The 60528-nt window shown below is 39.0% G+C and overlaps 2 protein-coding genes across 3 annotated transcripts; one reads left to right on the top strand and one right to left on the bottom strand.

The window, feature by feature from the left end:
- Nucleotides 1–4586: 4586 nt before the first annotated feature.
- On the top strand, nt 4587–9309 carry LOC134315137 (zinc finger MYM-type protein 1-like). Of its 2 annotated transcripts, XM_062996142.1 has the most exons (3): nt 4587–4831; nt 6241–6585; nt 7023–9309. In XM_062996142.1, exons 2-3 carry the CDS (start codon nt 6243–6245, stop codon nt 9182–9184), a joined length of 2505 nt encoding a protein of 834 aa, XP_062852212.1. In that variant the 5' UTR covers nt 4587–4831; nt 6241–6242; the 3' UTR covers nt 9185–9309. The 2 variants fall into 2 exon arrangements, with proteins under 2 accessions (XP_062852212.1, XP_062852221.1); XM_062996151.1 differs by lacking the exon at nt 6241–6585 and having other exon boundaries at nt 4590–4831.
- Nucleotides 9310–12875: 3566 nt separating this feature from the next.
- Nucleotides 12876–33223, bottom strand: mdfic (MyoD family inhibitor domain containing). Its single transcript, XM_063006381.1, has 5 exons — nt 33114–33223; nt 32630–32799; nt 29456–29587; nt 17341–17625; nt 12876–13863 (listed from the first exon to the last, which is right to left on the bottom strand). Exons 2-5 carry the CDS (start codon nt 32718–32720, stop codon nt 13613–13615), a joined length of 759 nt encoding a protein of 252 aa, XP_062862451.1. The 5' UTR covers nt 32721–32799; nt 33114–33223; the 3' UTR covers nt 12876–13612.
- Between the last annotated feature and the right edge of the window lie 27305 nt (nt 33224–60528).

The raw sequence follows: 60528 nt of genomic DNA on the forward strand, positions 1-60528 counted from the left end.
GTGAAAGGGGTGTGCAGACTTTCCGGCTTGACTGTATCTCTGTTTCAAACTCGTGTTGTCAGCATCTCCTAAAAGGTTAACATTTAAATCTTGAAGGTAATCCGTGCCAAATCTACACATAGATTTTAATGTTGCCAAGTGCCACCTGCAGTCATCCCATTTTTGTAGTTTTAATGTGTTGATTTTGTGTCCTTAATAAAGTCTTTAAATATTTGAGCGGTGAATACAGTACCACAGTTGACAGCTACATTTACAAATGCGCAACCTGAAAATGATTTGCACTTCATTGCTTTGGTTTGTTTCCAGGTTAAAAACGATTTTTAAAATGAAAACGTCTTTTGTAAGTCGAAGTACATGAACAAACATAATAGCTGTTTGCAATAAAGTCTGCGCTGAGTATGCGGTAAAAAATCCCAATCAAATAAAATTCTATTCAAACCTTTACCGAAGAGAAGCAGTTAATATGCTTTCTGAATCCAAACCAATTGAAAAATAAACTAGATTACTTTTGCAAGGTTGACATAAATGTTTTATTCAGATTCTTTGAGGTGAGTTACTGTTCAAGACAATAAATATAAAGTAAAAAAACATAGTCCAGGTCTTTGTCACAGTCAATTAATCTCCCCAGGTAATGACCCCATTCTCATTGTAAAGTGTCCCTTCGCGTACAAACATTAACAGGGACAGGACCTAGAAAAATTAATTGAGAGTGACATTACTTGAACTCTTATTTTTTCTCCTCCATGCTGGTCCTTCCTTTCTCTGTTTAGCATACCATACTGATGGATCTGCTGCCATTCTCCTAATACCTTACTACAGGAGTGCACATCGGAAGTCTTTTAAACTTTGACATGTATGAGAGGACAGAGAAATACATTATGCATAGGATGCTGGCTGAGGACTTCCTTCCTTTGTAGAGGTGATCCTAGATTTAGACGGTTGAAGGAAGGAAGTAGTGCTTAGCACCGACCACACTGTCAGAACTTTCTATATACAACCCCAAATCAGAAAAGGTTGGGACAGCATGGAAAATGCAATTTACCTTGACAGTAAAGCATTTACCACTCTGTAATGTTGCCATTCCTTTTCACCACACCACACCAGGGTGTGTTCAAAAACCTAGGGAGCTGCCTTGCTGTCTTACTGTCTACATAGGCAGCTGCCTCAGTAGAGAGGATTCTAATAAGTCATTGACTTAAAAGTCAGGTTATTCGAACGCGCTACTTAGACAGCGATTCCATCGGGTTTCGCGTTTAGCATTTAGCATCTTGCCATTAAAACCAATGGATTGAGGTAGCACAGCACGCTAACATGTCAATATAGCCTCCCTTCATGTACCGGTAACGGTTAAATTTCCTGACAAGCCCGAACTTGCAAATAAAAACACTCTGTACAAGTTTATACAAGTTAAAAATCAGTAATATTTTATTTACGTTTGAAAATAACTCCATTCGTTTGTCCGCACCGTCAGCCATGTTTATTTTTCTGTGAGAGAAGAGCACCCAACCCGCAATTAATTCTGGGATTGCCTTGATCACCAAGGCAGCGTCGGATGCTCACTCGTTTCTGAGTCAAAATAACATTGAAATATTAAGATGCCTCAGAAGTGAGGATATTAAGGCATCTAGGATTTCGAACAGCCTCATTCTCGGGAGCGCACACAGGATGACGTAAAATGCTGCCTATGTAAAGAGATCCCTAGCTTTTCGAACACACCCTTTAAAGACGTTTTGGCACAGAGAATACCGAGTGATTTAGTGTTTCAGCTTTTATTTTGTCTCATTCTTCCTGCAAACACGTCTTAAGATGTACAACAGTACGGGGTCGTCGATGTCGCATTTTTTGTTTCAAAATTCTCCACACATTCTCCATTGGGGACAGGTCAGGACTGCAGGCAGGTCAGTACCCGTACCCTCTTCTTCCACAGCCATGCCTTTGTAATGTGTGCAGCATGTTGTTTTGCATTGTCTTGTTGAAAAATGTATGGACGTCCCCAAAAAAGATGATGTCTTGAGGGCAGCATGTGTTGCTCTAAGATCATAGTGTACTTTTCTGTATTAATGCTGCCATCACAGAAGTGTAAATGACCTTTGCCAAGGGCACTGACACAGCCCCATACCATGACAGACCCTGGCTTTTTGACTTGTTGCTGATAACAGGTCCTTTTCGTCTTTGATCTGGAGCAGACGGCTTCCATTTTTTTAAAAAGTCTGACCACAATACATGATTCCACTGTGTGATGGTCCATCCTAGATGTCTCAGAGCCCAGAGAAGTCGATGCCGCTTCTGGACATGGTTAACAAAAGACTTCTTTTTGCACAGTAAAATTTGAAGTGGCATTTGTGCATGTAACTCTGTATTGTAGTGCCTGACAAAGGTTTGCCAAAGTAATCCCTCACCATGTGGTTATATCAGCTGTTGTTGAGTGGCGGTGCTAAATGCAGTGTCGTCTGAGGGATCAAAGGTCACGGGCGTTCAGCTTAAACTGGTTTGGTGAACTCTTTTTACAGCTGTAAAATTTTCTCCCAATTTTCCTCCCAATCTAGTCATATTGAATTACCAGATTGCGTTATGCTTCCTCTCTACTGATGTGTGCACATTTGGATCAGTACTGATCTCCATTATCCCTTGTCTCTGTGCAGGTGCCATCAGTCAGCCAGCAGAGCTCGTTAATGCATCAGTTATGAGGAATCCTCAACAGCGCCCTCCCTACGTACGAGCCAATCATTGGGTAGGCACCCAGCAGTGCTGAGATTCGAACCAACAAGTTTGAAAAGTCAGCTCTGGTGTGATAGTGTGTTTTACCGCTGTGTAACCTGAACGCTCCCCGATTTCAAAATTTTTAAAGCTTTTAAATGACAGGTCCATTTACTGAGGATAAATGTATTCAAAACCTAAATCATCTATATGAAAAAGTAATTGCCTCCCTAAACCTAATGTCTGGTTATGCCATCCTTGGCCTTGTACATTGACTTTAACTGAGGTAAATGAAGCCCGAGATACTTTAGATGTTTCTTTGGTTTTCTCTTTTGACCTTCACTTTTGGGGGAGTCATCAATGTGTTCATGATGAAATTTTGGTAGGCTGGCCAAACCTGGGAAAATTCACCACTGTTGCAAAATTTCTCCTTTTGTGGATAATGGCTCTCACTGTGGTTTGCTGAAGTACCAGAGCCTTAGCAATGGCTTTGTAACCTTTACCAGACTGGTAGATTTCATTTGTATTTGCTTCACATTGCCAGACAGGTATTTTAGTGTTAGATTCAACAGGTCTGGCAGTAATTATGCTTGGGTGCAAGTAGTGAAATTGAACTCAACTGTCAATTGAATTTTGTTAACTGATTTAGTAGCAAGGGCAATTACTTTTTCCACAATATTGAGTAAATAAAGAAAGGTGAGCAATTTCCGTCTTTCTTTTTGTGAAAAGGTTACAGGACACTTATATAGGCCATTCCGCTGAATCGGTGACCAGAACATTATATGTATAAATGTATACTGTATTAAGCAAAGTGTCCTGCACATTGATCTAGTTGAGAATTTAGGATATATAATTTAAAACGTTAATAAAAAAACTTTCTACAGTATAACAAAGAAAAAATAGTATTCTTTCATGTCCTAACTCTCTAACACAACACTTTACAATAAAATATGAGTAAAATCTTTTAGAAGTACTTTTGCTTGCATTGTTTGATGACTCCATATCCCATCTATGTTTCTAATATTTATTTAGTCACATTTTCAGCAGAAATGTACATTATCACTAGACGGTGGCCAGTGTTCTCATGGTTTTAGCATGAACTTCATGCTGCTATATTTCATTCTATATTTCATTTCATATTTACTAATTTTATGTTAAAAACTCAGTCCTGTTACTTTGTTTAGTTAAATTGAGTTACTACATGCAAATGGCACCCATTCTGTGAAATGGCCCATATGGACTTTTCGGTACAGCCCTCCACAATTCAGAACTAAAAGAAAATAAAGACTTTCCTGTTTGATTAGAAGCTGCCAATATCTTTTTCAAAGTCATTAGTAAAATAATACAGTAATGTATTGGTAGGTTGTAGCTTGGTAGAATACAGTAAAAGGTAATGAGCATAGAGCATTGTTTAAAGGCAGCACAGGGGGACACTGGTGGGGTTAATGGGGAGGTTAACAGAGGAAGATGTCTGGCAATGAGCAATAATGGCCTTAAGCCAGCACGCTGACAGTGCTCTGTCTTAACCATTGATGCTGTGCATTTACCAAGCACAAACATTTTAATATTGGCAAAGAGCAGAGGTGGCAGAGGGTTTTTTCCACCTGCTAAAAAGGTTTTAAAGTGAAGTTGTTTTAACTTACATGTACGCAAAAAGATTAACACTCACATACATAAACTAGAGCTAATTCTGATAAAAACGAGAAAATAAATTTTAGTAAAGCATGTGTGATAAGTATAAAAAATAGATTAAAAAAAAATGAAAAACCTTAATAGTTTAAAAACTTTATTCACATCAATTTTATTAATAAAATTAAAACGTGTAAATTAATCTCCGGTATTTTTGATAGTTGTAAACTATTACTACTACCCACACATGGGCGGATCTACCGGGGTGGCATAGGGTGGCACATGCCACCCTAAAAGAAAGCCTTGCCACCCCTGCTGCCACCCCAGTTGGCAGCAACGAATTAAAAGAAAAGTTATGGCCAATTTGACATTTACGAGCGCGAATCTCCAATGTCCGACTGCAGTGAACGCTGCACGAGATAACGTCAGAGAGGCGCGGTGCGTCAGATTGGCGCGAAGCGAGGGAGCCAGGAGTCGCGAGGAAAGGAGACACGGGAGGAAAGAGGTAAAAACTGAGTAACTGTCTATCAAGAAATTAAATTATAATTAAAGCACAGTGCTAGTATAGTTGCGATGCTGATTTTGAGATGATAAAAATCAGGTTGAAGAACGTTATTTCGCTAACTATACACAGACATCCCAAGTTGCAAAAACTAATTTCAGTGAGGTACCCCCGGACCTCGACCCCGACCCCCCAAGCCCCCCAAAAAAAAGCTAAAAAAGCCTCTGCACACATGAAAGTATATGGGTGATAACAGAACTTTTAGGAGCTGCTAACTGAGCTACTAAGCTAACTGTTCGCGTCACAAACACATTAATGTGTACTGTAGTGCACTAGATTGTGTGAAAGATAATAGATTTATGTTCCCTACATAGTGCACTAGATTGTATAGCAGATCACGGATTTATGTTCCCTACATAGTGCACTAGATAGTGTATTAGATAACGCATTCATGTTCACTACATAGTGCACTAGAAAGTATAACTAGATAATGATTTGTGTTCCTTACATAGTGCACTAGATAGTGTATTACATAATTAATTATGTTCCCTACATAGTGCACTAGATTGTATATCAGATAGCGGATTTATGTTCCCTACTTAGTGCACTAGACAGTATATTAGACAATTGATTTATGTTCCCTACACAGTGCGCTAGATTGTGTATTATAAAACGGATAGTTCCGGTCCTAAAATCTGATTGGCTGAGCCGCGCTCTAAGCCGTTGTAAAATCCCCGATAAACGCACACCTAGGACCACCTTACATCATTCCATATTAATACGCCACTGAATAGAAAAAGTTAATGTTATTTTCGCCCTCATGTTGCCTAGCAACACTGTTAATCGAACTATTTTGCGTCGCGGAAGAATGCTTTATTGTAAGTTTATACACAATAAATACATTTATGAATTAAACATTGTTGTATTTATTGTATTTTATGTTGACCGCCGTTTTATAAAAGCAATAAGCCACTCGAGACCGTGCGTTACTGCTATGATTTTAGCACGGGAAAGAAGTTTTAGGCACTCTGCTTCGCGTCGTGCCAAAACGTCATCCCCGTGCTAAAATCACAGTAACGCACGGCCTCTCGTGGCTTATTGCTTTATCAGATAACGGATTTAATACGCGATCGGGGAAAAAAGTTTGTCGCCTGCATGCACGTGTGTGTTTGTGTGTGCGTGCTCTTGGCCGCTCGTTCTGGATTCCGGGAGATTTTATCTGACTTGCGGGCATCAGGGAGCCGCTATGTATATACGGGAGACTCCCGGAACTTCCAGGAGACTTGGGATGTCTGTTAACATGTAATGTTAGCTAGGTCTGACGTTAGTTCTGTGTAAAGTAGGCTATAAAAGCTAATATTGATTCAACGTCTGTCAAGGAAAACATTGTAAAGTTACTTTGAATCTTACAGAAATGAAGAGGAAGGGTAGCATACATAGTTTTTTCTCACCAAAGAGAGAGGTGACCGAAATAGAAAATGAACAACTGAGCAAGGTAAACAGTAAAGATGAGGTGGAAGGAGAGAGAGAAGAGAAGGATAAGGTGGAAGGAGAGAGAGGAGGGCAACAGAAACGTGACAGAGATAGAATAGGCCAAGGCAACCAGGGACAGGAGGAGGTAGGAGAACACCATAGCGGTGAAGATATGGAGGAGGGAGAAAGCGAGAGACAAGATAACACACAGGGCTCAGACAGTGAAAGGGAAAGGAGAGTGCCTGAGCCATCACCAACGATCTCCAGTCGAGTTGGTCCACATGGTATGGAAATTGTTGCTGCATAGTTTACTAAGTTACATATGAATAAGAACAACAAATGACAAAAACGGACATTTTGCTGTAAGGTGTATTTAAGAGACATTGCTTAGACTTCTTCAAATAAATATAAATATTCATGTTTGCTTAAATATGAATAATTGGGGAAACTTGTAAGTGTGAAAGTGTGATGAGATGGGGACAGAGTTTTAATATTTTGTGTACAATGTATTTTAGATCTATTGCTAAGGTTAAATTCCAAAATTACACAAATAAACCTAAAAATACTCTCCAGGCAAAAATGTTAGTGTGTGCTAACACAGTCTGATAGTTATAACTAATCAATGACAGTTCCAAATTGATTATGTTTTTACTAGTTGTTATATTGTATTATTAGTTCAGATGTAATGCAGTTTGAATCTTTCCTCCCCTCCATCTTCTAGACGTATCCAAGTCCAGGTGTGAGGTGCCAGTGCAGCCAATGCGAGAGAGTTTCCCTAAGACCCTTCAGGGAGGAGCCAGGAGAAGCTTCCGTAGCGACTGGTACAAATCTCATCCCTGGTTAGAATACTCGCAATCCAAAGATGCAGCTTACTGTTTTGCTTGTAGGCATTTTTCCCTCCCCGATGCTCCAAGGACTGTTTTCACCTCATTCGAGGGTTATCGTAACTGGAAAAAGGCTACAATGAAAGACAGTGGTTTCTGTTCTCATGCCAGATCTGAAGGCCATGTAAATGCAATGTTTGCATGGACAGAGAACAAGAAAATTATGGATAAAAATACCTCAATGTTTGGACTAATGGATGAGCAAAAAAAGAAGCAGGTGGCTGAAAATCAATACTACATTAAAACATTAGCTGAAATTTTAGTTCTAACAGCCACAGAAAACATAGCACAGCGGGGTCACAGGGAGTCTCTCGACTCAGAAAAAAAGGGTGTTTTTCTGTCTATGTTAGACTTGCTGGGTAACCATAACCCCATCATTAAAAAAAGACTTGAACAACAAGTTAAAAATGCAAAATACACCAGTAAAACAATACAGAATGAAATACTTGAGTGCTTGGCTGCAATGGTCAAAGAGGAAATCATCCAGGAAGTTAAAACGAGCAAGCAGTTTTCAGTTATTGTTGATGAAACTAAAGATGTTAAGAAAAAAGAGCAAATATCATTTGTTCTGAGATATTTTTACAACGGTGTGGTTCATGAGAGTTTTCTGGAGTTTGAAGTGGCAGAACACCTGGATGCTGCCAGCTTAAGTGACAAGATTATATGCTTCCTTGAGAAGCATGGGCTGGAGTACAAGAAAAACCTTGTAGGCCAGGGCTATGATGGCGCGGCAGTGATGCGCGGGGCACATGCAGGTGTTCAAGCAAAAATAAAAGAAGTAGCCAAACATGCCTTCTATGTTCACTGTAGTGCACACTGCTTGAACTTAGTTATAGTAGACGCTGTAAAAAGTGTGGCAGATGCAGGAAACTTCTTCTCATTATTGGAACGACTGTATGTATTCATGTCTGGGTCTTATGTACATAACAAATGGCTGGAAGTGCAGCGGGAGATGTTTGATGGTGCACCAAGGGAACTCCAACAGCTAAGTGATACACGTTGGGCCTGTAGGCACATAGCATGTCGCAATGTTATGGACAGGTTGCCTGCAATAGTACAGGTGCTTGAAGAGATCGCATCTGAGAACCATCCACAAAGAGCTGTTGAAGCAAGAGGGATATTGGCTCAAATTGATCTGAATTTTGCTGGATCTCTTGTTCTGTTCAAAAAGGTCCTGAGTGACTCCAAATTTTTATCAGACATGCTCCAGTCTAAAACAGTGGACTATGCCAAGGCTGTTGAACTTATTGAAGCACTTAAAGAGACACTGATCCAGTACCGTAGTCAAGCGTCTTTTGAGGAAATGTGGAGTGAAACACTAGATTTATGTCAGCGAAGTAACATTGATACAACTCAGCGAAAACCAAAGAGGCCAAGACAGACAGCAAAGGTGCTTCAGGATACTGTCATCCACTCCACCTTGGGACAGCATGTAGTTCCAGATAGCAAACACACCTTTTGTGTCTCTGTGTACTATCCAGTTCTGGATAACATGATTGGAGAAATAGGAAGAAGATTTTCTAACACAAATTGTCAAATTATGCAGGGTGTCCAGGCACTAAATCCGTCAAGTCCAACTTTTTTGAGGGAGGAGGCTGTTCTGTTATTGGCTGAAGCTTATGATTCAAATATTGAGGATCTCAAACACGAGTTACATCAGACAAAAAGAGTACTAGACAGAAAAAAGGGGGAAAAGGAGAGTCCTACCACTTTAATGGAGTTCACTCAGTTTTTGGACCCATACCAGGATGTTTTTTATGAGTTGTTCAGGTTGTGTAAAATAGCAGTTGTTTTACCTGTGAGCAGTGCATCCTGTGAACGAAGTTTTTCATCTCTCAGGCTCATAAAGACTTATTTGCGGTCTACTATGACAGAAAAGAGACTATCAAGTTTGGCTGTACTCAGCATTGAATCAAAACGCACAAAAGCATTAGACCTAGATAAATTTGTTAAGCGTTTTGCTGAGCAAAATGGAAATCGCCGCATTCAGCTGTTATAGTGTTGTTGTTATTGTTGTTGTTTTTAATGTCTCTTTCGTATATACAGTATAAATCTGTTCAAGCTACTAAGGGACAAATGGGGAGAATGTGTGTTTCGAGTAAAAAATAAAAGCAATGTCCAGTACCTTGTTTGAGTGCCATGACCCATTTATTTCCACAGTGTATTTATGCTCACCTTAGTACAGCTCAGTCCATAGATCTTCATGGGTACGTTTTTCTTTGGATAGTTTCTTCTTGTACAAATGCTGGCTGCAACGCTGCCACTCTGACCCTTTTGAAGTGTGTACATACTATTTCTCATCAAACTGTGATTAAATTCAGTATAAATACGTCTGCCATATGTTGCCACCCCTCAAAAATTCCTGCCCCCCTCTCGCCACCCCATGAATATTTTTCTAGATCCGCCCCTGTACCCACATATTGTTAAATTTAAATTAAACATCCTGCAATAGTCATGAATTCTTTAAGGGTAATCCCAGCTGGGTCTAACAAAGAGTGTTTTATTATCACAAGTAGGGATGCATCGATACCATTTTTTCCCAACCGAGTACGAGTACATGTATTTTTGTACTCGCCGATACCGATACCGATACCTATTTAGAATGATGCAATCTGGAGCATTATGGAATAGTGTCGTTTTTAGTGTAAAATAGTGCAGTGGAACAGACATCATTGAGAAAGCTTCTGACAAGCTAACGTAAACGTTCATTAATAAACGCACGTAATTAACGTTGTGCACATCATACATGCGAGGCGATTCTGCTGATTGAAATATTTACTTTAAAAAGATAATACAGTCCGATCCCATCTGAGCCGATTCTATCAGCACATACATTCGTGGTTCACCTCGGTAAATCGTAAACGACTCTGAGTCGGCTCCCGCTCTGTGGTAATAAGCAGTATAATTAAGCCTGAGCTTTATAGTGTAAGCGAGTCACACAAAATGTTCTGTAGTATGTGGTGTTTATTTACAACCGCATCACTTATTATAACAGTAAACACGGAGAGATGACTGAGAAAAGAAACTTACGCTGCGCTTAAAATGAGTCGATTCCTGAATCACTTGTATCGACACTGTGAACAGAGCATTGAACACAAACACGTCCTATAACAGCGGTCGCTGCTTTTGTAACCGGTTTTCTTCGCTGTTAGCTCTATTTTGAAGGGTTTTTTTTCTTCAAACGGAACTAAATAACATTAAACGTGCGTGTGAGCGTGGTCAGTGAAAATAATTCAATCTGTCTCCCGTGGGTGAAAAATGAATTGCTTTAGTTTTAGAAGTAAAAAAATCTCGTAATGTCGCGCCCCCCGGTCAGGCACTCGCGCCCCACAGGTTGAAAATCCCTGCGTTAACGCAGCAACGTGCACTAGGCACAAGGTATCGGATGTTTAGTATCGGAGCCTCGTTTGCGAGTACGAGTTAATGAGCGCGGTATCGGGCAAATACCCGATACTAGTATCGGTACTCATGCATCTCTAATCACAAGCATGTCCAGAAAGTAAGATTTCATGTACATTATTTTATTTTGGAAAACAAACAGTGTTGTTGGTCCAATAGCAAGCAAAGCCTGATACATTTGAAGACATTTAAATATATTACAGGAGATGAATACAGTAAATAAAAGAACTGGATGATTTCCCAAAATGTTAAAGCATGAATACTGACAAAAACACTAACACAGATAACAATATTAACATTACACTACTACTGAAAAGGTGGACCATGCTAGTGCATAAAAAGGAGAAATACAAAACCACAAAGTATTATTCACATTTGGTCATCTTATTTAATATCACTTGCATTAGTACAAGCGGGGTCTTTCATTAGAATGTCTTAATACATACGTCTTCTGAAAAAAATACAATTAGATGACAGCAGAGAAAGTGCTGGATTATCTCATATGTTTAATAAACTATGCAAATTACTGGTAAATGAGGTCACAGATCAAACAGAGACCTGAAAACTATGCAATAAGAAATAATCATCATAATACTATGCATCTATTGACCACATTTTACACTCCAGTGGCTCAGAGCTAAGCCAAAGTTTTTTTTAGAGAGGCTTGAGATGATGATGATGATAAAGTTGTTTAGTGCAGCCATCATTGCAATGTTCTTAATCCTATCCCTCTTTAACAAGTGCAGTTTTGCAGTTTCCTGTCTTTCAAAACACTGCAGAGATGATTCAGGTGATTTTACAAAACACAAGCCGTACCAACAGATTTAATTCAACACATTTTTAAAACAAAACTGCCAACATCATATAAACCTTTTAAATGACTTGATATAATTAAGACCTACATGTACAACTAACCTCGCTTACTAGTTTAGGGAATGTGTATAGGAATGTATAATATTTCCAGTATTTTTAAATCAAGAATTTTCTTTGGTTTTACATGAGATGTAATAGAAACAGATATATGAAATCAAAAACTGTAGAACAACGTTTATGAATGAATATTAAAAGACATTTTCAGTTCAAAAGTAGCATTAGGCGCCCAACAGTAATACAAGTAGGAATTGTTGAATGCAAAAGTCTGCACACTCTTACAGCACAAAAAAGAAGAAGAAAAAAACCTTGTAGGCTATGTTTCACAGATTATTTAAGAAAAACGCTGAAATACTGTATGCTTACATATTGATAGTGGAAAAATGAAAACACCAATTTGAAAGTAGCATTCCACTTCTTAATGTGACTTGTAGGTAGTCTTTTGTAGGTTCACGCTTAACCTGAACCACAATCACAAGCCTAGAAAAATCTCCTTTCTAAATCTGCTAAATTTCTGTAATGGAGGAATAAGGGACTGTTGAATTTATCTTATGTTTTGTATTGTATTGTTGCAGAATCCATTTAATTTTAACTTGTTGGAAATCATTTTTTGTGGATTAATTATAAAACATTTTTTCTTTACCAGTTTAAAATAATGATCAAAAACCTTTGTATTCAGTTAACAGTGTCTACAGTTACTTGCTGTAGGATAAAGGGTTATTAATATTTTACTGATAATTTTATAGAGATGTAATTAAGTAAGTTACAGTAGACAATGTTTAAAGAAAGCTTTTTTAAACAAGAAGGCAGTTCAAAACACAAGGCTTCTAATGAGACTAACAGACACCCAAAAAGTGTTGATCCCTGACATTCTAAAAGAGATGTAAATCTGAAATTACAGTGTTGTTTTGAGCAGAAAAAAACACTTTATCTACCCTTATATAATTAGATGCTGACTGAGTTATAAAGACATACTAGTCCCATGTCTCAAAACAAACAATTAGTAACCTTCATTCATGCAGACAACAAATTGCAGTTTTTTTCTAATTTCTTAATTCTTTTCTAATTGGCATGGCAATGACTTATCTCTTACAAATGACAAAAATAATAATAATAATAAAACAGCCTTGTGCAAAAGTTTAGACTGTTTGTGATTTTGTTAATTTTTCAAGTAAAAAGAAGGTAATTCTACAGGAAACATTTTAATACCCCCTTTTTTCTAAAAATGTAGGTGCATATTTTTTTTAATGAATGCTTAATTCAGTAATAACACGAGATGTCTGAACTTTCATATACAACTGTATAATTATAATCCAAGAAAAAGAACAACAGTTAAAAGCAAGAACCTGAATTTGAAAAAAAAAAAAAAAAAAGAAAAAAAAAAAAAAAAAAAAAAAAAAAAAAAGACAATTTAGGGGAAAACAATTAAAAAAAACTATTGATCTTGAGCTGTTTGTTTGGATCTGTCAGTGACCATTTGTTAATGATTAGTGCAACATGTAAGGGTAAGAAATAATGAAACCATTACATTAATTACTTTTGTTGTCATGCGGTGCCAAAAGACAATGGCCTACATAGTTTTCACATGTAACCTACCTTGGCACTATTACTGGCTCACATGTGCGGTCTCACTTGGGGCTTTAATACTTGACAAAGATGCATGTCCACTTATAGTACAACCTGGCCCCAACAGTGGCCCACACACTTACAGCTCATATAAAGGCCAAAGGCTGATGATTCCCAGGGGCCTACACCCACTTTGGCCTCAAAATTGTGTTTACATATGACCAGGTGCTGCACATGTAAACAGGAAATGAATAGATGTATTTGTTCGCTTGTTAGTGATATAAACAGTAAGTCATAAACCATTAAAATGAATAAAAGACCTGTGTAATGACATGTAGTAATCGATCATTTTCAGAAAAGTCTATCCAGTAATATTTTTAAAAGCAGATGAGATAATAGAGTAATTAACAGTCATAGTAACACAAAACAGTACATGGCTTTAACATACACACGTGTAATGTGTAAGTCCTTTTAGTTTATAAATGTATTTTTCACTGAAGTGTGTAAATACATACATGCATGGTCACACACACGCATATTTTCAAATATAGGCACCACCTCGTGTGCTTCTCTTTACAGGCGAGCGAGGCTTTTATGTGGGGAAGCAGATCCCGCAGCATTCCATGCAGATCTCCAGACAATCTGAGGACTCGCAGCAGGCATCCATGATGCCGCAGTCCATGTCGCAGGGACAGTTGCAGTCGTCACCGAGGTCATCCGCGCAGCAGCAGCAACAGCAGGCCTCTGATGTACAGGCACCACATGATGCCTGAGCTACCACCATGTTGCACAGGGTGAGGAACTCGCAGAACAGACAGGCTAAGATGCAGTGCACACAGCAGTCTGAATCCATGAAGTCCATGCAGAAAGGAAAAACAAACAAACAGCAGGATTAAAATCCAAACTTGCAGTTTATATTTTGAAAAAAAAAAAAAACTCAAGATCATTAACAGTAATTAGGTAATACAACTTTTTCCCACATTCATGCATTTACCGACGTTCATTGGTACATTTTGGATGATATACCAACCGCAGTGTAAGTGTGTAGGCGTGTTTCAAAGTAGGGAGGCTACCAGCTAAGCAGGGAGGAGAGATGGAAGAAATCAGAAAAATTCAAAGAAATGAATTCCACTTTAGGGTTGATTAGTGGCTTTAGGAATAATGGTGTTATCATTATGCAAAAGCACAGGCTTGATCCCGCAAAGCTGATTAGCAGTGTCCAAGATTTTTACTGGCAAATTGCACTAATACCACAATTTCTCTCATTCTTGATTAACATTTAACCTCTTTTACAGCCTATTATATGACTGCTGCACATGACTCCAAATTACTAATGTTTGAGATGACATGAATACTAAGGTTTTTTACTTTGTCTTTTTTAACTGTCTTTTGTTCGGTTTCATAATTAATACAATATGAATTATTGGCGCACGTTTGCCAATTTCTTTTAATCGAATAAATGACTGACATTGGCCGTTGACTAACCAATAACCTACAAGCTCACTGCATCTTATCATAATATAAAACAAAACTGAGCTTCCTATCAACATTTTCCTGTTTTATCGATTAATAAACAGTGTTAACATAGTGAATGTGGCAGTACCATAGAACAGTAAGATGATCATAAACATCTGTGAGCAGAACCAGTTCAACATTCGGAATAGCGTTTTCTATACAACGGTGGTAGAGAACAGTTCATTACAAAAGCTAAAGAATAAGTCTTAGGCTCTACATTTAAGGCCTTTAGCAGAGGATTTTATCCAGATTTTTGGCCATACAATGCAAATACAATGCACGCAAATTAGGGTTAAAGGTCTTGCTTAGGGGGCCAAAAGAGGCAACTTGGAGACAGTGGGGCTTAAATCAGAGACCTTTACTATTTAGCTACAATAGGTTAGGTCTATGTCAATACCAAACTACACTAACAGACATTATCTCCAAACAAAAAAAAAAAGAAGCCAGGCAAACAGAATTAATAGAAAAGTAGCAATATTCCTGTTCTATAGTCAGAAATCAAAATGAACACATGTTTACCTGAGGACCCTTAAAAATGTAAGACATCATGTTTTACACTATTTTTATATCCATGACAGGACAGGTAGTTACAGGTTACACATGATTTATAAGTTCAGGTTCAATGCTAAACACAGTCACAAGCGATTTTTAGGCGATTCTAACACACGTCTGTAGACAAACTCCACAGAAAGGACCAGGACCGCTCCGCTTGGGAATCGAACCCAGGGCCTTCTTGCTGTAGTTTCTAATTTAAAGCAGTTTTGCAAAGAAGTGGAGGCTAAAATGTATTCACAGTGATGTAAAAGCAAATGTCAGTGTTTGGTTACAGTCTTTGCTGCTTGATGGAACATTACTTATTTTATTTTTAACAAGGCTGATATGGAGGTTGTATAATTGTTCATTAAATTAATGAGTTAGGTAAGTAAATGTGTAAGTGTGTGGTGTGCCACAATAGATCTTGCCGTTTTGACCAGTGTTTTCAGTTTGGGCCAGACTCAGAGTGACCCTGTCCAGGATAAATTAGTTTATTAAAGTAAATGAATAAACAGCTACTGAAAAATCCCTCGGGCAGCTCCTAATTAACATCAGATCTGTCCAGAAATTCATTTTTCATATTTTTACTGTTAGTTGCTCGATGCAGATGTATGTGATACAGTTTCTTTTGTATTCTCTTGGATGTATAATTTATCAACAGTGATTATAATGAACTGTGAGGAATAAGAAGCTGGGTAATGAATGCCGAGGACATGAATGCCTCTCTCTCCTGCCAAACTGACATCACCTCTAGCAGCGTGCTCATGCTTAATGTCAGCCAAAGCAGAAAAATCTCAGAATCTGAAAGACCCAAAACGGTCCAAGTACCTCGGAGGAAACGGCATGAGACATTTGAAAAAACCCAAAGGCCAACATCAAAAAGAGGGGTAGCATGACATGAAACAAGCTGGAACAGGTGCAGAGCAGCCAACTGTGCAAAAACACTCAAATGAGAGAAGTCTGAATGCTGCTTCAGATACCAAATAATAAAGAAGAGTAAGAATAAAGACAGAGAAGAGACATGCTTGAGCCATAGAGACTTAAAAAGCACAGTCAAGTAAGCAATCTAGAGCTACACAATATGATGGGCCATGTGATGCATGATTCATCAGAACACCACAGAACAACAATAACAAATAACAGCTATGAATTCAGGCATGCACTGCAATAGACATACTTGTGATTTGTCTGAATGTCTTAGTATATTTATCATTCGTAATTTTATACTGAAAAGGGGAGGAATAATTAGAACTACTGAGTAGCCCAAAAAAGAAAAGCTGGAGCTTTCAAAGACAAAATGTATAAGAAACTGAGAATTAAAAATACGTATTTTTATATGACATAGCAAATCATAAAAGCAGCAAATATTGAGATATAATGGATTTAATTACTAAAATAAGTGCATATAAGATAAGTGGACTGATGTAAGTGCATGCTTACAACACAAATGCATTCAGGATCTACACCCATTCATGGTAAAAAGATTTTTAAATCAACTGATGGTACTGCAGAAATGCCATTATTATCTTTTCAGGTTTTAATAATGAGTAAAAATAATTTTTTTTTTCTTTGCTTGATGCAGGCCAATAATTACCATATCTGTAATGAATAGATCAGTGAATGTATGTAGTGAAGTATCAGACATTTTTGTATAAAGAGCAGTTTTAAAGAAAACAAAGATTACTGAAAATAGACAAAGTCAGAGCAGTATGCACAAATGAAAAAGGGTGGGTTGGAACGGGCAGGGGTGTGTGCTGCAGGACCAGAAAGCAGCTTTTAATGAGGGGACACTACAAGAGAGAAGAGCTACGGCCCATGCAGAGGTGGAGCTGACATATGGCAGACCCCCCACTCGCCAAGGCCTTGTTAAAAGGTCACACCTTGGTGACCATTACTAATGCACTAGTGAGCTCCTTCATTACTGCATTTGAATCATCATCAGATCTGACAAGGTGCTAGATGTTTTTTTGGGGGTTTTTTTGAATATCAAAGATCCTCAACATGTAAAGTATTTTGTGTGAGCAATTACACATAACGAGATACACTCCAGTCAATCTGGTATGATGTTTGAAGCACAAAATTAGGAAGTGAAATATGTAAAGTGAGTTATCGGAGTTGTTATCTGAGCTATCTGCGTTGCTTTAAATGCATTATTTATGCATTATTAATGCAGCTGTGGTTTCATATAGAGAGAAGATTAAAGTGATTGTGCAAATGATTAGGCAAAAAATACATAGGCATATTTGCAATAGTTCATGTATTATTGCTTACCCTCTGGAGAGGAACCAGGTTTGTTGGAGCCCGTAGAACTGCCTTTGCTTTTTCTGCTGCTGTCACTGTTGACGGACAGGCTGGAACGGAGTTTCTTCTGCATGCGCTGAGACACGGGAGGTGGATGTTTCCTTGTCTCAGATGAAGAAGCAGAAGGGGCTGCAGGCTGTGTTAACCCTCGTGTAGTTCTGTGGCCATTACTCAGGCCTGGGTGCAGACCATTGTGCAGCTGTTTAGATTCTCCCTCACTGGGTAGCTGCAGAAGCCCTGAAGACTGAGGCTGGACTGTACAGACATCAAGAAACAGTAGAGAATTTTTTATGACTTTCATCAACTGTTAGTTTTCGCATTAGAATTAAGAGTGCATGTGTGAGCCAGCACAGCCCACAACTGCTGGGATCCGGGTTAGAACCTCAGCTGCAATTTTTGTGAGTGCTGCTGAAAGCTGAAGTCAGTTGGCTGAGGTTATAAACTGGTTGCATTAAGGCGCCAGCTTTCTATTAATATTATAACTGCCTTTTTGGTTGCATTAGTGTTATACCCTAAGTGGGGAGTGTCTTAAGCAAAAAGGTTCTGGGTTCTGCAAATTTGACAGGAGTATGAAAAAGCAGAAATTGCAGTAGAATACCAATATGTAAACATATTAGAAAAACAAAAGCAAATGTTATCATTTTTTAGTGTGTCTTAAACAATCCGTGCCAAAATGGATTAATTTGAATGTTATTTCATGTTTTGGCAATAATATACAAAATGTATAATGATCAGGCATATGTGATTTTTGATTAGGTTAAATGATCAAATTTAATTACCCTAATAACTGAAGGTGTACAACAAACATGATAAAAAGAAAAGCTCATCAATCTGCATACAGATTATTTTACAAAGACATAAGAGAATAACACTTGCTGTGATTCATTATCAGGAGTCAGTCTATTCTGAACAGTGGCCTAGGTGTGACTGAGAATTTGAGTGCTGTCTCTGCTCATCATAAAGCCCATGCTGGCATGCTGTTCAGGCACTCCCACTCTGCGTGTTACATGTATGAATAGATGCTGGAACTCTACCTGATAAGACAGGAGCAAAAGCACCTGCACATTCAGTTCTAAAGCAAGAACCTCCTCACTCTGCAACTACACCAGACAAACTAGACACTTACCGAGCTTTAAACGATTGTTATGTTGGTTCTGTATATTTGTGCCCTACTGCCTTTTGCTTTCAAACTTTGCATTTTGCTCGCCATAATTGCCTATTCAAAAGTGTATGTTTGTGAAACTCGACCAACATGACAGGGGAATTTCCTTTTCCGCTATTGCAGCTTTTACTCTTCTGTGCACTTTGAACAAAATCTCAGAATTTATCTGTGGAAAATTGTGCCCATTTAGTCAAAAAAAAAAAAGCATTTGTGAGGTCAATCACTGATGCTGGATAGGAAGGCCTGGCTCGCAACCAACATTCCAATTTATCCCAAAGGTGTTTTATGAAGATGAGGTCAGTTAAGCAATAGAACACGAGAGGGAGTGTGTTATCAGGAATAACATCACGGCTGTGATTCGGCCGTAGATCATCACAGCCGTGATGTTATTCGTGATAACACACGACCTCAAGTGTTCTATTGCTTTTATACAACAGTTTTCACAAAATAAAGAAAGAAAATAAATCAAAGACGCCCTAAATTTAATAATAAATATGCTTTAATATTGACAACATCTTCCGCCAAAAAGTAGTTCCACAACCAATATAAAGTTTAACACTACAAAGCAGACATTCCAAGTTGCAAAAACTCATTTCAGGGAGGTAAGAACAACAACAAGAAAAAGGTAAGAACCTCCGAAGGGAAAAAAAGAAATAAAAAAACCTCTTGCATACACCAGAGGATATACGGGTGATAACAGAACTCTTAGAAGCTGCTAACTGGGCTATTATGCTAACTGTTCGCGTTACAAACACATTAAAGTTCCCTACATAGTGCACTAGAATGTGTATCAAATCACGGATTTATGTTCGCTACACAGTGCACTAGAGAGTGAATTAGACAATTGGTTATGTTCCCTATACAGTGCGATAGATTGTATATCAGATCACGGATTTAAAACGTGATCGGGAGCTGTGTCGCCTGCGTGCACGTTTGTGTGTGAAGTATTACTGGAAAGAAATACAGGAGATAAACTGTTCAGTAGAGCTTTGTTTTATTGCATCCTTAAACTGAACCCACGCATGCGTATACGGCATCGAGCATAACTCCGTATTCTGTGTTAACCCTTTAACGTCTTAAAGGCATATTACAACAGTGTGCATGCAGCTTGTCGTTACTGGCAACGCGTCAGCGGAGTAATACCGTTGTGGTGTGAAAAGCCCGTGCTGTTGTCACGAATATCAGCACGTTTAGAAGGCTTCTCAACCAATCAGATTGTACGGTCGGAACTAACTGTTGTATAATGCTCTACACAGTACACCGAATATCCTCCACACCAAACTTGTCAAACTGTCTTTATGGACCTTGCCTGGACCAGATGAGGGGATTTTTAAATCTTCTGCCACAGGGACAATTACTGGCATACGGCTGTTTGAAATAGGGCTAAAACACCTTTCAAATTTAAATAAGGAACTATAGAACTATTAAGCATTAAAATTACAAACTAAGGTTTTGTGCTAGTATTGAGTCTGGCTGCATGTGGATCTGTGTATTTGTTTTTACAGAAATGGATTTTGCATCTTCATTGCCCCCTTGCATATGCACACTTGTTGAGATGGTTGATATGCAGGTATGTGATAAATGAGCCATAAAACATGCAGTGGTGAATTTCCGGTTAATTAAAGAAAAGCTGCTAGCTGTCACTTGGAAACACATAACCCAGACACAAGATCTCCTTGTTGCAGACGCCCAGGCTGAGGATTTTTCCACCCTTGCTGTGTCTCAATAAGCAACTTAGACACCTTGCAACACGTTTAAAAATTGTTTACACAGTACTGTCAAATGTTTACAAGCACTTCAAATGACAAGTAAACATAAAGTCTGTTACACAGGAGTGATGTTGTGCCCTGTCACTGCGCCAGAACTGTGGTTGGCTGCACAAGTCCTTGATAAGACAAATTCTTGATAAAACATACTGCTATGTATTAAGAACTCTCTGACCCTCAATACACCTTCTAAATATGCCCCATCTACCATTGAATTTAAGCTTAGATTTTACATTGAATAAACAATCAATAGAAAACCACCAGATAAAAAAAGTAAATAAACAATTACATTTCATACCACCCTGGAGACCTTTAATATTGCAGGTACCAAGTCAAGCCAAGGAACAGGCTATACATGCATTGTTTAGACAAAGACACAGTATATCTACTAAAACACTTAACTAAAGCCAGTTCAAGCATGACAAATAATCCAGGGACCATCCCCGATGTGATGTAAAAAGGGCAACACCTTAAACAATTATAAAAAATATAATGCCTTAAAAAAAACATTTAGTAATCTGAAAGCTGTGGTTGTACATAACCATGGAAGGGAAACTGCACTTCCAACCACTTCCAACATATCAACAACTGTTGAGAGTGTACATTTGTAGTTGAATAATACATGGTATTTCTCTACACACTCTGTCAAACACATCGCAGGCAAACTGGGGGTGAGTGCTTCTTGACTGTCTAAGCAGCATCCCAATTTGGTCCCCTGTAGCTGACAGGCTGAAATATCTTGGGAGCATTTTTAAAAGGCCAATGTTTGATGGATTCATGAAGAACACACAAATATAATTGCCATTTGTCACCATGTGTTCGACGAATACCCCACACAGGGACCATGCAGCACAGTGCCTGGAGAGGACCTGTGCCACAGCTGCACCGCTCTCTATGTAAAACTGTGGATAAACACTCTCGCTACTGTGTCACAGAAAATAGCTCTGCTGAAAGAATTTAAAATTGCACCCCAAAGACACAAAGCAAGAGCATCATAGACCTCCCAAGAACTAATATGTAGGAGCATCAATGGCAAGGAGTAGCATAAACAAGACTGACTAGAAAAATGGTCATTTGGGAGGATGTAGGACAAAAAATTATATACACAGACACATGTGCTCATCTGCACTATTGTCAGTAAACAAGTCTTAAGTAGACATATAGTGATTTACTACATGTCTATATGTCTAATGTCACCCATCTAAACCTTTTTATTTTTGTTTGTTTGTTTTCTTAATTTTCTAAAAACAATTGGGTAGCAATAAACATTGCAATGGACAAATACTTGCCATGCTGCCAAATAAAACTGCATTTACAATGTGCTACTTCCCAGTTACAGGCAATCCTATATATACAATTATTTGTATTTTCCCATTTTCCAACTTAACAGATAGTTTGCCCGTTATACCAAATAAACCATTATACCACATTGGATTTCTCTGTCCTGCTTCATTAAATGTTCCTGTGGGTCTGTCTCTCTGATTGAAAAGCTACTTTGTAAACGTGCTATGACCTTCTGGCAGAGCTCCTGTCTTATACAAAAACAGCCTGGGGAGGCATTTTTCCTCCAAACAAACATAGTTTTCAGTTCAAGGGGATATAGCTTATTCTCATAGCACAAAACCATGAGAATTTGTATTTGTATTACAGGGGGGAAAAACAGAATGAAGATTATTACAAAAGATTTTTAAAGAAAATTTCCTTTGGCACAAAGCTCATACATGAGCTGACCTTCCAGCTTTAATGCAAGGACTTCCTTTGTGTAGTGGGGTTTAGGGGTAAATCTGGCATAGATTATCTTCAGTTTATACCACTAATCCATCATCTATTTCTGCCTGACAAATTCAGGATGCAAATTAATTAACCATCATTATATAATAATAATAATAATAATAATAATAATAATAATAATAAATAAAATAATAATAATTCTTATTATTATTATAAAATAATAATAATAATAATAATGGAAATCCAATCTTTTTAATATAATTACAGTAAATCTAGAGTAAAGAAATTCTTTGGTAATACTTATTTCTTTTAACCAATAACTGACAAGCTTATAGTGTCCTAATAAAATATTAAACATATCACTGAGTTTCACGTCAACAGTTCTTCTCATTTAATATAAAACAGTGTAATGTAAGAAACATGGCAGTATTGAAGAACAGTAAAATAACCATTAACAATATGAGCCAAACCAGTTCAACATTCAGAATTTTGAGAATAGGTAGAACAGTTCATAACAAGAGTTAAATGAACATGCTAATCATAATTAATAAAGGTGTAGCTGGTGTATTAAAGCTGACAACATTAGTGAAGTTAATATACATGTATGATACACATAGATTTACATGTGCACAGATTGACATGTATGACATCCAGTCACACACCATACTGATACAGAACAGCTTCCATTTGTGGTTTTAATGCATAGTCATTCATGATTTAAATAACATAAATGCACTATATTTTTAATCAAAAGCATCAGCCAAAAAATGAGTTATTTTCTGGTTAGTGGTTAATCATTAACATCCTAATTCATTTATTCAATACACCAAAAAACAAACAATAACATCCAGCTATGGCGGTAAAGCCTGATCAGCAGAGCAGACTACAATTTGTAATTAAAATTAATTACATTTATCAACATAGTTGCATTTACTAGAGAGGACAAGTGTTACTTCCGTGGTTTGTGAAGACTAAATAAAATCACAAACTTTAAAAAGATGGCAACAACAACGATGACTCATAAAACACTAACAAACACGTTAAAACCATAGTGCAAGGTTTAAAAACGGTAGGTGGTAAAAAAAAGACGACGAATGAATGAATTAATAAACAAAACATTAGAACCACCTGCCTAACACCCCCACAACAAACCGAAGATATGTAATTATAAAAATAATAACTTCTGGGTAAAACTAGATTTTGCTTTAAATTAAGTGTTCATAAGTTGAATAATGCAACAAATGAACAAAGATAAAAGATGCATTATTTTAAAAAACAGGCTTAATTTGCTTCAGCTGTAATGTGTTATATAAACACCAAGTGTTCACGGTGTGTTGCAACCGTGGTGAAAACTAAGAAGCTGTAACAAAAGCTAAGAGAGGAGATTTCTTGCATTAAAAGGGCAGTGGGTATAAAAATTCTCAAGACCTTGAACACTCCTAGCACACCAGTGGGAGTATTGTCCAGAAGGTCCAAAATAAAAGTGCAGGTGCAAACCTGCCTGGCCAAAGGAGAAAACCCAAAATTTCATCCAGAGCCCTTAGCAATCTCATCAGGACAAAATAGTCAAAAGTATGGGGGTTGAAAATTTCTGATTGCAATTGGATTTGGTACCAGGACATTACCAGCAGGTCCTGAACACCGTGAGGTGGACATGCCCAGCCAGCCACATGATCTGCTTCCAATGCTCCAACTGCTCCTTCTGGAAAGGTGTTATTTAAGCAATGTTTGGGTTTAACAAGGCTGGCAGTAATCAAGCCTGGGTGTGTCAAGCCTAATTTAACCCAGATATCAGTTAAACTCGGTTAACTGATTGAGTAACTAAATAGGCATTTTTTCCACACAGGTCCAGTTTAATTAATAAATAAAATATTAAAAGACAAAAACTGTATGTTTCATGTTTACTCAGTTTGGCTTTTGTCTTATTATAAATTTGATATGCTGCTGTTTCCAGAAAACAGGAATATATCAACGCAAAACTTCATCACAAGTGTGTTATAAAATGCACATCTTGTACCGATTTAGCGTTTTTACACAGCTACCACATTTTCTCAAAAGATCAGTTATGACGTGACTCAGACCAGGCAGCTGGGGCAGCTGCCAGAATGCCTGCACCGACGTGCTCCACCCAGCCTCCAGAACAACTCCAAACAAAAACCCAGCAACACAGTCTTGAGAGGGGCAAGATGAGGGAGGGATGTATTTTCAGTTTCAGTTACACACATGACTCACAGATTCCACCATACTAAAAACAAAATCTCATACAGAGTGGTGGATTTACAATAAAACAAACTACAGTATTTGCAAAGTTTATTCAACAATTATTATCCATCTGCATCACAAACACACTTGGGTACAATGGGTATTGTGTCAGTGACCAGGAAAAGAGAGCATGAGTGCAGAAGACCTGGGGGGGGGGAAGCACTTTTACCCAATCCACGAAGGACTAGACAGTTCACAAAAAATATTTATAGACATAGTTCCTTTATTTGCTCTATATCAATCTAACATTAACAGCACTAATGTGACAGCTGTGGGTCACTGAGCTCTGGGTTTGAGTGGCAATCAAGACCGTAAGCCTAAAAATCAGGTTAAAGGACAGAGGGGCTTGTGTGCTTTTGAATGGCTTTTTAACGGGAGACCGCCATATCGATTTTAGCGCTGTATGCGCTCTGGCTTCTTGGTCACCGCAGAGTGATCATAGGCCTAACAGAATGACCTACTACGGAACCAGTGAACCTGCAAACACAGAGGGCCAGAGTGGGCCACATCACCAGAGAGCTCTATAACAGAAATGCGGTTTAACCTCAACATTAAAGCCAAAACCCTGTTAGAAGGCCAGTAATCCCCTCTGCTCTACTTTAATTTGAAGTGTTTTTTTTCTCCACTTTGCTGACAGGCACCATCCCATGTTGTGTGGAGAATTTTGGAAGCTGTCAAGGCAGGTCTGGCTCTGACAGTGGTAAAGTACCAACCTCATTTTCAGAAAAGTTGGGACATTTAGTAAAATGCATTAAAAAGAAGAATCTGGGATTTGTTAATTCTCTAAAATCTCCAGTGATTTTACTGATCAATTTCACTGCATTTTGTAAATATCAACAAATTTAGAATGTAATGATTGCAACACATTCCAAAAAAAAGAGACATGTTTAGCACTGGGTTTTTTCAGCTTTCCTTTTAATGAGACTTTTTAATGGTTTGGAAACTGGGGACACTAATTGTTGACATTCCAACTTTTCTAGCTGTAGTTCAGCATTTTACACAGATTCAGATCCAAGATATATTTTATTGTGTGAACAGATTTTTTAAAATAAGCTTAACATTTTTTTTACAGTGCAGCAACTAAATGTTGACATTAAAGTGAGTATGGAATTTGTAACAACTTCATAAGATTAAACATGGGAACATTATTTAGGTTTAACAGAATGCTAATTAAAATCTTTGAAATGTCCATATGAATTAAACTGTTATCTACACCCAAGACAATAAGGAAATAATTATTACAGAGGTAAAACCACAATGGCTATTATAATCAACCCCTGTGGTAGCATTTCACCCCATTTACACTGTTTTTGATTTTATGACCCACTGCGAAGTAATCACTTGAAAATTAGCCCTCTGTTCTAATGGGCCCTTGCTTTAGAGACGTGATCAGATAAAATTAGCATTTCGTGCAAAAATGACTACTATGAAGCCATTCTTTAAAATGAAATTGCTTAAATAGCCAATGCAGAGAAACACAGTGCCATATCCTTTCTTTTCCTTTTTCTATAAAACAAATAATCCATATCATATTGTCTGGGACTAAAATGTGTTAGCATTTTAACTATTTTTTACACATTTAGGTCTAATTTGAATTCTATGCAAAATACAATCAGGAGTAATGACAGTAAATAAAGTTTAATTGACTTTGTGTTTCATAGTAAGGACCTATGAAATAAAAACCTGCTACGGTAATCTAGAATAAAGCCCAAACGTGGGGAGATTTCTGAATGTATAGCACTTAATTTAACCTGTTTAAGTGATCAGTAGTCTTCCTAGAAATCCTGTTTTGCTTCTGTGTCTGCTCCACATTGTACTAAATATTTGTAAAAAACATTAACTTACTTAATTAGCACAAAATAAGCAAATGTGTCAGCCTCCCACCGTTTATATGACAATGGTGTCATATAAAGCTGTTGCAACTAACTTTACCATCTTGTAAAATTCATTATGAAATATATCACACAAGCAAGAGTCATCAACACAATATTGGGAAGATAAAGAACTGACTAAAAATACTTAATATTCTATATATTGTCACATGAGTTATAGTGTATCAATCCATCTAAGACTTTATCAGAATGTAAGATAAATTATTTAGTTCAAATTAATCTACACTTATCTGACATTTACCAATCCAGAATAAGACAGCTAAAAAGTGGTGAAGCAGCCATTACTTTGGGGGTGGGGGTGTTTTTAAGGTCCTTGTCAGGTGGGTCATCCCATACTATGCATAGGGTAAGAGACAATCCATTCCAGTATAAAATTGGAAAATGAAAATTACTTCACTAGCCATTTTATGACAGTTTTATCTTTCAATTTCCTCTTCTACTGCAAGACACAGGATTTCTAATTATCACTTTGTATGATCTGAACAGTGAACTTCCCTCACCAATCAGTGCAGCGTCTCCCACCCCAGCTTTCTTTCTCTGTAACCCAAGAACATGTCACCTTGATAGTCATTTCCATCATCATCACTTTGCCTGACAGTGATTGTACCTTTTACAATCTGACACATGCTAAGATTCACCTGTGACGATAAAACTTGGTTTCTATAATGAGTCTTTAAAGCAGTTCTGTTACATTCCTGCAGTAGTTACACAACTGCATCTCATGCATCAGCTATGCAAACTGTACCGAACTAACATCAGTTTTGTATGATAGACCTTTTGTAGTTGTGTCACTCTAAAGGAATCCATTTCTTTCAGTTTAATGAGCAAAATTATGTTTAAAAACATATCCAGGTACTAAATGTGAATGAAAATGCCGGTGTTACAATAGATGATACCCACAATCCGGTCAAATCCATATCATGTTATACTAACCCTGCCTAAAGAAGACTTAAATGAGAAAATAACATCAGTGAGAGAAAACTAAAAAGGTTTACAACTAACGACAAAAACATTAATGAAAGAAAACATTAAAAAAATTTTTATTAATGTGTTGGGTCACAGGGAGCTGCCAGACTGCCTTTAGTGCAGCTCCACATAGACTTAACATGTTTTAAAATGTGTATCGGAGGAATCTGAGTTCTGTCATCTGTATAGCGTTTTATTTACATCTCTTTCATACTCCAAAAGCATCCTAAAAGAGTCAACTACCATCAAGACAGATGTTCTATCATATTATTTAGATTAACTTTGTTTGCAGAGAGTCTGCTGGGTAAAAGGACACAAGGATCCATTCAAATCCAGCAATCAATAGACACACCATATTAATCTAAGTCAATAAATACAAAACAGATACATACTGCTTCTATCAAAAGGTCATTACATTTTAAAATAAAGCCTGCCTTTGATATAATGCATCACTGGTGCCAAATGATCTTGTGTGTGTCATGTGCCAAGTTTAGGTTTATAGCAGCAGCATGATAGAAATTTCTTGCACTAACCAAAATCTCACACAATGGAAATGTGGAAAGAGGGTGTGTCAATAACTTTCCTCATAAAACAAGTGTTCAATTATTTCCAATCACAACCACTGTTTCCAAATTTTTTGCCAGTAAAGGGGGTTTTACTAGCATTTTTTTCCATTTGAACTGACTTGTTTAAACTCATTTGCATAAAAATAAGCAAAACTGTACATAGTCTATGGTTGAGAAACCTTGAAAGAAGCTACCATGCTTAGTGAGAACTTAGTTTACTCATTTTCAACCTGTTATTTTTCATACATTTCTAATGTGTTTTACATAATACAAGGAAAAAAAGTTTCTCAACAGAATTAGTTTAACTTCTCAGCTGTGATTCCCAGATTCAGGCCAGCCAAACCACAATGGGATATCCTTACTCCCACAAGCTCATAGCAAGGAGAGGCTTTGGCAAGGGCAACCATGTGGAACTTTTGTCAACTATGATTCAATTCAATTGGTGAACAACGAGGCAGGTTAGCCCTGAATCAGTCTCTTAAGGCTTTATGTTGTACTCTGTTTATGGCCTTTTAAACCTTGCAAACAAACAATACAAACACATGACAGAGCTACAGCAAGAGACAGAAAAATTAAAACTACAATTATCAGTAAAAAGTGTCAAGATCAAAACTACTTTTTGTAATACGAGTGCAAGTTCTAATTTGAATAGTTAAAGATGCTGACATACTTTTAAATGCATGACTATCATTTTGAACAGTGCTGTGTAGTAAATTAGCAGTGTCTTTCTGGACAAGAGATAACCTCTTTTGAATATTGTTCAACCTCTGCCATAGCTTTACATTTGCCAACCTGTGCAACAACCCATCAGTACATTTACAAAATGTTCAGTTAGGTCAGAAAAGTAACACTATTTTTTCCTTCATAAGACAACATTAATGTCAAAGTATTCTGACAATAACTGAAGCATAGAGTTGCAAGGTGGCAGGGCTGGTAGAGTGAGTGTTGCACAAAAACATAGTTCCTGGTGACCTGGGTTCAATCTTTGCCTCATGTTTGTTTTGAGTCTATGCACTAATAATAATAAATGATAATAATAATGTTTCATTTATTTAGCGCCTTTCTAATACCCAAGGTCACTTTACATAATTTAAGAGATACAAGATTACAGTAAGGTGTTTAAATGAGTAAGCAAAACTCTAAACAATTTATAAAGACTGCATATTATGCTTGACATTAAAATCTAACCATCTCTGTAGATTCTCTTAATATCTTTTGTCTTGTTGCTCAACATTGTATTTTTATTGACTTTTGTAACCTTAACATTGCAGCCATGAATTTTGCATTCATTATAAGCCTGAGAATCTGGTAATGTAATTTATCAATGCTTGAAGAGAGTATGTAAAAGCTACTAGCAACTAGCTGACTGCCAAACCACTGGTGTATGACAAACATGCAATCATTTTTAGAAACTTTTGGTCAGAGTCCAGAGCCTACCCCAGAAACAATGGATGAAAGACAGGAACACACCCTTTCTGGACAAGTAGTCAGTCCATCCCTAACTCACTGGCTTGTTCACTTAAATCTATAGGAAATTTAAAACAGCCAGCCTACCTATGATATGTTTTGCAGAGGGAGGGAGATACAAGATTAATCACAGGTAGAGCATGTGAAAACATGCCACACAGGTATTAACAAAGGCAAACATCACAACCAGGTTTTCCAGACTCTAAAGCTGTGTGACACTAGCAGCAATGATCATTTTAAATCATTGTTAAGCAATCAAGTAACACCTTTTACCTCTTACAGGTTCAGAATGTGTTTGGCTCTCTCCCATCCCATTGCCCTGTCCATCAGCACAGTGCTCTTGAGAAGACAACGTTCTGCTCAGCTCTGTGGTATCAGATTCCTTAGTATCATTTTGGCATGTATCTGTAAAAGTAAAAAAATAAGAGGTAAGCTAGAGCACAATAAAAATATTGTTTCAAGTCTAATAATTGCATCCAACATACCACAGTCTGTAAGAAAATGGCTGCAAAGCATTTAAAAGAAAAACATTTTTTAATTATCAGGCTCAAGAACAGCTCGTTTTAATCTTAAGAAAAGAAAGTGCAGCTTTATATTGCCAGATAAAATAGATTCCACTGGTTGCACAACAGTGTGGGCAATGAGGTAAAGCAGAGCCAGAAATCTGAATGTCTCTCTCTTTTTTTCTTCAGGGTGTGCAATACCTGCTTGCCAGGGTTTTACAGCCAAGGTAATGTCCATCTGAACTGTGGCTTGGGTAAAGTGTAAGTAAAATGGCAAGAAAACATGTCTGATGGAAATATGGAAGGGCAGGGCAGGGCAAATGTTATACAATTTAACACACTAAACATTCATGCTGCATCTACACTACATTCAAGTCAAATTTGTCAGATGTCTAATGAACACCTTCTAATAATGCAACCACATAGATTTAAAGTGTGAAAAAACAGTGATCATTTGTTCTGAATTTAGTCCTGCTATTTTTGATGTTGGTTTTGGATGAACTATTTATGCTTACAGCTGTAAGAAACTATGAGTCAGCATGATCACATGCCTTCTTTCCTGCAAAATCAAGTGCTTTAGTTTTTAACACTTGTTACAAATACAAAACAAAGAATGCTGGCACAAAGATGTTTCTTTACATTTTAAAGAGGATATAGTGTTTCAAGACCCCAAGGCTAGTTTTTGGAAACCAAATGTTCAGACAGTGATTATATAAAAACACAATGCAGTTCATTTGGTTGTCTTTTTCTGCAGCTTAGTGAGAAAACCAATGTAAATTGTGAGACTTTGATTGCCATGTGATAATCAGTTCACAAGAGGCTGGGATTGCTTACTTAACCTGACATTGCTATTTTTGACATTGCTGAATTAATGCTTGGTATTAATAGGCTGGTCAACGGATCAGTTCCGAAAACAATGAAGCCAAGCTTATTTTATGTGATAATCTCCTTTACTCTTCAGTTGGACAATAATGAAAACATTAATATTTCTAATGAAACAACCCAAATGCTTTGACTAAAGCTGACAAATTAAATTGGTAACTGTAAACTAAAAAGGGTTTTCTACTTTTATGTAATATAACCTTGCTTTATTACAGACTTTGTGAAGGCCTTATTAATTCATTCAATGTATATATATGTCAAACATAAATTAGGAAAATTAAGAAGCACACAGCCAAAATGTTTAGGTAATGTTTAGGCTTATTGTCTATTATAAGGTTAAAATAGAATGTATGTTCACAGAAGACCCATTTTCCAGGAGCCAGCACCTATTTAACATAAAATATTACAGAACACTGATGCATGTTCAACAGCACAGCATTTTAAAAATGAAACTTTTTCTGAAAATGTATCGCCAGGCTATGAAAAGCTAAGCTAGGTTTTAGCTACTTGAGCATGCCATATACCTACACATGCCATCTTATGAAACACTGCCTTAATTTATCTCACCTTTTGGCCTCCAAAGTCAAAGATCATCCATCTCGTGTTCATCATAGAGGTAATGTTAAAAACTAACTATAACCTTTGTCCTTTAATATTAACCTTTTATTAAAAACAACAATAAACTGAGTAGTAATCTAGATTAGCTAGTTTTACGAAGTTTATTTTTATTGTTTAGTTTTCCTTATGTTTTTTATTCATTTTTGTAGCAGCCCAAAAACCACTTTAGACTGTGTTTTGTCTGAAATAAAAGTTGCACTTAAAGCAACATGCTGCAATGAGAGCCTTAAATAAAACTGGGCAATATTTACAATAACAATATTTTAATTAAAATTTCATCATAATGCTTGTAACATGCTCAGTAAGTTTACTCCTTTTAGCAAACAATTGGTTAGGACCGAGAGCAGAGCAACACATTTGATTTGATTGCTGATTTGTAACTTGTAAAGTTCTAATCCATGTTTCAAATACATTTTAGTCATTGTTATTAAAAACATGAACTTTTATGTATTGAAATCACAAGCAGAAGCTGTTTGGTATGGAGTCAATGTTGGCTTGGTACAAAATTAGTCTTACTGTTTTTCCCAATAAAACCATAACAAAGTTAGCAGTATCCTTCATTCACTCGGGCAATGAGTTTAATGTATTACATGCATTCTATTTACCAGTGATTCCAATTTGTTTACCTGCAGCTTTTGTACTTTATGATGGTAATTATCTGAATAATTTAAGTAACTAATACATTCTGTTTATAATCTCCCTGCCAGTTACAGTAAAACAAGTTAAGCAGTCAGTTCTCCAATACATTATATTCCCTGCTTATTAATAAACTAAAGTAAATTGTCTGTTTTAACAAAATCATGTCATGCAGCACATGTTCAAGCATCGATTAACAAAATTATGTTTATGAATATCAAAATACAGAGTTTACAAAGAGGCCATGTACTCCTATTTTCAGAGAACTAGGGCTTACATTGTGGAGCACAGCCAAAAATATGCGGACACAAACCGGCACACAACACTAATACACAAATAGAATAGAAGTCTGCACCTTTAAGGCTTTTTTTTGCACAAAGTACACATCTGGGTGTGTAAACATAACAAGGATGGTGGAAACTAAGTGATTCATATAAGCCAACTGATTTGAAGCCATCTGATATTAAATTACTGCTTCATCATGGTTACCACCTGAATACACAGATGTGCACCAGACTCCAGACACCACTCAACCAGCTAAATCCCCTTGCTGCCCTATAAAAACATATAATCATTCTATTGTTGTTAATAATAGTCAGTGTTACTGCGCTACCCATGTGGTAACATTCACACTTCTGTGTTCTTGTACTGAAAGCTTGAATCAAATAAGCTTTTAAACAAAGCAGACTCTGCTACTAATTGTGTTAAATGAGAAATTAGGGATACTGGTTTATATTTTTGCACTGAGATGATCCTTTCTATCTGATGATAGAAAGCTGTCAGTAGTAGGTAATCAGATGCACCTTACCTTGAGAAATATCCAAAAGCAAACTGCTCTCTTCTTGTTGCTCGTCCGGCCCTGCAGGCCCCTCTGGAGGCAACACTGTCTCCGCGGACATCAGCCAGACTTCTCGCTGAGATACTGAACACACCCGAAACAACACACCGCCTCCCCTTGTTCTGACTCAGCCGCGAAGCCTGGGGAGAAAAACAGTAAAGTAAAATGCGAGCATGTAAAGTACTGAAGTGAGAATCTAAGTAAAAGCTCCAACATTCACCACAGTTGCTTTCCTTAAGGAGAAATATGACGTCATCATGTAAAATGCCGTGGAACTGAGTGGAAAGTTTCTCTGAACGCCCCCCACCCGCTTCCACTTCTTACACATGTAACCAAGTTTATACGAAAATATTCACGTTTTAACGTCTTGTCAGGTTGTTTTAAGTATTAAAAAGCTTTCACATATCTACAAAAGGAAATTAAGGGTGTGACAGAAAACGGTTGTTAACGTTACCTAGCTGACATGACAACGCCAACTTCAAGGCGTCCTTCGTTTATCCATCTTCTGTACAAATAAACCGAACACGATTCCGACTTTCACCAATAACAGCAAACTGAACTTTCTTTGAGTCCAAAAACACGATAGAAACACAAATTTAGAACTACTTTTGGTAAACACAGTCTAATTTTAACACGAAGACTAGGCGCGAGCTTCTGCAGTTCTCCTGAGGAAAAGTTTTAACTGCAACGATTTTCATCACATCCGGATTCCGCCGCGAGCTCAGCCAGCTGCACTCAGAGAGCGCGCGAGCGCGAGAGAGAGAGAGAGAGAGAGAGAGAGAGAGAGAGCGCGCGCATTCTGAACATGGCGGATTCTTCCAAAGTGTTTTTTAAAGCCAGATAAACTTATAAACATATAACGTGTTCTGCTTTTTATTAACATACAGTACCAGTCAAAAGTTTGGACACACTTTCTCATTCCTGTGGTTTCTCTTGATTTTTTTTACATTTTCTACATTGTAGATTAATACTAAAGACATCCAAACTATGAAGGAACACATGGAATTATGTAGTAAACAAAAAAGTGTTAAACAAACCATGAATATGTTTTATATTTTAGATAATTCAAAGTAGCCATCTTTTGCTTTAATGACAGATTTGCACACTCTTTGAAATTTTCTCAACCAGCTTTATTAGGTATCCACCTGGAATGGTTTTCAATTAATGTTTGTGCCTTGTCTAGAGTGAATTTCTGGAATTTGTTGCTTTTTTAATGTGTTTGAGACCATCAGTTGTGTTGTGCAGAGGTAGAGCTGGTAAAATTTAAAACATATTCTGGTTTGTTTAACACTTTTTGGTTCACTACATAATTCTTCATAGTTTGAATGTCTTCAGTATTAATCTACAATGTAGAAAATAAAAATAATCAAGAAAAAACATTGAAGAGAAGGTGTGTCCAAACTTTTGACTGGTACTGTACATCTGTTAATACAGCACAAACCATGAGTATTGTTTTGCACCTTACTCTTTTATATCCCTGCTGATATAAAAACCCTATGCTGCTAACTGTATACCGACTAGGCATAACATTATGACCACTGACAGGTGCAAGGCAGTAAGTGAACATTTTTTCCTCAACGTTGATGTGTAAGAAGCAGGAAAAATGGGCAAGCGTAAGGATTGAGCGAGTTTGACAAGGGTCCACTTGTGATGGCTAGACGACTGGGTCAGAGCTAGGGTGGCCCATGCAACGCTTGGACAGACACTTAAAAATCCTCCTTTTGGAATGAATTTAATCAATATTATCTGTCATTGGCTCAGGTACATGTCAAAACAAATGCTCGCCCACCAATCGCAGAAGGTCCGCCCTCTAAATGCTAGTCTGTGATTGGGTGGTTGAATTTTGCCCGCTCGCTCTGTTCTGCATACACCTCTACTTGAGTCAATTAGTCAACTTTTGGAGGCAGCGAGGAACAAACTTAAATATCAAAAGTAGACACAACATGGTGAGTAAAACAGTAATTTGTAATAGAATTCTTGCTTAAATTGGTCAAAAACTCTGTTATATGGGTTATGGTTTCATTCTGTGTTGCAGTATTATGTCCCCCTGTTCCTGGTATGACGTCCTCCTTTTGGGGTGTAATGTCCTCCTTTTTGTGACTATGAATGTGGCCACCCTAGTCAGAGCATATCCAAAACTGCAGCTCTTGTGGGGTGTTCCCGGTCTGCAGTGGTCAGTATCTATCGAAAGTGGTCCAAGGAAAGAACAGTGGCAAACCGGCGACAGGGTCATGGGCGTCTAAGGATCATTGATGCACGTGGGGAGCGAAGGCTGGCCTGTGTGGTCCGATACAACAGACAAGCTACTCTAGCTCAAATCGCTGAAGAAGTTAATGCTGGTTTTGATAGAATCCAATCAAGCATCTGTGGGATGTGCTGGACAAACAAGTCCGATCCATGGAGGCCCCACCTCTCAAATTACAGGAGTTAAAGGATCTGCTGCTAACCTCTTGGTGCCAGATACCACAGCACACCTTCAGGGGTCTAGTGGAGTCCACGTCTTGATGGGTCAGGGCTGTTTTGGCAGCAAAAGGGGGATCAACACAATATTAGGAAGGTGGTCATAATGTTATGCCTGATCTTTGTATATCAGAATATGTTTTTTACCTCACTTATCATTTGCTCAGTACCATGTACTCTCCAATACTAATTTTGTCTCTAGTCTTGTCTTCTTTGATTACGTTTTAGATTAGAAATGTCTTTTGTATTTATTGTAGGCCTTTTTGTACTCATCATACTGTGTTTTATTAGCACTGTGTTTATTATATTGTCTTGCACTTTTTGTTCTGTGTTGCACCCTGGTCCTGGAGGAACGTTGTTTCGTTTCAATATGTACATGTATATAGCTAAAATGACAATAAAACCTCTCTTGAACTTCTAAGGGAATATTCATAGTTACACAGTCAGCTCCAAAATTATTAACACTAAGGTGTCCGAATTATTATGAAGATATGTATGCTCCTGAAAGGGTAAAAAATTAATACAATTGTCAGAGTAATGTAAGTTAGGCCAGTCTTTCAACAATTTCTGCAGCTGTTTCTTTTTCTGTTTATAGGCTTATTGTGGCTTTTCTGAATATATGCTGGGTACAGGTTATGGCAATCAGGCACCCTGGGCAAAATTGTACATGCAACCCCAAAACAATTGCACAAAACAAAAAAAAACATGAAGCAACGAGTAATAAGTTAATGGTCACATCCATTTACATGGTTAAGACAACAAAAAGCTCGTCCTTAAACATGACTTGAGTGTCTTGGCCATGTCGGTGGTACTGTCAAGACTCAAACCCAAACTTTGAGACAAGCTGGAGGGCTGGCATATTAGACCTCTGTGCCACATATTTTCCCTATCTGAGGTTTTAAATGACTAGAATATGAATAAAAACATTTTATTGTTTAATTTCATTCTTTTTTGTCACAACTCTTTTAAGTATTCACTTTCAGCGCACATACGTAGCAGTGAACTGTGCCACCTTGCACATTTTCATACTGGATTTTTATATCAGGATGATGTCCATGAGCATGGGTGATGGATGTGAATTATGCCCTCGACACTAACTGGGTGAACTCTATTTTCTGCCCATAATGCACAAATCATTCCAGGTCTCTGGCATAATGATTTACGGTGAATCTGTGTCAATGTTGAACTCGCAAACCCCACATAATCCATCTTGCAGCAATGTGCCTTTCTCCATTTATAAGTGTTGAATCTATTACCACACTGATTGGTAATAACTCTGGCTCAAAGCCCCTTGGACAGTCATTACTTAGATAGCAATATTCTTTTAGATCCTGCACCAATGGCAAAAGTCGGCATCAACGGCATTTTAACCTGACCCTTTGCTTTCAGAGTAATCTGTTATCTAAAATCAGCACAAAGCACATGAGTGCACACAATCAGATCTGTGCTCTAGTGAAGGCTGTGAGATCCCACCAAGCTGGATTTCTGGCACAGTTTGACACAACATAATAAAAAAAATCAATTTTAATATTTTAGTAGGTGATGCTTACTCAGAAAGATGACTTGTTATGAAAGTCTGTGGTAACAAACATTTAGCAAGTGTTAAATCATGAAAATGAGCTCAAACAAGAGGCCATCACACCATGTCAGTGCTGTATCAGCAACATGTCAGGGGTGCATATGTCAGTCAACTCACAGAAGTGTTAGCAAATGTCTCAATTGGCTAATGCTTGTTTGGCAGCATGCCTAAATCCTGATAGAGTGCCAAATCTTCTTTGGTAATCCGCTTTGGTGGCATCTTTCCAAACACTGGGGTGAACAGTGCAAGTATGTGGAAAACAATAGCACTGTTGACGCCTACTCACCTACAATGTAAATATAAATAATGGCCCACTGACATGCATACAATTGTTAAATTAATAACAGTGTTTTGAAAAGTGATAAGTCTTCTGATTTAGTATTTTGTTAAGCCATGTTTGCTTTAATTACAGACATCAATCTGTTTGTATATGTCCCTACCAGCTTTGCACACATAGACTTGGGACTATTTGCCTGTTCTTCCGTGCAGAATTGTTCTCTTCAAGGTCATCCACAGATTTTCTACAGGATGGGTCAGGGCTCTGAATAGGCCACTGAAGGACACTTTTTTTGCATTGTGTTTAGAATAGTGGTCATGCTAGTAGGGGAACATCCTGCCCATCCTCACCTATCCACAAGAGGGTTTCATGTTTTCCTTAAGAATTTACCATAAAATCTTTTGCCATATGGCATTTAAAATCTTCCAAGTCTTTCAGAAAATTACTTTTTAGGATCGGCTATACAGTGCAAAGACTGACCTTGATGCCAGTGGCCTCTTGTAGCTTCCCTGATCAATACCTTCCTGGCTTGGTCATCCATATTTGCCTGTAATACATGAAACCTTGTAGAATTATGACATGCTGCAAAAATATGATATCTTTAAAAGTAATACAGTTAAAGTTTTTGTGATGTACGACTTATGGTCAGGTTTGTATGTAGAGTCATTTTAACTAATAATGCCATACCATTGAGAACATGAAATATCAGATTGTTGCATATCATTACTATTTATTCATTTATATAGCACCTTTCCCATGCTCAAACACGCTCAAGGCAACAATCCAAACCAGGTCTCTTGACTTCTGTGTGCCCTATAATATACACTGATCAGCCATAACATTAAAACCCACCTCCTTGTTTCTACACACAGTCCATTTTTTCAGCTACAATTACTGACTGTAGTCCATCTGTTTCTCTGCATACTTTGTTAGCCCCCTTTCATGCTGTTTTTCAATGGTCAGGAGTCTCCCAGGACCACCACAGAGAAGGTATTATTTAGGTGGTGGATCCTTCTCAGCACTGCAGTGACACTGACATGGTGGTGGTGTGTTAGTGTGTGTTGTGCTGGTATGAGTGGATCAGAAACAGCAATGCTGCTGGACTAAGAATAGTTCACCAACCAAAGATTTCCAGCCATCAGCGCCCCGTGGGCAGCGTCCTGTGACCACTGATGAAGGTCTAGAAGATGACCAACTCAAACAGCAGCAATAGATGAGCGATCGTCTCTGACTTTACATCTACAAGGTCCAACTAAGTAGGAGTGTCTAATAGAGTGGACAGTGAGCGGACACGGTATTTGAAAACTCCAGCAGCGCTGCTGTGTCTTATCCACTCATACCAGCACAACACACACTAACACACCAGCACCATGTCATTGTCACTGCAGTGCTGAGAATGACACAGCATCCAAATAATACCTGCTCTGTGATGGTCATGTGGGGGTCCTGACCATTAAAGAACAGTGTGAAAGCAGGCTAAAAGGTATGTAGAGAAACAAATAGACTACAGTCAATAATTGTAGAACTATAAAATGCTTCTATATGGTAAGTGGGGCTGATAACATGGACAGTGAGTGTAGAAACCAGGAGGTGGTTTTAATGTTATGGCTGATCAGTGTATGTTTCAGTTCGTCTATCACTCTTCTGTATATTAATGTATTACACTTTGCATAAAACCTTGCACACTAACAAAAGTACGTTCTTTTGTGTGTCAGCCTGATTTGAGACAGCCCCATGAGTTGAGAGTTATACATTTATCAGGTTGTAGATTGTGTTATGAGTAAAAAAAAAATCTAGCACTCATTTATGACTTTTATTCAACAGGAACAATATGGCCAAACCAGAAAGGTAGAGAAGGAGGCTTAAAATCTAGAGCTTACAAAGAAGGGCAGGGGGCCTTTGTGGTGCTTGGTGTCTCGCTCTTAGCATTTGGTTTTTGTTACGGAATTAAAATCAGAAGAAAAAGCAGCAGAATAGAAAACCTGTAATTAGCACTAATGAGCTTATTCTTCGGCTCTGTGATTGGAATAAAAATAAGAAACTTACCGATTCATTTCTCATCTTGACTTTAATGGCCACTGAAATAAAGGTGTCACTTTGAACCATGGCACCGCCGCAATACACTTCAGTAACTGATCAAGTCTTCAAAGAAGGCTGGCCAAAGTCTCAGCTGAATGAGAAAAACTTAATAAGAGCTGCTTTGAAGCTGGAAGCAAGACCCTTGACCCAAAACAGAGCCTAAAAGCAGGATGAATTCTGGTAACCTACATGATTAATAACCATAGGGTCATATATTTTTTTGCATGGTCTCTGATTAATGGGTTCACCCTCATCTCTTACTTCCGTGTGCACTGATGGCTGAGAACTTCAGAGTTACACCGCTGCTCAGGCCTACAATGGCATGTGATGGTATCAGGTTTGAGTGGTTATGTGACTAAACCACAGATAAATAAACTCATCATACATCATGTTCTAACTGTAAAAGAAGTTGGTTTCAATAATAATAATAATTATTATTATTATAATAAAAAACATTAGTATTGTGAAATTGCATTCAGTCTGTGTGGCATAGTGGCTTGGTAGGTAGCACTGTCACCTCATAGCAAGAAGGTCCTGTTTTTGATTCCAAGGTGGAGCGTTCTGGGTTCTGGGTGGAGTGGCTTTCTGTGTGGAGTTTTCATGATCGCCCCATGTCTGCTTGAGTGTTCTCTGGGTGCTCTGTTTTCCTCCCACAGTCCAAAGACAAAATATCCTTAGATGTGTGTGTGTGTGTGTGTGTTTGCCTTGTAATGGACTGCTGGTGACCTGTCCAGGGTGTTTCCTTCCCTTTGCCCAGTGAATTAGACCCACTGTGACCCTGAATAAGATAAAGCAGTTGTAAAACAGACAATGAATTGATGTATTCAGTCACTTATTAAACAACATTAAACATGAAGCATGGTGGTGCAGTGGGTAGCGCTTTAGCCTTACAGCAAAAAGGGCATGGGTTTTGTTCCACAGACAGGTGGCCAGGATCTTTTCTGTGTGCAGTTTGCCTGTTCTCTGTCTGTCTGGGGTCTGTTTGGGTTTTCTTGGTACTCCGGTTACCTCCCACTAATAGAGAACATTTTTATTACATACAAATGGATCGGGTAGCACTGTGGCTAAGTGGGTAGCAAGAAGGTCCTGGATTTGATCCCCAGGTGGGGCAGACCGGTTCCTTTCTGTGTGCAGTTTGTCTGTTCTCTGTCTGTCTGGGATCTGCCTGGGTTTTCTCCTGGTGCTTCGGTTACCTCCCACAAGTAGAGAGCATATTTTTTTATATCCAAATTGATCTATTGTCCTACCATAAATATTTACATAATCACCTGATCACAGTTATGTTAACTCATTGTGACGAGATGACCACAATTAAGTATCAGGTTTACAACGTCATCTCTTTTAGTAATTTTTGTTTAGGGACTTTAAACTATCTACTATTTTTTTTAAGAACATTATACAAATGTACAGTACAATTAAATTCTTTCTTCGCATATCACAGCTTTGATAGCTGGGGTCAGAGCGCAGGGTTAACCATTGTACAGCGTCCTTGGAACAGAAAGGGTCAAGGGTCTTGCTCAAGGGCCCAACAGTGGCTGCTTTGCAGAGCTGGGATTCGAACTGTCAACCTTTCAGTTGATAGCTCAAAGCCCTACCCATTAGGCTACCACTGTCCACTGCATTGTATTTTTTGCTGCGGTATGTGTAAATATTTAGTGGTTGTTTTTCATTGCCAAGTGACCCATTCTGTTCCTAAGTACACATGCTTAATTTGGTTACCCTTCTCAGGCCGTAACATGCTGTATGGGTGGAGCAAGAAACAGTACAGACTGTTGAGTGGTCGAACAGAATGCCACTGGAGGGGAAAAAAAAACAAGTACCATATTTAAAACCCAACTGCAGTCATTTTAATAAAGCAATATCATAAAAACATTAAAAACTTAATCAGGCTTGCAAGAAATTAAACATCATGTCATCTGCAGCGGGAAAAAACAAATAGCTACTGCTATTGTTTACAGTTACCGTGGACATCTCATGAAAAATGTCATCACTGTTAGGCTCTGTGGCATCAGGGGAATGTACCATCTCTCCCTGATGCCACAGGCCTTACAGAGCAGAAACGAGCTGTGCCTTTTATTACCTGGCCAGCTCGTTAGGGCGAAGTGGCTACACCTGTGCCTTCCCTTATTTAAGGGATAGGTGCAGAGCTGTAGCCGTCGCACCTTCTGCTCTTGTTGGCTGTTTCTTTTTTCTTTCTTTGAGTTTGTTTGACACTGCGGTGTCCTTTTATGTTTATTGTTTTTTTTATCTTTAGGTTGTGCCGCCGCAATGTGCCGCCGCCGCCGTGCCGCTGCCGCCGGGCCACCGCTAGTGGGCGCCACCACGCCGCCGCCAAGCTGCCGCCATAGTGCCGCAGCTGTCGTGCCGCCGCCGCCGCCTGGTTGCCGCTCTCAGGTCGCCGTCGGGCCGCTGCCGCCGAGCCGTCGAGCCGCCGTGCCGCCGCCACCTAGAGACCCCACGACTGCGCCCAGAGGAACGTGACCCCCTCCCAGCTACCGCTGGTGACAGCGTCACGTTCCGCCCTCTGGAGCGCAGGTGCAAATGGCCACTTCCCAGCCACCCTGGCTGGTGACAGCGCCTTTGCCATTAACTTTTGAAACCCGCAAATCGATCACACCCGGTAGCTGGCATGGCTCTAGCCAGCATTAGTTGCTGGAAAGCGCCATGCCACGCAGCTATTGTCGGTGTTACCCCCCCTTCTTCGGCCAACAGCGCGAGGTGGTCCATCTCGCGAACCCACTCTTTGCTTCAATAGCGCCGGGAGCGAGTCTGCCACTAGCGCCGCTGTGGCAGGCTGTTAAAGCTCCCGGTCGGGAGGCAAGAGTCCTGGGTTCGCGCTTCCCTTTTTCTTTTGTATGCTTTTTTTGTTCCTTTTCAGCCCCCGACGTCCGGCTGCCTTCGGGATTCCCCGAAGTGTTTTTTGTTATTGTTATTCCTTTTATTTTATGTATATTATGTTTATGATTTTGTAAATAAAAACCCTTTTTAGTTAAACCTCCGCATCCCTGGGTCCTTCCTCCCCACCTCATAACAGCAAGGTGCGACCATTACTGGACCCAGCGGAGGACCCCGTCCTCTCCCAAAGATTTTTTTGGGGGGGCACTCCCCCAGTGGCTTTTAGCCACTGGTGGGGACGGGACCGCCGGCTCCTTAAGAAGGGGGTACTGTTAGGCTCTGTGGCATCAGGGGAATGTACCATCTCTCCCTGATGCCACAGGCCTTACAGAGCAGAAACGAGCTGTGCCTTTTATTACCTGGCCAGCTCGTTAGGGCGAAGTGGCTACACCTGTGCCTTCCCTTATTTAAGGGATAGGTGCAGAGCTGTAGCCGTCGCACCTTCTGCTCTTGTTGGCTGTTTCTTTTTTCTTTCTTTGAGTTTGTTTGACACTGCGGTGTCCTTTTATGTTTATTGTTTTTTTTATCTTTAGGTTGTGCCGCCGCAATGTGCCGCCGCCGCCGTGCCGCTGCCGCCGGGTTGTGCCGCCAAGCTGCCGCCATAGTGCCGCAGCTGTTGTGCCGCCGCCGCCGCCTGGTTGCCGCTCTCAGGTCGCCGTCGGGCCGCTGCCGCCGAGCCGTCGAGCCGCCGTGCCGCCGCCACCTAGAGACCCCACGGCTGCGCCCAGAGGAACGTGACCCCCTCCCAGCTACCGCTGGTGACAGCGTCACGTTCCGCCCTCTGGAGCGCAGGAGCAAATGGCCACTTCCCAGCCACCCTGGCTGGTGACAGCGCCTTTGCCATTAACTTTTGAAACCCGCAAATCGATCACACCCGGTAGCTGGCATGGCTCTAGCCAGCATTAGTTGCTGGAAAGCGCCATGCCACGCAGCTATTGTCGGTGTTACCCCCCCCTTCTTCGGCCAACAGCGCGAGGTGGTCCATCTCGTGAACCCACTCTTTGCTTCAATAGCGCCGGGAGCGAGTCTGCCACTAGCGCTGCTGTGGCAGGCTGTTAAAGCTCCCGGTCGGGAGGCAAGAGTCCTGGGTTCGCGCCTCGCGCTTCCCTTTTTCTTTTGTATGCTTTTTTTGTTCCTTTTCAGCCCCCGACGTCCGGCTGCCTTCGGGATTCCCCGAAGTGTTTTTTGTTATTGTTATTCCTTTTATTTTATGTATATTATGTTTATGATTTTGTAAATAAAAACCCTTTTTAGTTAAACCTCCGCATCCCTGGGTCCTTCCTCCCCACCTCATAACAATCACAGTCTCACCTTCAGCAAACTCCTTCTTTATTTACAAATTTGCTTGTGAAATTGGGTACAGTTTTGGATTTAGAAGTGCCCTATTCAAATGTTTTATTGTTTATTGATCTGTATTTTTGCAGGTTCATATTTAAAATAGTTTATTATTGAAATACTTTTTAAATTGAAATAATATTTCCTATATGTCCTATGTATCTTGTTTTGCCTTCTCCTAAAGGGTATATTAATTATTATAATATACAGTACACTCACTCACTGTCTTAACCTCTTACCCAATTAGGGTCGTGGGGCGTGCTGGAACCTATCCCAGCTTTTCAATGGGTGCAAGGCACACAGTAACACCCTGGACGGGACGCCAGTCCATCACAGGGCAGACACACATACATACACCCATTCACCTATAGGGCAATTCAGTGTCTCCAATTAACCTGACTGCATTTTTTTAGGACTGTGGGAGGAAACCGGAGCTCCCGGAGGAAACCAACGCAGACACAGGGAGAACATGCAAACTCCGCACAGAAAGGACCCAGAACGCCCCACCTGTGGATCAAACCCAGGACCTTCTTGCTGTGAGGCGACAGTGCTACCCACCAAGCCACTGTGCCGCCCTATAATAATATACAATGTATATTAAACAGTATATAGTAATAGTATATACACCGATCAGGCATAACATTATGACCACCTCCTTGTTTCTACACTCACTGTCCATTTTATCAGCTCCACTTACTATATAGAAGCACTACAATTACTGACTGTGGTCCATGTGTTTCTCTACATACTTTTTTAGCCTGCTTTCATGCTGTTCTTCAATGGTCAGGACCCCCACAGGACCACCACAGGGCAGATATTACTTGGCTGGTGGGTCATTCTCAGCACTGCAGTGACACTGGCATGGTGGTGGTGTGTTAGTGTGTATTGTGCCAGTATGAGTGGATAAGACACAGCACTGATGAAGTTCTAGAAGATGACCAACTTAAACAGCAGCAACAGATGAGCGATCGTCTCTGACTTTACATCTACAGGGTGGACCAACTAGGTAGGAGTGTGTAATAGAGTGGACAGTGAGTGAACACGGTATTTAAAAACTCCAGCAGCACTGCTGTGTCCGATCCACTCATACCAGCACAACACACACTAAGTCGGTGTCACTTCAGGGCTGAGAATCATCCACCACCCAAATAATGTCTACTCTGTGGTGGTCCTGTAGCGGTCTTGACCATTGATGAACAGGGTGAAAGCAGGCTAAAACAGTATGTAGAGAAACAGATTGACTACAGTCAGTAATTGTAGAACTACAAAGTGCTTCTATAAGTGGAGCTGATAAAATGGACAGTGTGTGTAGAAACCAGGAGATGGTTTTAATGTTATGGCTGATCGGTGTATAATATATACTTTATATATAACATACTTTATGTAATCATATGTAATGTAAATAAACATTGTTTAATATTGAAATTATTTTCATATTTTAATAATATATCCTATATGTTCTATGTATTTTGTTTTGTGTTTTCCTTAAGGGTATATTAATTATTATACTATCATGATGTAATGTCATTTAATGCATTATAGGGTAACTGGAATGAGCAGCATAATTTAACAGCCAAGATAATGAAATAATTACAATTACTTATATGACAATTATCAAGCTAATCTGTTCCAATCATAACAAGCCTGAGTTTTTTCTCAGTACTTGGAATTCTTCAGGGTGTTTGGGACCTGGATTTTAACCTTGCCTGTTGTCACTGTCTCTGTGTATTTCAGCCTTCCCATTCTACTGCCCGGGAACACAGGAGTGTTTACATAGGTTTATAATTTACGGTGCACTGTTGTTTCAACAACTATGGAAAATTTAGGGTTAGGGTTAATTTTCAGTGTCAGCCATTACGGTAGCAGTGCTGGTCTGTGTCTGAGCTTTTGAAGTTAACTTGATCCCTTTTACACTTATTCTTCTGCTTCAAGTCTGCAGACTTAAGAGAACACATGTACCCCTGAGTCCTGTTAGTGCACTCCTGGGTAACCATGCACCAGTGAACACACAGACACAAATACACACCCACAGAAATACACGCACACACTGAGACACACACTGATGGACAGCCTTCATACATTATTGAAATATAACTAGAGAATACTAACGTTTTGGCCCTCTCTGATTAATTTAATGCCCTGCCTTAAGTCCGAGATTAGGCTTCAGCCTACAGTCAGCTGTAATTAAATATTGAGAACATGGAAATGCAGGAATATTTAATTCTTGTTTCAGGCAAATCAGAGTTTTAATTTACCTCATGCTGTGTTCACCTGCAGAGCAGGAATCAATGTGGCACCATTGAACACATGAGGTCAGGCTCGGCCATGGATGGCGCGCTTCTAAAATGAGCCCTCTTCCATTTTCTGCAATAGGAGTCAAATATTTATTCAGTTGATGAAGCAAAGGCAGTGTGCTGCACAATTATTAAAGTCCAGCTTATACAACGGGGAGTTTCTATTAGGCCCAGTGCTGCAGATTTTTAGTAGCTTCTATAGAAAAATGTGCAGCTCTGTTTTTGAAAAATGCATTTATTTTATAAATGCAGAGACTGAACGCTGACATTTAGCACAAATGATTATATCAGTTGCAGCATAAAGTCATTCATTCTGAGACGAGGCATTAATAGCAGCTAAAACTGAAATTTCTTTGTCACAATTTCTTACAATAAACCAACTATTTTTATTTATTACTACCTACTCATATTCAGAATTCAGTCACTTAAAGACAAAACTCTTGTTCCTCTGTAACCTCTTTATAAATGACTGTGACTTCTGTTCACCTGTGAGATCTTCTTGACAAGCCATCATGCACTTATTAAAACGGGAAATATTATTAAAGGGCAACAGTCACTTTGGCTATTTTTAATAGCAGAAATGCTGTGTATTTTTAACTCAGATCAATTTATGACACAATATTCAAAGCAAACTGGATCAATTATGTTCATGTATCATATTTGTAGCATGCAGGACTGTGTTTCTATGTTGTTCTTTTAATACATTAAGTCACATTAAGCTTTTTTTTTACTGATAAGCGTTTTAGACTCTCTCGGAAAAGCTGATTCTTACAATTTCTCAGAACCTCGAGCTATAACACAAGTTTAAAAGTAAAACAGGAGGAAAATCCAGATAAACACAGATACATGAGGAGCTTTAAGAGTGAATTTGATGGTTATGCTACACAAATGCAGATTCGTCTAGTATTTGCACTTTGATGGCGTTTTACCGTACCGCTCAAGCCGAGCACCGAACAAGGCAGCAGTTTTACTCATGTTGAGTTTAAGGGAAACGTTGAGTTTAAGGGTACAAATTTGCTTTATCCTGGTCAGGGTTGCTTTATACAGTCAGCATTACTAACTCCTGTCAGTGGTTTGTGAAATTGGTTGGATTCTTCTCTTACACGTCTTTGATTCAGTTCCTCTTAGAGCTGCTAAGGTACCTACCTCTTTAAACATCTTTTAGGTGTTTTGAGGTCAGTAAAATAAAACATTACATGTAAGATTTTTTTCTTTTTGCTGAACCTTTGATGGGCAGTATATCTGTGCAGCCAGTTTAAGAGATCAAACCCAGCTTTGACAATGTCAGATTGTCCAAAAATGAAAAACATTGAGAATCTGATTCACAGATAAAAATTACACAGAAAACACTGAGTCTCAGATACAAATCTTTTTTTCTTAAGAAGTCAGATGAGCTCTAAAGTCAGTTTCACATTGATTAAATCTTTTTCTGTGCTCCATGGTTAATGACATGTTTGATGCTGGTTGTGTTTAAAAACTGTACTGATATAAAAGGGGAGGTGGATTGAATGAAATAGAATTGTTACCTGAGAATGTCTACCTGCTGAGATGTTGTTTATGAAAGATAAAGAGAGAGAGAAAGAGTCTGTATTTGTGTGTGTGTGTGTGTGTGTGTGTGTGTGTGTGTGTGTGTGTGTGTGTGTGTTTAACGGAGAAGAATAAAAACTTCTTCATCCTCGTCACAGCAACACACCCTTGCACAGCAACACACATTCACACGTCAAGATACCCAGAGACACCAAGAAAATCACACATTAGAAGAACTTGTCAAACGTCTTACAGACAGCAGCAGGAGGTCGGGTAAAACCAGGACCTGTCCGGCACCCTACAATAAATGACCTTTTATAAAATTCACTACAAAATAAATAAATAGAATACAAAAATCAATATCTATAACTACTCTGTGTTAACCAAATGTATGTTTTGATCTGAATGTAAAAATTATCAGTACAGGTTTTGTCTGCTTGACTTTCATTTTCTGTGTTTTTGCTGCACTGAGGTAAAAAAGACAACTAAGAGAAAAAGGTGTGTAGATGATAGATAGATAGATAGATAGATAGATAGATAGATAGATAGATAGATAGATAGATAGATAGATAGATAGATAGATAGATAGATAGATAGATAGATAGATAGATAGATAGATGATAGATAGATAGATAGATAGATAGATAGATAGATAGATAGATAGATAGATAGATAGATAGATAGATAGATAGATGATAGATAGATAGATAGATAGATAGATGATAGATAGATAGATAGATAGATAGATAGAAGTAAGTAAAAGGCTCAAGGTACATTAGAAAAAATATTAAGTAGGTAAGTATTAATGTACAATACTTGTAGGTAATACATATAATAAAAATATGTAAAATGTGAAATAATAGACAATTATAAAAGTGTCCTGTGCAGTAATTATTCACAGATGTGCAATGTAGGTTCCGTAAACAAAGTGTTAGATCATGCTTTATGAGTCTGTGGACGGCACGGTGGCTTAGTGGATAGCACTGTCGCCTCACAGCAAGAAGGTCCTGGGTTCGAACCCCAGGTGGGGCGGTCCGGGTCCTTTCTGTGTGGAGTTTGCATGTTCTCCCCGTGTCTGCGTGAGTTTACTCCGGGTGCTCCGGTTTCCTCCCACAGTCCAAAGACATGCAAGTAAGGTGAATTGAAGATACTAAATTGTCCATGACTGTGTTTGATATAACCTTGTGAATCGAATAAACTTGTGTAATGAATAACTACCGTTCCTGTCATGAATGTAACCAATGTGTAAAAACATGACGTTAAAATCCTAATAAACAAACAAACAAATCATGAGTCTGTCCTGATAGTCCTGGTATTGACTCAGTGTGCTATGATGTCCTGGCACAGTGGAGAGACTGTAGATGTTATCTAGCCTGTATGTACATGGTTGTATGAATGAAGAGACTAAATACACAGAATACAAAAAACAACAGCTCTAACTAGACCATGTTAACCAAATGTATGTTTGTGTCTCCTTTACTTTCATTTTCTGTTTTATTTAGATGTTTTTTAGCCTCTATGTATATGGTTGTATGAATGAGCTTGTGTGTGTCATTTTTTCATCTTAATAGAAGAATAGAATGCCTTTATTTGTCATATATACATACAGTGTATCACAAAAGTGAGTACACCCCTCACATTTCTGCAAATATTTTATTATATCTTTTCATGGGACAACACTATAGAAATAAAACTTGGATATAACTTAGAGTAGTCAGTGTACAACTTGTATAGCAGTGTAGATTTACTGTCTTCTGAAAATAACTCAACACACAGCCATTAATGTCTAAATGGCTGGCAACATAAGTGAGTACACCCCACAGTGAACATGTCCAAATTGTGCCCAAAGTGTCAATATTTTGTGTGACCACCATTATTATCCAGCACTGCCTTAACCCTCCTGGGCATGGAATTCACCAGAGCTGCACAGGTTGCTACTGGAATCCTCTTCCACTCCTCCATGATGACATCACGGAGCTGGTGGATGTTAGACACCTTGAACTCCTCCACCTTCCACTTGAGGATGCGCCACAGGTGCTCAATTGGGTTTAGTCCATCACCTTTACCTTCAGCTTCCTCAGCAAGGCAGTTGTCATCTTGGAGGTTGTGTTTGGGGTCGTTATCCTGTTGGAAAACTGCCATGAGGCCCAGTTTTCGAAGGGAGGGGATCATGCTCTGTTTCAGAATGTCACAGTACATGTTGGAATTCATGTTTCCCTCAATGAACTGCAGCTCCCCAGAGCCAGCAACACTCATGCAGCCCAAGACCATGATGCTACCACCACCATGCTTGACTGTAGGCAAGATACAGTTGTCTTGGTACTTCTCACCAGGGCGCCACCACACATGCTGGACACCATCTGAGCCAAACAAGTTTATCTTGGTCTCGTCAGACCACAGGGCATTCCAGTAATCCATGTTCTTGGACTGCTTGTCTTCAGCAACTGTTTGCGGGCTTTCTTGTGCGTCAGCTTCCTTCTGGGATGAAGACCATGCAGACCGAGTTGATGCAGTGTGCGGCGTATGGTCTGAGCACTGACAGGCTGACCTCCCACGTCTTCAACCTCTGCAGCAATGCTGGCAGCACTCATGTGTCTATTTTTTAAAGCCAACCTCTGGATATGACGCCGAACACGTGGACTTCAACTTCTTTGGTCGACCCTGGCGAAGCCTGTTCCGAGTGGAACCTGTCCTGGAAAACCGCTGTATGACCTTGGCCACCATGCTGTAGCTCAGTTTCAGGGTGTTAGCAATCTTCTTATAGCCCAGGCCATCTTTGTGGAGAGCAACAATTCTATTTCTCACATCCTCAGAGAGTTCTTTGCCATGAGGTGCCATGTTGAATATCCAGTGGCCAGTATGAGAGAATTGTACCCAAAACACCAAATTTAACAGCCCTGCTCCCCATTTACACCTGGGACCTTGACACATGACACCAGGGAGGGACAACGACACATTTGGGCACAATTTGGACATGTTCACTGTGGGGTGTACTCACTTATGTTGCCAGCTATTTAGACATTAATGGCTGTGTGTTGAGTTATTTTCAGAAGACAGTAAATCTACACTGCTATACAAGCTGTACACTGACTACTCTAAGTTATATCCAAGTTTCATGTCTATAGTGTTGTCCCATGAAAAGATATAATGAAATATTTGCAGAAATGTGAGGGGTGTACTCACTTTTGTGATACACTGTATACAGGTGTACAGTACAACAAAATTCCTTCTTTGCATATCTCAGCTTGTTTGGAACCTGGGGTCAGAGCGCAGGGTCAGACATTGTACAGCGCCCCTGGAGCTGAGAGGGTTAAGGGCCCTGCTCAAGGGCCCAACAGTGGCTGCATGGCAGAGCTGGGATTTAAACTTTCAACCTTTCAGTTGATAGGCCAAAGCTCTTCCCACTAGGCTACCACGGTCCCCCTGGTGCATAAAAATGATGCATAAAACTGTTTGTGTGTTGGACGCTTAATTTTACACAGTGTGACCAAATTCATTCATTAGTTCAACATTAGATTTAACTTCATCTGTTTTGCTTAATTATAAGACTGCTTACTGAGCAGCATTAGTTTAATGAGCAGCTTTATAATTAAGCAAAAACTGACCATTTTAATAACTATTTCTTAAATATGATCCTTTTCATTTCTAAAATATTACTTTTGTTTTGTCTTTATCTAGCAGATTATGTAAAATGCATGTTTCAAGCATTGGCAGTACAAACTAATGCTTCATTAGGCACAGGTTCTAATTTTAATAAACCACTTTTTTCACTTCAAGAGCTTTTAAAATAATATTTTTTTTTTCCTTGTGAAAAGGTTTATTGAAATAAGTACAGCAGGTAAAATAAACAATATTGGTCAGTAGGTTACGATTCATGTTACATTTAGTATTACCATTGCATTATTTTCCTGCTGTAATTCACAAATTCCCCACAAAGATACAGGACCATAGATGTCAGTGTGGGTGTGCATGCTAAACTCGGTGGCATTTTTCATACTTTTTTGCCATAAATTTTAACATGCTCTTCTAAATGTCAGGTCTAAGCTGGGGACTCGGTGTATTACTGCAGCAACAGGAAGCTGTGTGTGCTGAAACAAATCATCAGAGCTGAAAGAGAGGATTTCACAAATCACTGATCAGTGTTGTCTAATTATGTAAATCAAGAATTCTTCAAATGTCAGCATCGGTAAAGCAGATTTGCCAACATAACTAATAAATTATCAATAAAAGGCATATTGAGACTAATTTAAATCATTGAATAAATGCCTCAAGTTGTTTAACTGATACCTGTAGCACAAAAACAATGATAAGAGTGTAAGACAATAAGAGTGTAAATAAAGAGCAACGTCTGGAAAATCTCATCAGCAGTCAGAAAGCCTTACAGGAACTATTTTTTCCTCTCTGACCAAAATGGCATTACACATGACAAAGCACTGTGTGTATGTGTGTCGGCGGGTGTCATTTGGCATTTATCTCAGGTGTCTTGGAATGTAAATTTAGCCTAATGTGTTCCGCAATATCAGGGTTAGGAGCAATAAGGAAAAATAATACAAACCCAATTTCTCATTTCTGAAAAAAGTTGGGACATTTTGAACAAAGCAACAACAAAGGTCTGTAATTTGTTAATTCTTTTGAATCTTTTTTAACTTATAAAAAGAGAATTTAGAGGCATTCTTGCATAAAACTGATGTCTGGCAGAGTAACAGATTGCATTTCTTGATGCAGCGGTGAACTGTATTAAGTGACAACGAATTTTCCAAAGATTGTACCCTATTTTTTTAAAACAAAAAAAAAATACTCGCCACAAGAGTTAAATAATATAACAGAAAAAAGTAATCGGTTTTGTAATGTAATTTATTCAACAAACCCAAATCAGAAAAAGTTGGGACAGCATGGAGTTTCTTACATTTACTTTGACTTTTATTTCATTGCAGACAGGATGAACCTGAGATATTTCATGTTTTGTCTGGTCAACTTCATTTCATTTATTATTAAACATTTATTACTGCATGCATATGGATCCATTACTACAAAACAAGTTGGGACAGTAAAGCATTTACCACTCAGTAATGTTGCCATTTCTTTTCACCACACCTAAAAGACGATTTGGCACCGAGGATACCAATGATTTAGTGTTTCAGGTTTATTTTGTCTCATTCTTCCTTTAAACATGTCTTAAGATGTGCATCAGTACGGGGTCGTTGTCAAATTTTTTGTTTCAAAATTCTCTATTGGGGACAGGTCAGGACTGCAGAAAGGCCAGTTCAGTACCCGTACCCTCTTCTTCCGCAGCCATGCCTTTGTAATGTGTGCAGCATTTGGTTCTGCATTGTCTTGTAGCATATGTTGCTTTAAGATCTCAATGTACTTTTCTGCATTAATGCTGCCATCACAGAAGTGTAAATGACCTTTGCCAAGAGCACTGACACAGCCCCATACCATGACTGACCCTGGCTTTTGGAGTCAGGAGTTTGCTGATAACAGTCTGGATGGTTCTTTTCATCTTTGGTCAGAGCACACAGCGTTTATTTTTTCCAAAAAAGACCTGGAATGCTGATTTATCTGACCACAATACATGTTTCCACTGTGTGATGGTCCATCCTAGATGCCTCCGAGCCCAGAGAAGTCAACGGCGCTTCTGGACATGGTTAACATAAGGCTTCTTTTTTGCACAGTAAAGTTTTAAGTGGCATTTGTGCATGTAACTCTGTATTGTAGTGCTTGACAAAGATTTGCCAAAGTAATCCCTCACCCATGTGGTTATATCAGCTATTGTTGAGTGGCGGTTCTTGATGCAGTGCCGTCTGAGGGACCGAAGATCACGAGCATTCAGCTTAAGCTTGCGCCCTTGGCCTTTACACACTGAAATTCCTCCCGATTCCTTGAATCGTTTAATGATATTATGCACTGTAGAGGGAGAAATATGCAAATCCCTTCCAAACTTTCTTTGAGGTACATTGTTTTTAAACATTTCTCACAATCATTTTCTCACGCATTTGTTGACGAACTGGAGATCCTCTGATCATCTTTGCTCATCCTTTGCCTTTCCTGGATGCTGCTTTTGTACCAAACCATGATTACAATCACCTGTTGATTGTAATCACATGCTTGGAATCACATTATTATTTAGTTTTTTTTTACCTCATTACTAGCCTAAATTGCCCCCGTCCCAACTTTTTTTGGAATGTGTTGCAGGCCTGAAATGTAGGAATGGAGGTATATTAATAAATGAAATGAATTTGAGCAGATAAAAAATGAAATATCTCAGGTTCATCCTGTCTGCAATCAAATAAAAGCCAAAGTAAGGAACACTGCATTTTTATTTGATTTGCATTTTCCATACTGTCCCAACTTTTTCTGATGGGGTTGTACATCTGCTTACTTTAGATGCTCTAACAGTAAGCAACAATGAATTCATACATACATGCATACATACATACATTCATACATTCATATGTCATTCATATCTGAAGTGCTGTACAGACTTTTTCCTTTTTAATTCTTGTATTTGGTTTACTGCCCAATTCTAGACAAAGCACGCAATTTCATTTTTGCAGCCTTCCTGACCAGCAGGCATGGTGCACTGGGAATAAGAGACCATCCTCAGCATGTTCATTGATCTTTGATATTGATCACCAACCTTTAACAAATAATAAACAATCAAATAACACAATCATGAGTGCTTATTATTGAGACAGGGCAGGCTGTGAAATCTATAACCTAGGCTTACTCACCGCTGTTGGTTGTGTACATAACGGAGTCATTTTCAGGTTAATGAAATATGGTGCTTATCAGTGGGGAGGGTATTCCCTGACTTAATATAATTCAGTCAAACTCATCTGAAAGCTCAATTCCCCGTGGTAAGATATTGGGAGAGATGCAAATGTATAAGGCTCAAAGTCAGTCTGAACCTAGCAGAGGCTCTAACCCCCATCGCAATCATTACCTCTGAATAAATGCTGTTTACCTACCAAACACAAATTTGCGGAACACATCTGAAGACTGGCTTATATGATTCATAAGATTACTGAACTTAAATCCATATGGTAATGGAAATCAAACTACTTAATGTTATTATCAGTGATAAATGAATAAAGGAATCTAGTGTTTTTAACCCTACTCTCTATTACTCACATCTGTAATGTATGTGTGATTACAATGAATAATCATTTTAACACATTTCCATCTTCTTAAAAAGGAAAAACTTTGATTTGAAATGCACATATAATAGAAACCTAGCAGGAGGCTGAGTTGATGAGTTGTGTCAATAAGTGTTAAAACACAATGTGGCATTGATGCAATGCACACAAATATAACTACATTTTCAAAGTGATTAAGTTACAAGCCAGATGTATGAGATGTGACTGTAAAATGCAAATTCTAACCTCACATTACAGTCTAACAATAAAGATGTTAGAATGAGACAGACAGGGAATGTCTTACCAACACTGTTCTTATGTATTTTTAAAAGGTGAATCTGTAAACAACACAGTAAAAACTAGAATTGGTCATTAAAGTTTTTGTTGTAGCAGTGCATGATTACGAATATTCTGTTAATTCTGTTGGTTGACAACTTAGGTACATTAGGTACATTCTGTTCTGTCACATCAAAGTACTGTAGTACATACAGATTAGTATCCTAATTAGGGTTGTGGTGGGTGCCGCAGTTTATCCCAGCTCTCAGTGGGCACAAGGCACACCCTGGACAGGGCACCAGTCCATCGCAGGGCTGATACACAAACACATTCACACCTTAACACACACACATTAGTCCCACATAAAAAATAAATCAAAAAGACCATTAAAATTCACAAAATAAGGCCGCTCAGGTGGCGCAGCAGTAAAACACATGCTAGCACACCGGAGCTGGGATCTCGAATACATCGTATCGAATCACATCTCTGCCATCTGGCTGGGCTGAGCGGCCACATGAACAACGATTGGCCTGTTGTTACATTTACATTTTAGGCATTTTAGCAGATGCTTTTATCCAAAGCAACTTACAGCTGAGCAACTGAGGGTTAAAGGCCTTGCTCAAGGGCCCAACAGTGGCAACCTGGCAGTGGTGAGCCAGCAACCTTCTGATTACTGGACCAGTACCTTAACCACTAGGCTAGCTGTTGTTCATATAGGGGTGGGGTAGTAGTAAGCCGAATATGGTCTCCTCGTAACTGATGCAACTACGACCTTTTTACATGGGTGGGGAAGGAGTGTGTTGATGAGGGTGTGTCTGTCCGTACACAGGGCTCATCCACATTACACTTTCCTAGTGCAGGTGAAAAAATGCATACGGCTGCAAGGCCTTCTTAAGAAAATATAAAAAAAATTTTTAAATGCAATGTAGTCCCCATTCCACTGATTGTTGACTACCCTAGTGACATCAACATTAGCCAAATATGTAAAAGTTTTGCATTCAGGTCTTTAAGAGGAAAGTTTGAGAAGTGTATCCATTTGAGAATTTCTCATTGTCCGTGTGTTGGATTCTGTCTGCATCATGAATAAAAGATCAGAATCTCTTTTGCCAGCAGACCATGATGTTCCTCAAACACACCCACCACAAAAAAACTGGAATAAACTTGAGACGGAACAAAACATTAGGTATTACAATCCATTTGCATGTCATTAGGCCTCCGTCCTCTATGGGCTCTTCCCTTATAAATATATTTAAATATATAAATATCATGAATACATTAATTGGCATTGCCCTCACATCCTCCCTAAAAGCATCCAGTCTCCTTGTCATTGTGTTGCTTGCTCTCTCGGGACACGGCGACACACATGCAGACAAATGGACAGACAGGCAAACAGACATGCACACACGTATACACACACCTACGTTTCACAGACAGAGTTTAACCACCGTCTGGACTTCTTCCTTTATGTGAATGAACTGAGAACACAGTGCATGTTCTACCCTCTTTTTTCTGCTTCACTGTAAGGAGCAGTCAGCGTCTGCAGGCCTGACTGTGTGAGAATGGCTTGGGGCAAACACCTGGCTGTGGTTATAACAGTGGGCAAAGGGTACAGGCCACATGTGTGTGTGATTTTGTGTGTGTGTGTGTGTTTTAGGGAAAGGAATCATTGAGACACTATGATTCCCTTACGAAGTACAGCAAACACACACAGATACACACTGACATGTCAAATAAAGTTTCGTTAATATTAGAATTAGCATTAAGCAAAACCGTTCACATGTGTTTTTGCTTGGACCACTGATTTATTTCCTTGGGATCTGGAGGATGCAGTTATAGCTATGTCACTGACCGCAATATTTTACTACATTCCAGATGAATTAAACCTAGACATTGAGACTGGAGCTCATTGCCACTTACTGGGTATCATTTCTTCAATCTTCAAATGTCCATCATTGGTAAGCCTGTGCCCACTGTATTCTTAAATCTTTAATGTTAGCCAACAGGAGTAAAATGTAAAGCTTTCTGAGGTAATAAACCATCCACATCAAGGTTTTGAATCTGCTGTAAGCTCTGAGATGCTTTTTTGATTACTGCTTTTGTAAAGGTTATGTCACCTTATGTCAAGTTCACACTAAACAACTAGATCTCTTGTAATCATGCGGCATGGTGGCATGGTTTCTCTGTGGAGTTTGCATGTTCTCCCTGTGTCTGCGTTGGTTTCCTTTGGGTGCTCCGGTTTCCTCCCACAGTCCAAAGACATGCAAGTGTAAAACATGATGTTAAAATCCTAATATACAAACAAACAAACTTGTAATTGTGAGTCTTTCAAGTCGTTGTGGTTTTCACACTACATGACTGATCGGTGATAGGGGGTCACACACTACACAATCAATTACCAGGAGGAATCTCAGACAAGTCTATCTGGTCTCCCAAACTATGTTTTGTCACAAAAAACACACGCGAGAAGTGACGAGGGGTTTAATGATACCATGTCCAAAAATGCACGCCAACAAGAAGCAAGCAATCAAATTGTTTGTGCGCTGATATGAAATAATTCTGGCTGTATGGGAGTGGGTTTGGCTACTTGGCCAGCAGGGATTGTCTGTTCTGCAAAGAGAGTTGGAAATTAAATAAATATTTTTTGCACTGCATCGTTGGCGTGGACGATAAGTCACAAATACTGTAAAGCTTGTGTGTGTGCTGATGTATTCTGATATACTATATTATGCCCCTGTTCCACATATTTACAACTCCTCTCCCGGGTTTCCCTTCTATATCTTGTGTTCACAACAATTACAACCTGATCACAACACCTTTCACACTACATGATTTTGGGTCAGCGACAGGTCCAGATATTTAGCATGCTAGATATTTTTCTTGAGTCTGCTTGGATCGAGTCGTTAAACAGTTCACACATAGCGATCAAGAGCCAATTTTCGAGCCCATAGCGAACGCAGATTTGCCTCCGAGCTGTCGCATCTAGCGACCTGCCGGCGAGCGAAAATCAGGGCAAAAATTGTGTAGTGTGAACTATGCATTAGTCTTCCTGTCAGCAAGAATCAGTTTGGCTATTCTTCTCTGACCCATCTAGTTAACATAGTGCCGTAGATCCATAGATGTTTTTTGCACCATTTTTTGGTAAACTTTAGATATCATTGTGCATCAGTATTCCAATGGATCATCAGTTTTTGGCATGCTTGTGTAAACCTGCCTTGTGTCTTTATTATTTATTCACACTGCTGTCACATGACTTGCTAAGTGAATAATTATATAAATAAAATATTTATTACAGCAACATGGCAATGTTTCCAATCCACTAGTATCACGGGTCCTTAGATTGTTTGGTTTTAACAATATTATAACCAAAACTTGGGCGGCACGGTGGCTCAGTGGGTAGCACTGTCGCCTTACATCAAGAAGGTCCTGGGTTCGATCCCAAGGCATGGCAGTCCGGGTCCTTTCTGTGCGGAGTTTGCATGTGCCCCCTTGTCTGCGTGGGTTTACTCCGGGAGCTCTGGTTTCCTCCCACAGTCCAATAAAAAAAACATGCAGTCAGGTTAATTGGAGACACTGAATTGCCCTATAGGTGAATGGATGTGTGTGTGTGTGTCTGCCCTGCTATGGACTGGTGCCCCGCCCAGGGTGTTACTGTGTGCCTTGCGCCCATTAAAAAGCTGGTTAGGCTCCAGCACCCCCCTGCAACCCTAATTGGATAAGCGGTTAAGAAAATGAGTGAGTGAGAGAGAGTGAGTAACCAACACTTGGATTACCCCTCATTCTCCGACCAACCCCAAATCGTCCTCTTGTCCTTTTATCAGCATCACTTGTTGCTGTTAGATTAGTGCTGCACGCCGCTTAGCAAATTAATGCTAGAATAAAGCCAAACAGATTTCATCTGATAAATCTTTAATGATATGAGGGATTTTACACAAACGTACACTTGACAGTGCTAAATTAAAGTAAATACCATGCATGATTAAAATTCCCCTGACTGGGAGAAGATAAATGTTTGAATAATTTATCAGATTTAATTGACAAGACTGTGATGTTGTAAACAGAAATGTTTTGATGTTCATAATGTATTATGACATGAGTTTTATTTGGGATGGAACCAAGCAAGGCACAGCATAAAATATGGGAGCCAGAAAGTGTTTTTATGATGAAAGGTTACTAATTTATACACAGGCCATGATTTCTAAATGAACATTCAGTGCTCTGTATTTACTTTTTGCTGGAGCACAGATTGAAGTGGCTAAAGCCACTGGGTATCTTATAATTAGTAATTTGAGGCGGGAAAAAAGCATGGCAGAGGAAAAAGGCAAGAGAAGAGAGAGCTAACACGTTGGCACACTAAGCTTAGAGCCAGCCTGGGGCTAAAGCACTTTAGGTTTGACCCTGGGTAGTCGATACTAAACAAGGGTGTAAATACAGCAGGGGAGTGATTATGACAGCAGGGACGTAGCGGGTACCCACCGCTCTCACATACGCATGATCCTAATGCACAAAATAAAACATCACTTACACCGTGAGCGTGAATTGCATGAAATTTTTGTGCCACGATCTTGAGCTGTGCCAGAGGCATGTTGTCCAGCTCTCTTCTCAGATAAGCAGCGTTTGCCTGTCACTAGCCACCCGCTCTCCACCATGCTATCTGTAAATAACAGAACTCACTCGCTGCCATAAATGAATACATCAAATTTTGATGGAGCGGCCATGTCACGCCTCTGTGGCCCACGGTGCCGTACGGCATGATACAATGTACACCCGCATACATGAATAGCAAAGGAGCAGTGTGCTGTTTGCCAGGCTGTGTTGACTGAATTTTTAAAGATGTTATTCAGATTTGACACTAGTCTGTGGTGCAGCAGAGACAGGCAACAAAGAGGCATGAGAAAAGGCCTTGTACTGCCACGCTAGCTTGAGCATCCTCCTCTTAGGAGATAAAACAGTGTACTGGCCCAAATCAGAGATTTAGCAATGAAAAAGAGACAGTGTCCTGGGTGTGGATAGAAGACTTTGTCATCAAAGCATTTTCAATGTAGGCAAACTCTAATAGAATTAGCAGCTTTTTAGGTCAGTCAAGAAAGGTATTAGTATTAGTATTATTTTATAGACATTTATATCCTCTATGAAACCCTGTCCTGAGTTCTGCCCTCATCCAGTTGAGACCCATGTCAGCAAGGTCGCTGTCAACTGTTCTGTGCCACGTTTGCCATGGCTGCCCACTTTAGACAGATAAGGTTAAACTTCAAGACTCTTCTTTTCCAGGGACGTCCGTGTATTTTTCAACAAGACAATGCAAAACCACATGCTGCACACATTACAAATGCATGGCTGCGGAAGAAGAGGGTACGGGTACTTGACTGGCCTGCCTGCAGTCCTGACCTGTCCCCAATAGAGAATGTGTGGGGACTTTTGAAACGGAAAATGCAACAACGACGACCCCGTACTGTTGCACATCTTAAGACGTGTTTGCAGGAAGGATGGGACAAAATAAAACCTGAAACACTAAATCACATGGTATCCTCGCTGCCTAAACGTCTTTTAAGTGTGATGAAAAAGAATGGCAACATTACAAAGTAGTAAATGCTTTAGTGTTCCAACGTTTTTTGGAATGTGTTGCAGGCCTGAAATGCAGGAATGGATGTTTATTAATAAATGAAATGAAGTTGCGCAGATAAAACATGAAATATCTCAGGTTCATCCTGTCTGCAATCAAATAAAAGTCAAAGTAAATGTAAGAAACTCTGTGTTTTTTAATATTTGCATTTTCCATGCTGTCCCAACTTTCTGATTTGGGGTTGTAAAATATTACAGCAAAATGGCAATGTTTCCAAACCACTAGCATCACAGGTCCTTTGTTTCAGGCTAGGAGCTGACTAAATGGTTTTAACAGTATTATATCCACCAACACTTGGATTACCCATCATTCTCCGTCCAACCCCAAATCGTCCTCTTGTCCTTTTACCAGCATCGCTTGGCCACCCACTTTAGACAGATAAGGTCTT

Source organism: Trichomycterus rosablanca, chromosome 1 (genome assembly GCF_030014385.1).
Source record: "Trichomycterus rosablanca isolate fTriRos1 chromosome 1, fTriRos1.hap1, whole genome shotgun sequence".
NCBI classification, from domain to species: domain Eukaryota; kingdom Metazoa; phylum Chordata; class Actinopteri; order Siluriformes; family Trichomycteridae; genus Trichomycterus; species Trichomycterus rosablanca.

Coding starts and splice junctions, on each gene's coding strand:
- mdfic (XM_063006381.1), bottom strand. CDS start 32,720: ATGTCCGCGGAGACAGTGTTGCCTCCAGAGGGGCCTGCAGGGCCGGAC. Junction 29,588..32,629: donor GCTTTTGGATATTTCTCAAG/GTAAGGTGCATC, acceptor TTACTTTTACAG/ATACATGCCAAAATGATACT. Junction 17,626..29,455: donor ACATTCTGAACCTGTAAGAG/GTAAAAGGTGTT, acceptor ATGTCTGTACAG/TCCAGCCTCAGTCTTCAGGG.
- LOC134315137 (XM_062996142.1), top strand. CDS start 6,243: ATGAAGAGGAAGGGTAGCATACATAGTTTTTTCTCACCAAAGAGAGAG. Junction 6,586..7,022: donor CAGTCGAGTTGGTCCACATG/GTATGGAAATTG, acceptor TCCATCTTCTAG/ACGTATCCAAGTCCAGGTGT.